The sequence below is a fragment of the Zingiber officinale genome, chromosome 1B, assembly GCF_018446385.1.
Source record: "Zingiber officinale cultivar Zhangliang chromosome 1B, Zo_v1.1, whole genome shotgun sequence".
Taxonomy (NCBI): Eukaryota; Viridiplantae; Streptophyta; class Magnoliopsida; order Zingiberales; family Zingiberaceae; genus Zingiber; species Zingiber officinale.
The window spans coordinates 140,932,190-141,004,065 of record NC_055986.1 but is presented as its reverse complement, the minus strand read 5'-3'; the positions used below and the strand labels follow the sequence as shown (position 1 = coordinate 141,004,065).

General features: G+C 42.5%; 4 protein-coding genes and 1 long non-coding RNA gene across 6 annotated transcripts in view; 1 reads left to right on the top strand and 4 right to left on the bottom strand.

Annotated features, from left to right (window-relative positions):
• The first annotated feature begins 23,693 nt into the window (after positions 1–23,693).
• Positions 23,694–24,494, top strand: LOC122004631 (uncharacterized protein At5g39865-like). The gene has a single exon (XM_042559512.1). The coding sequence runs from the start codon at positions 23,746–23,748 to the stop codon at positions 24,328–24,330; it is 585 nt and encodes a 194-aa protein (XP_042415446.1). The 5' UTR covers positions 23,694–23,745; the 3' UTR covers positions 24,331–24,494.
• Positions 24,495–26,815: 2,321 nt separating this feature from the next.
• Positions 26,816–56,985, bottom strand: LOC122042844 (mitochondrial fission 1 protein A-like). Its single transcript, XM_042603178.1, has 6 exons — positions 56,800–56,985; positions 56,475–56,563; positions 35,113–35,153; positions 31,238–31,255; positions 27,300–27,403; positions 26,816–26,827 (listed from the first exon to the last, which is right to left on the bottom strand). Exons 1-6 carry the CDS (start codon positions 56,890–56,892, stop codon positions 26,816–26,818), a joined length of 357 nt encoding a protein of 118 aa, XP_042459112.1. The 5' UTR covers positions 56,893–56,985.
• Positions 56,986–57,207: 222 nt separating this feature from the next.
• Positions 57,208–58,375, bottom strand: LOC121982449 (two-component response regulator ORR9-like). Its single transcript, XM_042535512.1, has 5 exons — positions 58,183–58,375; positions 58,018–58,091; positions 57,851–57,928; positions 57,693–57,763; positions 57,208–57,607 (listed from the first exon to the last, which is right to left on the bottom strand). The coding sequence occupies exons 1-5, from the start codon at positions 58,283–58,285 to the stop codon at positions 57,364–57,366; spliced, it is 570 nt and encodes a 189-aa protein (XP_042391446.1). The 5' UTR covers positions 58,286–58,375; the 3' UTR covers positions 57,208–57,363.
• Positions 58,376–65,848: 7,473 nt separating this feature from the next.
• On the bottom strand, positions 65,849–67,444 carry LOC121982441 (protein LATERAL ROOT PRIMORDIUM 1-like). The gene is made up of 2 exons (XM_042535500.1): positions 66,419–67,444; positions 65,849–66,347 (listed from the first exon to the last, which is right to left on the bottom strand). The coding sequence occupies exons 1-2, from the start codon at positions 67,068–67,070 to the stop codon at positions 66,007–66,009; spliced, it is 993 nt and encodes a 330-aa protein (XP_042391434.1). The 5' UTR covers positions 67,071–67,444; the 3' UTR covers positions 65,849–66,006.
• Positions 67,445–70,692: 3,248 nt separating this feature from the next.
• The window catches only part of LOC121982437, a 3,185-nt gene continuing 2,001 nt past the window's right edge, over positions 70,693–71,876 (bottom strand). For both annotated transcript variants that reach the window (XR_006112100.1, XR_006112099.1), the window contains 2 exons: positions 71,440–71,876; positions 70,693–71,357 (listed from right to left, as the gene is read on the bottom strand). The exon at positions 71,440–71,876 is cut by the window's right edge and continues 86 nt beyond it. This is a non-coding gene — a long non-coding RNA (uncharacterized LOC121982437). The remainder of the gene's footprint in view (positions 71,358–71,439) is intronic.

Genomic DNA, 71,876 nt, shown 5'->3' with positions numbered 1-71,876 from the left:
GCTTCAAGAATCAACTTCTACACAAGCTCCTACATGCCCAATTTCGTTTTCCGATTGCTCCGGCTTCCTATTGCTGCCCTGCTGCGACTCTACTATGTCCGACTGCCACTGAGAAGCTGTCCAAACACCGAGCTAAAGCAGACCATCTATGAAAGTGTTTGGTAACATAACATAATTTTTGTTCTTAATTTCTGTAAATGAAAAATGTAGTCTGTTACATTTTTTGGACTCTTTTGTACTCGATCCCCTTTTCCGGTGGTTCTGAAAGAGGCTTTTAGTAAATTACCCATCGATAGATCCATGAGATCAGAATCTTGGAATAGCAGTCGCCGAAGGCTCCGAACTAAGTAAATCCCTATGTTCGTGTCTTTTTTTGTTTATTTCTTTTTCTGCTGCGTACTCTTGTTTTTAAAATAAAAAGACAAGCTTTTCAAAATCACATGATTCACCCCCCCTCTCTCATGTGCATCTCGACCCAACACCTTCAAGTGTGTGTAACCTTTTGCTATGAGCCATGCTTTATAGCGTTCAAGGGAACCATCTGATTTACGCTTGAATTTATATATCCAACTACACCCGATAGCTTTTTTCCAAGAGGAAGAGGTGTGAGAGACTATCTATTGTTGGCCTCTAAAGCAGCCAATTCTGATTGCATTGCTGTTTGCCAATGAGATTGCGAGGCAGTTGGTCATAACATGTAGGCTCAACATCATTAGTAATAGTATAGCAATAAAAAACTTTGTTGTGGTGAGTAATAGCCATAAGAGATAAAATTACAGAGAGGATAACGTGTACCTTTACTTTGAAAAAATGACGATGATTCAAGAGAACTTACTTGATTATAAAAATAGTCATACATGGATGCAAGGAGAATATGAGATCGTTGAGAACAATGCAAGGGAGTTATTGGTGAAGTAGCAAAATCAACAGGGATATATTTTGCAGGTGTTGATTGAACGGAAGAGGAATTTGGGATTACAATAGGTATGACAGAATCTGATTGAGGCTCAACAAATATGAATTCATAGGGAAAAATATCCTCATGAAAAATAATATCACGACTAGTGAAGACTTGATGAATTTCAATATCATATAATTTGTAAACTTCCTGACCAATAGGATACCCAAGAAAAATGTATTTAGTGGCACGAAGAGCAAACTTATGGGAAACATGAACATTAGTGGCATAAGCTAGACAAAAAAAAACTCTAAGATGGGAATAAGTAGCAATTTTTTCATAGAGTTTCTCAAATGAAGTTTGGTGAGAAAGTATAGGTGTGGTTAGCCTATTAATTATATGAACAACAGTAGAGACACATTCTGTCCAAAAATGTAAAGGGAGATAAGTTTGAAAACGAAAAGTTCTAGCTAATGCAAGGATATGTCTATGTTTGCGCTCGACCACCCCTTTTTGTTGAGGTGTGTAAATGCAAGTATGCTAGTAAGTGGTGGCTTGTTATTTAAAAAAATCTCACATAGAGAAGAACTTTCCTTCATTGTCAACCTGAATATTTTCTATAGGAGTATTGAATTGGGTTTTCACAAAAGAGAAAAATTTGATTTGGAGATTTTTTTGTCTCATTTTTATGACGCATAAAAAAATCCAAGTAAAATGAGAAAAATCATCTATAATAATCAAAAAATATTTAGCCATAAAGAAGGAACTTTAAAGGGGCCCTAAATATGACAATTGATTAATTCAAACAGTCTAACGGAAGAAATAGAATTAATTGAAAAAGGAAGCCTTGTTTGTTTTGCAGAAGCACAAACATCACAATTATTATGTGGTTCCAAAGGAAAATTTAACAAGGTCTTAGCCATAAAGTCTAATCTAGAAGAGAATAAGTGTCCTAGACATTGATGCCATAAGATAGTAGTGTTTTGAGAAGAGGAAGCTTTGATGGTATGGACAGATTGAACAGGATGGTGTAACTTATTTGCTGACATTGTAATCAAGTAATATAGTCTATCTCGTTGTTTACCTAAACCAATCATCTTCCCCATCATCAAATCCTGCAAAATACACCAATAAGGAAAGAATGTTACTCGGCAATTTAAATCTCTTGTGACCCGACTCATCGACATCAAATCCACCTTACAAGATGGCACCCCAAGCACATTCTTTAAATAAATAATAGGACTCAAAGGTAAATTTTTAGTAGAGATAATTGGAGCCTAGTCTCCATTTGGCATAACAACTGGTGGTAAAGAAGTGTTCTCCTTACTATTAACAAGCAAAGCTGGAGAAGAAGTAATGTGATCTATTGCACCACTATCGATTATCAGTTCAGGTGAGGACAAAAGTGAAGAAGTAGTGGCATTATTTGCCTTGGGAGTAGTTGTTTGAGATGCCCCATTGCTCTATATAATGGACAAAAATTGTTGTAGTTGTAATTTAGTCAATCCAGTCATAATCGGTTGAAGTTGTTGCATCACTAGAGTCTCTTTGATATTATGAATTGAAGATTGATTGTCGTCATTGTGCTTAAAATGATTATTTTTGGTCGTTGAATGCTTGGAATGTCCAGGAGGATAACCATGTAGTTTCCAACATGTCACTCTCGTATGATGATCTCTATCACAATCAGGCTGTGTCTGGTGAGAGATAATCAGTCTTGTAATATAATCAGGATTACATTACAAGGCTGATTTGTTTGGTACAGTTTAAAACCTGCAATATAATATAATATGGATTATAAAAGATAATAAACTTTTTTAATATGGATTACAAGACTAATATACTATGTAATCTGATTACATTACAATTCTAAGATTTAATATGTCAAATATACCCCTAATCTATTTCTTGCACCAATCGACAACCGACGATAGCGGTGGCTCGCCGCCATAGTCGGCTGCATCCGCCAACCATCGCAAGCAAAGGTCACAAGATATTTTATCATTTTATAATAATATGAATTACATTACTTATAAAAAATAATAGACATAAAATAAAAAAAATGTAATCATCCTTATAATCAAAGATTACATGCATAGTGTTGGTTGCTACTCGGAATACCGTCCTAGTTCCCCTGTACAAAAACTTTGTACAAGCATAGAACTATCCTAGCCACCCATGTGCTCTACTAAAGTTAAATTTGGATTGCAAACGATGCTTAACATTATTAATTCAAATTTCCCTTTAGAAGTTAAACTTGGATTGGGAACGAAACTTAACATTCTTACTCCAAGTTTAACCGATGTGATCTTCCTAAGTTAAACCATATTACAGAAGTTATCAAATATCTATTTCAAAGATCGACTTTCAAGTTAAACATGGTGAGGCACTAGGCCTTCTTGGGTATGAGATCATCCACCACTTCCTAGACAAAGTCTCACAAAGAAATCAGATATTTAACTTCTTACAATAAACTAGGTTTAACTATAAAGACCTCAATAGAAACACATTATCGAAACATGAAATCAAAAAATAAAATCGATAAAAAAAATAATAACTTAAAACCGATAACCTCTTGTGTTTGGTTTTTCAAAATCTATACAAAAGATGAACTAGTTATGATGCGAAAACTAATAACTAGTTATACCTTTTATAGCATATAGACCTCTTGATCTTCTATTGTATTCCTCTCTTTCTCTTGAACATCGTGTGAGTGACGATCTTCTAAGATGAAATCCACTCAAGCTTCTTCCAAGTCTCCCAAGATCCGACCACCAAATAACCTCCAAGGGATACTAGACAAGAGAGCTTCCTTCTCTTCTTCTTCTCCTTCAAGCAACCGGCCACCAAGAGATCTCCCACAATTGATGTCACCGGTCTCCAAGAGAGAAAACAAACTGAGAGAAGAGAAAGAACAAGGGTCGGCCACCAAGGAAGAATAGAGAAGAATAGAAGATGTGTTGCTAGGTGAGGCACCCTCTCCTTCTCTTTTATATTCCTTGGCCTTGTCAAAAAAAGGAAAGTTTTATAACAAAAAATAAAACTTCCTTTTCTCCCATGACATGGTCGGCCACGAGCTTGTGCTCCAAGCAAGGAAAGATTTTAAACAAAATTAAAATCTCTCTTTTAAAATCCCTTTTGTGGATAGTTATAAAAGAAATATTTTATAAATTAAAATATCTCTCTCTTTTAAATCCTTTTATGGATATCTATAAAAGAAAAGATTTAAAATAAAACATGGTTAAAAAGGAAAGTTTTATAACAAAAACTAAAATCTTTTTTCACATTATAGATAACTACAAATAAGGAAAGATTTCAAATCTCTCTTTTATTCCTTTATAGAAAGCTATAAAAGGAAATATTTTAAAATTTAAAACTCTATTTTAAAACCATCATAAAAGGAAAGTTTTAAAAAAAAAATAAAAACTCCTTTTATTTCCTTTTGTGACCAATCTAAAAAAGGAAAGTTTTATATTAAAATCATCCTTTTAAATCCTTTTATGGATCTCTATAAAAGGAAAGATTTTACAAAAAAATAAAACTTCCTTTTCTTCTTGTGTGTGGTCGGCCCCTTGCTTGGGTACTAAGCAAGGCTTGGTCGGCCCTAGCTTGGGCTCCAAGCTTAGCTTGGCCGACCCCTTGCTTGGTCTCCAAGCAAGGCTTGGCCGACCCTAGCTTGGGCCTTAAGAAGCTAGGCTTTTGGGTGGATATAAGGTTTTATATAAGAGGCTACAATAGGGACCTAGAGGAGGAATTAGTTTTGGTCTCCCAATGAACTTGAGCTTCCCATGTTCGCCCTGAACACCCAACTCAAGTTCATCAATAATATCTCATTCCACTAAAGAGTTATTATTGCACTACCGCACCAATCCCATATTACAATATGGGCTCCTTCTTATCATGAGTGTGTTAGTCTCCCTGTGTTTAAGATATTGAATGCCCACTAATTAAATGAGTTACTGACAACTCACTTAATTAATATCTAGCTCCATGAGTAGTACCACTCAACTTTATTGTTATGTCGGACTAAGTCCATCTGCAGGGTTTACATGACAATCCTTTGAGCTTCTCAAGGGGACATCATCAACCTAGATTACTAGGACACAGTTTCATTCTATAATCAACAACACACCATATAAATAATATCATTTCTCAACTTATCAGGCCTATTGATTTAACGAGCTAAATCACACCCTTTGATAAATTAAAGAAATAAATATTAAGTATAAGTGCTTGTTATTATATCATGATTAAGAGTACGCACTTCCATAATAATAGAGGTTTTGTTCTTTTATATAGTCAGTATAAAATAAACTACCTCAAATGGTCCTGCTCAATACACTCATAGTGTACTAGTGTAATTTTATAGTCAAGATAAACTAATACCAAATTACACTACAACCACTCCAATGGTTTGTCCCATTTCATCTTAGTTGTGAGCTACTATTTATAATTTATAAGGAACTGATAACATGATCTTCTGTGTGTCTCCTCACACCATGTTATCTTCAATATAAATTAAATGGACAACTGCACTTAGTATAAATGTAGACATTTGACCAATGTGATTCTTATAAATGTTTATACAAAAGCTAGACTTTTAGTATACATCCTAACACATAGTATACAACTCTTTCACCAAACACAGTAATATAATATTAATTACATTATATTACATTACAAATTTGATTACATTACAAGCTTGATTACATTACGCCTAAAACTAAACGCAACCTAAGAACAATGCAGCGGCTTGCGGTTATTGAAATTAGGATGAGAGGAAGGACTAGATTTATGTCGAACAGTAAGGGCTACTGGTTCACTTTTTTGAACAACCATAGCAGAAGCTTCTATTATCTCCCATCTTGCACCCTAATTTCATTGCTTTTCTTCTTGAATAATGGAAGAATAAGTTTATGAAACATCAGGCAATGGATTCATGAGAAGGAGTTGACCATGAAAAGCATTATAAGACTAATTCAATCCCATAAGGAATTGCATCAACTTACGCATTTTATTATTTACATAAGTGCAAACAACATCATTGTAGGATCTTAGCTCATCCCATAATTTTTTTAACTTTGTATAATAAAATGCAACTGTCATTTAATCTTGAGTAAGACAAGCAATTTCTTTCTCGATCTAGAAAATTTGTAGTGTTTTGCTTTGAGAAAAGTAATTTTGAAGATCTTCCCAAACTTCATGAGCAGTGTCATAAAAAATGACACTATCTGCAATATCAAGTATCAAAGAATTAAGAATCCAAGATAATATCATATCATTGCATTTTTTCCATGTTGTTTAGTCCTCTGGTTTGTTTTGGTCAGATGGTGCCTTAAGGGTTTCATCAACAAAGCAAAACTTGGATTTTACGTTTAAAGAGATGGTCATTGCTCTACGCCAAGTTGAATAGTTGTCACCATCAAAAGATTTAGAAACAAGAATCATTCCGGGATGATCAGAATGATGTAGATAATAAGAATTGTTGGAATCCATGTAAAAATAGAGTAGATCGTCACTTCTTCGATACCATGTAACATTAAAAAAAAGAATATGATGATAATCTATTCTATTTTCTCATTAATAAAGACATGATATATATACAAATGTACATATCTTCTGTTTCTGTAATTCAATAATTCTAATATGATTGTTATCATATTTACAACAACAATCATTAAATATCATTTACTTTACCAACAAATTTAGAGCAAGAATTATGAGATACGATTTTCTTTCCTAACAGAATACGTGAAATGTCGAAAAAAATCATGTGTTTTATGCATTAATTGAGAATCTAAAGTCTTATGGATCTGATTAGCTTATTATTAAACAAAAAAAAAAATCCCAATGTTGGGTGAAACAAAAATTGACAGTGTTGAAAAATTATGGGTTTCCATTTAAAAAAAAAAGTGTTTATGTTTGTGTATGAGATTATTGATATTTTTCTAAGGTATGTTTATCATAATTATATATTTGCTTAGTGATATTAAATAGTTTGCTGACCCAAAGAATACATTGTGAACAATGCCCAAGATAACGAAAAGTTGTACTGAAAATAATAATTATGATTAAAATTATTACAATATATAATAATTAACTTTGATTAAATTACTTCATACTAACACTATAACTATTTTTAACAATTGTAATCATAATTGTCATATAATAGTTATAGTCATACCTACTGGTAAATTTAATTAAATTTAAATATTTTTAAATAAGTTAGTTAAGAGTTTTGATTAACCTACAGTGAGTTTGTTAAAATAGTGCTTTGGTTAAAAAGTGCTAGAATAAAAATATGTTTAAGATGACATCATTGCAGTTGGCATTTATACTCAAACTTATATTTTAATGTATAATAGAGAATTTAAGTTAGACATTATGTGTTTAATATATGAGTTTAGTATGCAAATTATTTAACATAGAAAATTTTAATAGGTAAAGAAGATCAGACATTTCATCAGAAAGATTTAGTGGGTCAAGAGAACCGAACATTAGGTAAGGAGTCTTAGTGTAGAAGACCAGATGAGTTGATCTGACAGAGTACTTGATGAGTTAGCTGGACTAAACATCAAGTAAGAAAAGTCCTAGTGGGTCGATTATACATTGAGCAAAAAAAACTCCAAATAAGTCAGCCAGATCAAATATTTAACCGGTAAGTAAGGTAAGTCCTAGAGAGGTTTTTCGTTCTGGAAGACAGTAAAGACGTGTCATGGTTGAGACAAACGGTAGGCAATGATCTGACTCAAGAAACCTCCGTTGGTTTGTCAAGATCAAATGGTCTTAACTGTCATATTAATTTATGCATACTTATTTGTTTCAAACTCTGTTTGGAGGACTTTTATTATTACTCTTGTTATGCTAACTTTATTTTGTAGAAAAATAAAGTTCAAAATGATCGAAGTGTTTGGTCGACAGAACAAAAGGGTTTAGTCGACCGGTCCCAATACATAGGCACAGATTAGACCAAGATCCAGTAAATAAGAAAATAATGGTTCTGTCGACCGAATAAGGATTTAGTCGACTGGGCATACTTGGTAACTTGAGATCGAATCGAGCAACAAAGAAAATAATAGAGTTCAGTCAACCGAACATGGGGTTAGTCAACCATACACATTTGGTAAGTGCAGATCAAATAAGATCGGGTCGAATATCAAAAGGAGCTCAGATCTTCAGTTGACCGAATAGGGAGTTCGTCGATTGGTAAAGGCTGATTTGCGGAAGATATAATTTGGATAGATCATGCATCTAGACGTGAGCCGGGAGGATTCCCAAGATCGGTCAACCGAAAAAGGTTTGGTTGACCGAATAAAAAACTTATAAAAAGAGCCTTGAGGTATGAGGTTGTGCAACAATTCTCTTATCGATCTATCTCTCTTCTACTACTTCATTCGTGCAAGTCCTGCTACTACTACGCTGAGAGGCTCTCAGACAATCTACGCCCAAATTCCATACTTTTGTTGTTGGTACATTTATATACTTGCATTCAAATTTAAGAGGTAGTAGTGTTGTTACTACTCTTTTCATTTGTATGAGTTTTCCTCCTCCTTTGAAAGTTTGGAGAAGAGAATTTTAGTGGATTGCCTAGTTGAATCGATCTAAAGGATCATGGATTTTGGAATAATAGTCACTGGATTGTAAACCAAGTTATCGATTGTTAGGAGATTATTAGTGTAATCATCCTCGGATCAAATCTGTGAATATAAAGGCATTCACAAGGATTCAAATAAACTTCTTCTTCTCCGCTATTTATCACCAATTCTTGGGTGTTTGGGAGAATAAGTGCTGCTGTATTTTTTAACACTAAGAGGCTATTCCAAATAAGAAGAAAGCAAGCTAAGCAAAGGTTCATGTTATAAATTATTTTTGCAATTCTTATTTGTATTTATTGTATTTGAATTTGTACAAGGTTTCTTCACCTTCGAATTATTTCTAAGAAATAGTATTTTTAATAGCGGAGTGTATACAATTTGTGGACTCTTGTATAATTAGTCACCCGAGATAGATACCAAGTAAAATCAAGAGTGTTAATATTACTTTAAATTTCTACTATAAATCATTATCGATGAAATGATTAAAACTAATAATCTCTACCTGTCAACGTGTTCTAACATCAACTTTGTTTTCCATCTATATTTGTCTCTATCTCTGTGATTATTTTGATAAAAAGAATATTTGTTAAATGAGTGTGTCGGACATTTCAATTCTACAATCATGATATATAGATTTTAGTGTCTTTTTATATTGTTTATAAAAATAAGAACCTTGTATAATAAAAAATAAGGTGCACAATTTTTATTAAGATGATAAAAATAAAGTGCACATTTTTTTTTGTTGCCCATAATAATAAGCATCATGCGATTGACCTTAATTTGTTTTTTTTTTCTTTTCAAGCCAGCAAATGCAGTTTTTCTTATCCACGCCAAAATAGCCCAAACTCTTTCGAATCTTACTCCCAAAAAACTCTACAGTAGAAGTCTCAATGAATTAAAATAATCTACTGTTCAATTAGGGTTAGCTTCATTATGACACAAAATTCCTTTTAACTGCATATAATGAGAATTAATGTTAAAACACAAAAGGAGAAAGGAAGTTTGATTGTTTTTTTTTTTTTCCTTTTGTTGGAGCAAACAGCACCAACAACTGTGCCAACCGTGACGGCCTATTTTTATTTTTATTTTTTTTCGAGAAAAGATGCAAAACATTATACATTTGGTAACAGTAAAGCTTATAAGTATTATTCGTTTAGGCTAATATGTTATATTATTGATCTCAGTGTTTTATTCTATGGTAAACTTTGCTTTGCAATGAAGAACTTTTTGAAGGGTACATCGATAAGAAAATTAGCTATTTTTTATAAAAAAAATATGTTATTGTTTAAAGTAAAATTTGTAACCCAATTAATTAAGCCATTTTTGGTCAAGATATATTTTTAATGTGTTTTTTAAAGTAAAAAATTCCACCCATTATGTTCATTTCATTACCGGTCTTCATCAAACCAATTCAACATAGGCCTACTAAGTACTTGTGGGAATACAATGTGATAGTAAGAGTAAGACGAGGGCATCTCATATATCCATGGTGTTCAAATCAACTTATGATACTAGATCGCTTGTCAAAATTCATGTATACTTTAGTGATCGATGGATAAAATTTTTTCACGGAAGTAGAATAATTATCTTCCGAATGAGTCAGTTTAAAAAATTAGATAGTTAAATTTAAATAATAATAATAATAATAATAACTCCATCCTCAGTTCCTAACACAAGAGACTTAATTGAGCGTTTTACTTCGATAACACGTTGCAATGTTGCATACTTGAAAATATCAAGGTATTGTCTACTTCACAATTGTTTCATAGTAGAATTTGAATTTAAGGTGAGAAAGTTCTTGACTGGGGTACTAAATAAGCTCAACTACGAAGATTTTATGAAGAACTAAATTAATTTCACCCAAAAAGTATTTTTGCTTATAATACATACTCCATTTAAAACTATACCCATGACTCGGTTACATTTTCTTCATCAGTGTTAGGACTAAAAAAACTAAAATAATTTTTTAATAATATAATATTATCTACTTTAGGTTTTTATAATTTTATTTTAGATTCTATCCAAAATATCTCATATTATTAGAAATAATTTTCCCTAAGTCTATGATTTTTTTCTGTGTTTTCAGTATGTTGACTTTATTTGCAACCTAATAATCTCTCCTTAAACGAAGGACCTCTCCTTCAATTCTATCCGCTTGAAGTCATATAATCCTTGACCCATCATTGGAAGATTGTTGGTGCAATCGTTCCCTAAGTCAAAGTTTACTAGTTCGACTAAACTTGAGGGGAGTCGATTTTAAATTTTGATGTTTAGACAATATGTTGTGAGACATATGAGAGAGAAATCAAGTTATGAAGGATCTGTACTTGACTGGTAAAGTCCTAACTAGGAGTCAGGCAATGATAAAATCCTAACTCGGAGGTTAGACAAGATAAGTCCTATCTCAATGGTTAAGCAAAGGGAAAGTCCAAGTAGGTTAAGAAGGATTGCACGTTGGCAAAGGAAAGTTCTAACTGCGGTTAGGCAAAGAAAAATCCAAGTGGATCAAGGATGATCGCACGTTGGCAAATGAAAGTCCAATTGGACCAGGGAGGACCACACGTTAGCAAAGAAAAGTCTAAATGAGTAGGGAGGACCACACGTTGGCAAGGAAAGTTCTCACTGTGATTAGGCAAAGGAAAGTCCAAGTGAGTTAAGGAGGATCACACGTTAATAAGGAAAATCCTTACTACGATTAGATAAAGGAAAGTCCAAGTGGATCAAGGAGGGCCGCACGTTGATAAGGAAAGTACTAACTGCAGTTAGACAAGTAAATCCAAGTGGATCATTTGAATTAGGGAGTATCACACGTTGGCAAAGGAAAGCCCTAACTGCAGTTAGGCAAAGGGAAGTCCAAGTGGATCAAGGGGAACTACACATTGGCAAGGTTCAGTCACAACTATGATTAGGCAAGAGGAAAATCCAAATGAGTTAAAAAGGACCACACTTGGCGATCGGAAGTCCAATGGAAAGTTGACAGAGAGTCTGAGTGGGTCAAAAAGTTGATCAAACACTTAGTAGAGAAGTCCCAATAGGTCACGGTTAACTGGAGATTAGGCAAGGAAACCCTAGACTTGAGTTAAGCAAGTTAGGCTTAAGCAATTGATTGAAAGCTGCGTCAATCGATCAACTGATCGATTAAGCGCATCTCTACATGATGCGCGCGTGGTGAATCGACCAGGTGATCGATTCTCCCTGAAGTCAATTGATTAGGTAATTGATTGAAGGGGGATTTCGCGAAGCACAATATTTTCTGTGTTGAATCGATTGGGAAAGTGCTCAATCGATTGGTAGAAGTTCGCGAAGTGAACAATAGGCTTCTGAATCGATTGGGTGATCGATTGAAGACGAGTAATCGATTGAGAGGAGTTTTTGCGAGAGCATAGAGGCATTCTTGATTGATTGGGTAATCGATCAAGAAACGCTTAATCAATTAGGTAATCGTTTGGGAGACGTGAAAAAGATCCATTGTGAGGTTTGGATGGCTGGGATCATTCGAATCTAACGTGACAATAGATTAGGAGTAAGACCAATCAATTGGGGGTAAGGTCAATCTATTGGAAATCCTAGATCATGACATATAAAGGCATTTGGTGAGATTCAAACGCAACTCTTTTTCTCCACTCTTCATCACCTGTCCTTACAAGATTCAAGGGAAAGTGCTACTGCATTTCTGAATCTACAAGAGGCATCTACAAGCTACAAGAGATCAAGCAAGGTGTTCATTGTATTGTTTAGTCATTTTCTTATTGTATTTTCTTGTTGAGAGCTTGTACGAGGTTTCTCCACCTCTGGACCATTTTTGAGAAAGAGTATTTTCATAGTGGAGAGTGTACTCTGTGTAAATCCTTGGATTAGTCACCTTGTTGAGGTAGATACCAAGTAATCCGGATGTTAGCATTGCTTTGAGTGTTTTCCATTGCAACAAATAATCAAAAAAGTGATTAGAGCTAATCACCCCCCCCCTCTTCCTCTAGCTTGTCGAAGTATCCTAACACTCTCCTACCCCCCTCAGTCCAACTGATCTACTAAGACTTCCTTGTCTCTTGATCCACTTGACCTATTAAGACTTTCTTGCCCCTCAGTCGAACTGACTTATTAGGTCTTCCTTACCTAGCCGCAACCAGAACTTCTCTGTTTGATGTCTAGTCGTCTTGATCCAAACATATGAGCCCCGACTTCCTTCATTAGAGGTTAATATTTCACCCACATATCTCGATTGGACCATGATTATTGTGCACAGTCGACGGTTAGTCCTTATGACAATCCGAGTTTTTATATTAATTGTTAGGACTAAAAGAATTAAGATATCTTTATAATGGTATAATATTATACACTTTGGGTCTAAAATTTTATCATTTTATTTTTAAACTTTACCTAAAATGTAATATTAATAGAGATATCTTTTCTTTTCTAAGTTGATGATTCTTTTTTTTTTGTTTTTAATATGAAATTTTATTTATGGAATTGAATATGATGTAGTGTGTATTTTAGATTGTTCTTACTCTAACATTAACATTCTAGAAGTCTATTACGAGTTGGACTGTGTCCCAACATTCCACCACAATGACAACTCGCGCTCATTAGATTGACCAATTAATTTTGTCCTCAAACCACACACCTATTAGAGGATCTCACTTTGATGCCAATATGTAACACACCTTATACTTGAGATAATGCCCATTTTATCAATATCCCTTCATAATTTTGTTCTACGGTGAAATTTAACTTTAAGTGAGGTGTTTCCTAAATGCCCACCATCCTAAAATTATAATACAAGAAACACGCGTAATTATACTTTTTTTCATGGAGCTCAACTAATTTTACAAAAGATTCTTATTGTTAAGAGTACAAAATATATTTAGAATAATTTAAACTCATAGCTTAGTTATACAGTGTTTGTGCTTCACTATGTGCAATGTTTTGTTTCTACTCGAGAGTCGGTCAAGAAGCATATATTTGGAAGAAAATTAGATAAGAGAGAATGGAAGTTTAGGGTCGTAAACAAGCCGAACCGAATTCGAATCAGCCTAAGCTCGAGCTCTGCTTGATTCAATTTATACTAGCTCAATTTGAGCTCGCGCTCGAGCATGTAGAGTTGAGCTCGATATTTAATTATGAGCTCGATGTCAATTTTTTATATTTTTTTATTATTTTATTAATAAATAAATTAATATTCTATATATTATATGATCCGGTGGTAAGGTGGGCCCCGCTCGACAGAAGGTCAAGGTGGTTAGCGCCCGGGAGTTTGTCCGATCGAGCGACCCATCTGTCAGATCGGCGCGGGGAATACCCGACCCGACACTACGATAGCTTGGCCAGATACTGAGCTTCCGACGCTCAAAAGGCTCCAGTATGGAGGAACGGAGGTCGAACGGCTGTCCCGCTCGGCCGAACAGCAGACACATCCCCGACCAAGTAGGCATGACTGTTGGAGTGTATACTGAAAGTCTAAGCTTTGTAAACATTCATTATGTATAAAGAATCACATTTGGTCAAATTGTCTACATTTGTTTGTAGTTGTTCATTTAATTTATATTGTAGATAACATAGTATGTGATGTCACATGCAGAAGATGATGTTATCAGTACCTTATAAATTATAAACAGTAGCTCACGACTAAAATGGAAAGGAACAAACCATTAGAAGGTGGTAGTGTAATTAGGTATTAGTTTATCTTGACTATATAATTACACTAGTACACTCAGAGTGTATTGAGTAGGATCATTTGAGGTCGTTTCTTTTATACTGACTTTATAAAGGAACAAAGACCTCGGTTATTATGGAAGTGTGTACTCTTAATCCTAATATAATAACAAGCATATATATTTGATATTTATTTCTTTAATTTATCAATGGGTGAGATTTAGTTCGATGAATCAATAAGCCCGATAAGTTGGGAAATGGTATCACTTATAGTGTGTGTTGTTGATTATAGTAGGAAACTGTGTCCTAGAGATACTAGGTTGATAATGTCCTCAAGAGGAGCTCATAAGGATTGTCATGTTAAACCCTGAAGGTGGACCTAGTCCGACAGATCAAGAGGTTTTTATACAAGGTATAACTAGTAATTTTTCTTTCCGCATCATACTAGTTATTTATGGAAATAATACCAAATACAAGAGGCTTACGATTCTAGTATTTCGAATATGGTTTTCGATGATGTGTTCTTTTGTTTTATTTTTCCTTATGATTTGATTGTTCTTTTCGGTTAACCTAAAGTTATTTTAGGAAATTAAATATTAGCTTTCTATAAAAGGTTTTGTCTAGTCGGTGGTGGTTTCTCCCATATCCAAGAAGGTCATGTGCCTCGCCATGTCAGTACTGGGAACCAATTATGGAAATTAATATTTAATGGAATTAATAACTTAAGGAGACTTGGGTCGAACGTGTTAAGTTCCGCAGGAGATCCAAGTCAAAACCTAAAAGAACAAATAGATTAAGTTTTGGATCAAACGTGTTAAGTTCCACAGGCGATCCAAAATTTAATTTAAAAGAACACATGGTAGCTAGGAAAAGGTTCAGACCTTTGTACAAAATTTTTGTACAGTGGAACCTATAGATTTTCCGAGTAGCAACCAACAATTGGTATCGTTAGCCACTGTTTTATCTGTGAGTTAATTATGCACATGTCATACATAATTTAGGCAGGTTAATAGTAGGATGTGCTAACTTTGTGGATGCAGGATCCAACTATTATGGCTTTTAGTTATTATGTGTGTGTTTGGACCCTTGGACATGTCAAGGGCATTTATATGTGTGTGCATGATTGTATTAAAATACAGCAGGAGCTGTATTTAGTTTTATTAGGATTTTATTTTTGATCTAAATACATGTACATTCCTTTTATGGAATATAGGATCAAAAATGTAAAATTCTATTTATGTTGCGGATCGAATCTTGCAAAGCGTGGAACCTTCTAAGGACCAGAGGCGCAGCGGAACAAGGAGCTAGACCCGGTAGCGGTGGCCAAATATGACAGCAGCTTGGGATGACAACACACGAAGGACAACTAGAGATAAAAGCCATAATAGTTGAAAATTAGATTTTCTATTTATTGCTTTTATATTGTGTTGTGTGTGCATGTTAGTTTACAAGTTTAGTAGGCTAGCATAGTTAAAATTCCTCATTTATAAATAACTAAGTGGGAGAGGGATTTTTAAATAAATCCCATGGTCTCCATTACTGGTTTGTAAGTGATGCAAACAAGCTTGCGCGTTGGCTCTGAGTGCCTTCCTCCATAACGGATGAGCTTGTTTGTGGATCACTAGAACAGACTTCCATTTTTGGATGACTATAGGAAGTTAATTAAGAGCGTGTGATCTTCCCCAACGGAAGGGGCATAATCTTATTAATGGACTTAGTGTCAAGTAATGGTATACACTTAGACACATCTAATAGTATCCTCCCCATCGGAGTCACTGCTATTATTTGTGTGACCAAATGATACCAACTATTAATTTTATTTGTCAAAAAATTAGGTTGACAAGATAATAAAATTAATGGGTTAAAATCCTCCTTTTACAAATGTTGAATTAGTATACGTCCACACTAACGTGGCATACAAAATTCACGGTATTTTGAGGTGTTGGTTAATTTAAAATAGTATTGTTTGAGGAATCAATATTATTCTAAATTTAGAGTTCTGACCAAAAGTTATTTGTGATTCTTAGGATGACTTTCAACCCACTGTCCATCATACTTCAACAGAATAGACTTACTGGACCTAATTACATAGATTGGAAAAGAAACCTAGACATTGTTCTTACTGCTGAAAGCCATAAATTTGTACTGACTGAGCAGTGCCCTGAAGCACCTACTGGTGAATCTACCCAAGAGGAGATTGAATATCATAGGAAATGGGTAAAAGTAGATGAGATGGCACGGTGTTACATTTTGGCTTCAATGTCAAATGTATTGCAACATTAGCATCAAGATTTACCAACAGCCTATGATATTATGAACAATCTCAAGGAACTCTTTGGTCATCAGGATAGGGCTTCTAGGCAAGAAGCCATGAGAAAGATAATGACAGCCACCATGCAAGAGGGTACTCCTGTGAGGGATCATATCCTAAAGATGATGGCTTATCTGAACGAGATACAGATCCTTGGAGGAGAAATTGATGGGGAAACCCAGATCGATATGATCCTCCAAACGCAACCTAGAAGTTTTGAGCAGTTCCGCTTGAACTATAATATGAATAAGAGGAACTACTGACAGAACTTCAAGCAGCAGAAGGATTATTTCGTCACAATGCTCAAATTCACTATGCTGAAAATGGTTCTACTTCTAAACCGAGAGGAAAGAAGAAGAAGAAACAAGCTGGTTCAGCAAAGAAAGTGAATAAGTCTCAGAGTACGGGATTTAAAGCCGGAGTGAAGAAGCCGAAGGGCAAATGCTTCATCTGCAAGCAGGCAGGACATTGGAAGGCGGACTGTCCTCATAAGAACCAAAACAAAGGTATATCTCATGCTCTAGTTGTTGAAACATGTTTAGCGGTGTTATCTACCAGCACCTGGTGTGTAGATACGGGAGCCACTGATCATGTCTGCAATTCTCTGCAGGGGTTCCAGGAAACCCGACGACTATCTGAAGGAGAGATTACGGTCTACATGGGCAATGCTACTAAGGTGGCAGCTGTTGCAGTGGGAGACGTCTACTTATCTTTTAGTAGAAATAGAAATTTGATTTTAATAAATTGTCTTTATGTACTCAGTTTTAGAAAGAATTTAATTTCAGTTTCTAAACTATTTTTAGATGGATATTCAGTTTCCTTTGGTAACGATGTAGTTATTAAAAGAAATAAAGTGATTATCTGTTCTGGTGCATTAGTTGGCAATTTGTATACTTTAAATCCAATTTCTTCCACAAAGCAAAACATGGAAATTTATAACTCATCTTCTAATTCTAATAAGAGAAAAGAACCTTCGGAAATGAATCAAGCATATCTTTGGCATCTAAGGCTTGGTCATATTAACTTAAGTAGGATTCAGAGGCTTATAGCCAATGGACTTTTGAGTTCATTAGAGTTGGAAAATTTTTCAACTTGTGAATCTTGCTTAGAAGGTAAAATGACCAAGAGGCCATTCAAGGCCAAGGGGTATAGAGCCAAAGAAGTGTTAGAATTGGTTCATTCTGATTTGTGTGGTCCTATGTCTGTCCAAGCAAGAGGTGATTTTGAATATTTTGTCTCTTTTATAGACGATTATTCAAGATACGGATACATTTACCTAATGCGCCGCAAGTCCGAGTGCTTTGATAAGTTCAAAGAATACAAGGCTGATGTGGAGAAACGACTAGGTAAAAGTATCAAGACACTACGGTCTGATCGTGGTGGCGAATACCTCTTAGGAGAGTTTAGGAATTACTTATCAGAGTCTGGGATTCAATCCCAATTATCTGCACCTGGAACACCCCAACAGAATGGTGTAGCAGAACGAAGGAACAAGACTCTTATGGAGATGGTTAGATCGATGATGAGTTATTCAGAATTACCAAATTTGTTTTGGGGATATGCTCTGGAAACAGCAGTATACGTTCTGAACTTAGTACTTTCTAAATCAGTTTCTTCTACTCCCATAGAATTATGGAATGGGCGAAAACCCAGTCTAAGACATATTCGGATTTGGGGTAGTCCAGCACATGTGCTGAAACCAGATGCTGATAAGTTAGAATCTCGTACAGAAGTTCGCGTGTTTGTAGGATATCCCAAAGGAACGAAAGGTGGTTTATTTTATAGTCCTAAAGACCAGAAGGTCATTGTTAGCACCAATGCCCAGTTTTTAGAAGAAGACTATATAATGGATCACAAGTCCAGTAGCAAAGTTGTTTTAGAAGAACTTAAAGAGGACATGTCTACTTCAGCAGGACAAGATGAAGTACCACAAGAGACCGTAACACGTGTCACACATGATACACAACCACGGACAGTGTCTCGTAGTGGGAGGGTTGTAAGGCAGCTGAAAGATTCATGTTTTGGGAGAGTCTTCGGACTTGATCCCGTGTAAACATGAACCCGATCCACGAACATATGACATGAAGACTCCAAGATATAGATGCAGAATCTTGGAAAAGGCAATGAATTCCGAAATAGAGTCTATGTACTCTAATAAGGTCCGGGAGCTTGTAGAATCACCGATGGTGTAAAAGCCATTGGATGCAAGTGGATCTACAAAAGGAAAAGAGGAGACGGAAGGTAGAAACTTTCAAAGCTAGGCTTGTTGCGAAAGGGTACACTCAGAAAGAGGGAATCGATTATGAGGAAACCTTTTCACCGGTAGTCATGCTTAAGTCTATCCGGATACTCTTATCCATTGCTGCTCATATGGATTATGAGATTTGGCAAATGGATGTCAAGACAGCTTTCCTTAATGGAAGTCTTGAAGAAAACATCCATATGAAGCAACCAGAATGGTTCATTGAAAAAGGCAAAGAGCATCTAGTGTGCAAGCTCAATCGGTCCATTTATGGACTGAAGCAAGCTTTAAGGTCTTGGAACATCTGGTTTAATGATGTAATCCAGTCATATGGATTTATTCAGTGTCCGGATGAGTCTTGTGTATACAAGAAGTGTAACGGAAACGTGGTGGTATTTCTTATACTATACGTAGATGATATTTTGTTAATTGGCAACAATGTCAAGGTATTATCAGACGTAAGGGTATGGTTGTCCAAACAATTTGATATGAAGGACTTAGGAGATTGTGCACACATTCTCGGGATCAAAGTTATAAGAGATCGTAAGAAAAGAATGTTGTGTCTGTCCCAAGCTTCATATATAGATACAATCCTTGCTCGTTTTAGCATGCAGGATTCCAAGAAAGGTTTCTTACCTTTTAGGCATGGAATAGCTCTATCTAAAGAGATGTCTCCGAAGACATCAAAAGAGATAGAGGACATGAAAGCAGTTCCTTATGCCTCGGCTGTAGGAAGTCTAATGTATGCAATGCTATGTACGAGACCTGATATCTGTTTTGCCGTGGGCATGGTTAGCAGATATCAGAGTAACCCTGGACAAGGACATTGGACTGTGGTAAAGCATATATTAAAGTACCTGAGAAGGACTAGAGATTATATGCTAGTTTATCAAGCAGATGATTTGCTCCCTGTGGGTTACACGGATTCAGATTTCCAATCAGATAGGGATAACAGTAAGTCTACATCAGGCTATGTGTTTACTTTAGGAGGTGGAGCATTTCATGGAGGAGTGTTAAGTAGAAATGCGTATCGGACTCAACCATGGAAGCTGAGTATGTAGCAGCCTCTGAGGCAGCTAAAGAAGCAGTATGACTCAGGAACTTTCTAATGGACTTAGATGTGATTCCTGATTTGCCCAAAATCATCACAATTTATTGTGATAATAGTGGTGCAGTTGCAAACTCGAAGGAACCACGAGTTCATAAGGCAAGTAAACATATAGAGCGCAAGTACCACCTGATACGAGATATCGTGAAGCGAGGAGAAGTTGTCATCGCCAAGATTGCATCAGCGGATAACCTGGCAGATCCTTTCACTAAGGCCCTTCCGAAAGCTGATCGGCATGTGGAGGAATGGGAATCAGATATATGGTAGAAGATATGACTTAGTCATTAGTATAAGTGGGAGATTGTTGAGTGTATGAAAGCCTAAGCTTTGTAAACATTCATTATGTATAAAGAATCACATTTGGTCAAATTGTCTACATTTGTTTGTAGTTGTTCATTTAATTTATATTGTAGATAACATAGTATGTGGTGTCACATGCAGAAGATGATGTTATCAGTACCTTATAAATTATAAACAGTAGCTCACGACCAAAATGGAAAGGAACAAACCATTAGAAGGTTGTAGTGTAATTAGGTATTAGTTTATCTTGACTATATAATTACACTAGTACACTCAGAGTGTATTGAGTAGGACAATTTGAGGTCGTTTCTTTTATACTGACTTTATAAAGGAACAAAGACCTCGGTTATTATGGAAGTGTGTACTCTTAATCCTAATATAATAACAAGCATATATATTTGATATTTATTTCTTTAATTTATCAATGGGTGAGATTTAGTTTGATGAATCAATAAGCCCGATAAGTTGGGAAATGGTATAACTTATAGTGTGTGTTGTTGATTATAGTAGGAAACTGTGTCCTAGAGATACTAGGTTGATAATGTCCTCAAGAGGAGCTCATAAAGATTGTCATGTTAAACCCTGCAGGTGGACCTAGTCCGACATGACAATAAGGTTGAGTGGTACTACTCTTGGATTTAGATATTAATTAAATGAGTTGTCAGTAACTCACTTAATTAGTGGATATTCGATATCTTAAACACAGGGAGACTAACACACTCATAATAAGAAGGAGCCCAAAAATGTAATTTGGGATTGGTGCGGTAGTTCAATAATAGTTCTCTAGTGGAATGAATTATTATTGATAAAATTAAGTTGTGTGTTCGGGGCGAACACGGGATGCTTAATTTTATCGGGAGACCAAAACCAATTCCTCCTCTCGGTCCCTATCGTAACATCTTATTTATAGAGTACTATACCCACCTATACCCACCTTCTATACCCACCCAAAGGGGGTCGGCCAAGCTAGCTTGGGAACCAAGCTAGGGCCGGCCTAGGTATAAATTGGGGTGGCCGGCCCTAGCTTGAACCCAAGCTTGTGGGGGCCGGCCAAATTAAATTAAAAAGAAATTTTAATTTTAATTTTTATTATGTGGAAGAAATAATTTATTAAAGAGAATTAAAATTAAAATATCTCTCTTATAAAAGATCTACAAAAGATTAAAGAAAGAGATTAGATCTCTTTCCTTATTTGTAGATTGGTGAGATATTTTATTTTCTCTTTAAAAATTATTCACATGTTATAAAATTAAAATTATAGAAATTTCTTTTTATCAACCATGAAGAGATTTTTTGAAGAGAAATTTTATTTTTAAAATTTCCGGAAACAAATTAGGAAGTTTTAATTTGTTGATTAAAACTTGTCTAAATTGTTTCCTCTTGCGACCAATATAGATTAAATTGGGAAATTTTATTTTATTTTTCTCAATTAAATCATGTCAAGGAAATTAAGGAAATTTTATTGTAATTAAATTTCCTAATTTACCTAGGCCAAGGAATATAAAAGAAGGGGTGAGGGTGCCTTCATGAGACACAACCTCTATTATTCTCCCTCTCCTATTCTTTGGTGTGGCCAGCCAACATCTTCTCCCTTTCTTCCTCTTTGTGGTGGCCGAAATTCTCTATTGCTTGGAGCTCTTGTGGAGGTCGGATACTACTTGGAGAAGAAGAAGAAGAAGGAGAGAAAGCTTGCATCTCTTGGAGCTTGGTTGGTGTTTTTCTTCTTCCTTGGTGAAGCTTTATTTTTTTGTGGCCGAACCTAGCTAGGAGGAGAAGAAGGTGGTTGGTGGTTTCTCATCTTGGAAGATCGTTGCCCACACAACGTCCGAGGTTAGAAGAGGAATACGGTAGAAGATCAAGAGGTTTTATACAAGGTATAACTAGTAATTTTTCTTTCCGCATCATACTAGTTATTTATGGAAATAATACCAAATACAAGAGGCTTACGATTCTAGTATTTCGAATATGGTTTTCGATGATGTGTTCTTTTGTTTTATTTTTCCTTGTGATTTGATTGTTCTTTTCGGTTAACCTAAAGTTATTTTAGGAAATTAAATATTAGCTTTCTATAAAAGGTTTTGTCTAGTCGGTGGTGGTTGCTCCCGTATCCAAGAAGGTCATGTGCCTCGCCACGTCAGTACTGGGAACCAATTATGGAAATTAATATTTAATGGAATTAATAACTTAAGGAGACTTGGGTCGAACGTGTTAAGTTCCGCAGGAGATCCAAGTCAAAACCTAAAAGAACAAATAGATTAAGTTTTGGATCAAACGTGTTAAGTTCCGCAGGCGATCCAAAATTTAATTTAAAAGAACACATGGTAGCTAAGAAAAGGTTCAGACCTTTGTACAAAATTTTTGTACAGTGGAACCTATAGGTTTTCCGAGTAGCAACCAACAATGACTCCCTCGCTCGATAGGACGGAGCCAAGATAGCAGACCATTGGCCGAGCGGACATCCCGCTCGGCCCGAACACGATATCAGCTGGACGACAGACTGACCGAGCGTCTCTCCCGCTTGGTCCAGTAATGGACAAAAGGAGCAGTTGGTGATATCCTTCTGGGAACTCGTGCTACTGGCAGATGGCGTGGTCGGCGGTATGGTCAGGCGGAGGATCGTACAGTAGAAGCTTCCGCTGTCTTGTCAGAGATATGTTCGGGCTGATAAGGTATGGTGTCAAGGACGCTTTACTGACATGTCCTTTCACGATAAGCTTTGAAAAGCGTGCACGTCTCGACAAGAGTGCACGAGCGCTCCCGGAGGCCCTATATAAGGAGTCTCAAAGCTTCATCAGAGGTATGTTTCACTATTATTACTGTAGCTACAGTTATGCTGCTGTTCTTTTCTTTTCTCTACTTCATTCGCTTGCCGCCGGTGACTGACTTGAGCGTCGAAGGGCCATCGCCGAGGAACCCCTCCCTGGCTCGGCACTAACGACTTATGGTTGCAGGTTTAGCTCGTTGGAGGTCCACGTCATCTTCAGTCTACATTCAGTCAACGTAAACGCCATCTCCCCAGCATCCGTCGACTCGACTCTCGGACAGAATCATTATATATTAAAAATATATATTATTACTTGCTCGTTTGGTTCGACGAGCCACCGAACTAGTAATAATTATGCTCAAACTCAATCAACTTCGAACTCAAGTTAAGTTTTGATCGAATTGTTCATGAACAACTCACGAATAACTTGACTCATTTAGACTCTAGCTATGTTATTAATCATCAATATAAACTATATCCATTTGTAACACATCATATTGTGTAACATTTTCAGTTATTCAAGATTCTTGCCTAACATTATTTTTTAGTAATAATAATAATAATAATAATAATAATAATAAAAATAAAAGGTAACATTCATATGTATAACGTTAACATGTTAAAAGATGTTCATTCTATTTTAAAGGGTGCACACTAAAATGTCAAAAATAATCAAACACAAAACTTCCAGAAACTTCGGATACCGCGCAATCCAAACCACCACCGTAACAAACCAAATCTAGCAGCCGCGTTAACTGTCGGCCAATATATATATTTATTATACACGGATTCGCCGCGGCACAAATAATTGGCAGCCCAAATTAACGATTCAACCCGCGCTTCTCCCTCTGCCATCATCGAATCCATCCATTGCTATTATGGCATTCAATATGCTCTTCTCCATTCCCCTCCACCACCACCACCACCACCACCACCACCACCTCCACGGCACCGCATTGAATACGCGGCGCCTTTGCGCCTCCGGCGATCCCTCCAAACGCCCCCAACCCGACGTCGTCGTCCTCTACACCACCTCTCTCCGCGCCATCCGCCGCACCTTCGAGGATTGCCGCGTCGTCCGCTCCATCCTGGACGGCCTCGGCGTAGCCGTCGACGAGCGCGACGTCTCCATGGACACGGGGTTCCGCCAGGAGCTTCAGGTGGCGATGGAGGGCCTCCGGCCCTTCGCGCTCCCCCAGGTCTTCATCGGCGGCCGGTGCCTCGGCGGGGTGGCGGAGATCTACGCGATGCACGAGGCCGGGGAGCTCGGGAGGGCGCTCGAACCGGTGGTGCGGCGCCGGGATTCGAGATTCAGCGTCTGCGGCGGCTGCAGTGGCGTGCGGTTCGTGCCCTGCTCCGTTTGCCGGGGCAGCCGGAAGGTGTTCGTGGAGGAGGAGGGGCGCGCGCGTCGGTGCGTGGAGTGCAACGAGAACGGGTTAGTACGTTGCCAGGATTGCCGTTGATGTGAATACGTTATAAGACAGCGTTTTGAAGATCTCATTGGATCGACCGGTTCAATCAACGAAACCCGAGTCAGTCTGGTCTGAAAAATGAATGTAGAAAGAAATACAGGCGGTAGAATCGGCCAGATTGTATCAAATTCTCAAGCAAACGAAGTTCATAATGAGATGCGTTTCTCCCCAAAATTAATGGATGAAAGGAAGTTGCTCGATGTGTTAGGTACTAAACTATACTATAAAAGTTAACCTTACAATTGAGTTATCAGTTAAATTTCATCATTACAAAAGATTTTCAAATGAGAAGATCAAACATAGTTTTTGATAAATTAATAAGTAACTTATTATTAAAGTTATTGGGTAATGAAATTTTAAAAATGATCTCATACTTGATATCATAATTTAATAGAACTACGATGCTAAATGGATATATGAAATGATATCAGAAATGCAGGTGTAACTTTTCATTTATAGATGGACTATCTATTTGAAGGAGTGGCTTTGATACCAAAATCATAAAACAAGCCCAACTTAGCTGTTAGAATGCAATCAACATAGAAGATCTTTACCAAAAATTATGATTATTGGAGATTCATTTGAACTTGCATAGATACACTGAATTAAATTGACTTTCAGAAGCTCAATAGGTGACAGATTTGAGTCTAGTGGAATGTGAACCAAGTTACACATTTTCTGCATTCTGACAATCTTTCACTGAGATAATAAGCAAATTGACTCGAACAAGATTTATCATTTCACCTTTCTTTGCTAAAATCATGGAAAGAAAGGTATATCAGCTTAGCAAAGTGTTGATTAGTATTTAGTCTTCAGCAATATGGGAAAGATGAACTTACATAACACAATTAACTTAGTAGATTTTTACATGTTTTTGGTATTAACTGAAGATTTTGAGTCTTATGATGGCATTCCAGTCTTGAGACAGTTTTTCTCTTCTCTTTTTGCATTTCACATATTCTACCCTTGCTATTGTTCATAATGCCATCCTCAGAATTTCTTCGACCATGAATGGCTCCGTGGTTTTGATCCGACAAGCCTAACACTCTATCCAAGAGATCCCTTCAATGTTTAAAGCATTGATTTTTCTTCCACAATCAAAATCACCCATAGAAATTCTCAAGACAAGTTTTTAGCATATATATATATATATATATATATATATATATATATATATATATATAAAATTAGGTGCATGAGCGTCACCCGACTAATCCAAAGTAAACAACCTTCCCTCTGATTTACCTACCAAGTAAATCGGGAGCTTCTAAGATATTTGTCCTATTTGAGAATCAAATCTGGTTCTCTTATTGTTCCTCTAGGTGCTTTACTCTGATTCTATCTTTATATTTAGAACATAGTTCTATATCATGAATAGTCAAATAGTTAATTGTCAAAGATTTCTCTCTTTGTACTCCATAGATGCTTACGTCATTACTGGAAGTGGTATTTTTGTCCATAGCATTGATATTTATCTCTAATCCATTCAATTTAAAACACAATTCTAGTACTCCACGAACTGAAGAAAGATGGGTATATGTCTAGCCTACTGTTCAATAACACCATGGGAATTAGCGCCTTCCTTGAAACTTACACATAAGATCCATCAAATAATCACAAGCATCAATAAACAAAACTAAAGCACATAATTTAAGATATTACATTCTAATAGTCATATTATACTGGTTCTTTGTTTACATTGCAAAGGAGTAAGTATGGTAGTAGCTGGACTAAGCACTATTCTTCACTACAATAACCTAATTCATTTCAACAGAGCCCAGATAGGTTTTCCTTGAGAACCGATTTCTCCTATCTGGTTAAGTTTAAATCAGGTGTGACCTATTATAACTAAAACTAAAGAAGTACCTTATATTTTTTAGGTCCACTACATATTGATTAAGCTGTGACCAAACTCACATTCTACGTGAAATGTGTTGGCCATACATAGGGGTGTAGTATAATTCTGGAATCCATGATCTAAATAAAGAAGAGAATGCAAAAGGTGAATTTTAAACAAATGAGACAAAATAAACACAACTAAAGTAGGTAATACATGCATATCTTAAGTTAATGCTCCAAAACTTGTGGATCCATCATTAGAAAAGCAAACAAATAGGTTCTAGGCAAGTTGCTGCCAAGATTGTCATTTCCTAAAAAAGAGTGTTGATTCAATAGACTACTGTCGAAACCTACATTTTTAGATATTAGAATATATTTTGTCGATGTAACTTATAGCTTAACTGCTTAAGTCAGTGTACATGCTATCAAGAGAAAATGCAGCTTGAGGAAGGCAACAAAACTAATGAATAAATCCGTCCGACTATGCAGATAGCACTGCATGCCCTGTAGGAAAGAAAATTGACTACGGGAGGTGTTTTTAACAATTGCAAAGACTCAAATTAAACCATTGTTTGACCTTATATTAGTCGAATTATAAGAATTAACTTAAACTAACAAAAGTGAACCATTTCAATTTTCAGAATTCTACCTAAAAATACATAAACACTGCAAAACCAACAGAAAATAAGGTGACAAAGAAATATGATATAGACTTTCTGAAACTCTATTTAAATCCAATTGAACCTGATGTCATGTAATAGACATGATTTTCATTAATTGATAGGTAAAGAAACAATAAAAGAAAAGGAACGCCCACTGCGTGGAGCAATGCCAGATGAAGATCATGAAGAAATTAAAGAAATTGGCAATATACCCTTCATAATTAAATGGAACTTAGAAGGAAAGCATCTAGGATGATTTCCATTGACCAATAATAATGAACTTAAGAAAATAATAACAAATTGACGTCAAGAAACTGGTTTCTTAAGGTGTAAGGTCCATAGAAGATTAGTAGATCAGAATGATGATGTTTATAAAACCAATTAAATGGAGGCACCATAAGATGTTGTCCAAACAACTAGTAGGATCAAAACTATGAAATAACAGTATAAACAATGTACCTTTAAACATTGTTCCAAGAGATGACGACTTCTTGAGTAGTCTCCGTTTCTGTAAAACCCAACAGACAACAAATAAAGTTTCTCCCTGGTTTGCAGTGGACTACCTGCATTATCCAATGAGGGATCAATAGACAGGAAAAAAGTTGAGACCACGGTTGAAAATGTGAATGGAATAAAGAGGTGGAGACGAAGAGACTCTATTGAGTATGAATTGTTAGTCTCACATTAGAAGTCTCTTGGCTTTATTGTTGGTTTAAATTATGACACATGCATTAATATTGTAAACGTATGCATGGGGAGAGACTCTCACATGCGTGGGTGCGCAGGGGTGGGTACAAATCCAGGGTTCGGATTGTATTGAACCAAGGTTGACTTATGTGCAAGTATGACCTGCGCACGTCGAATGCCAGACTGGTCGAGGCAAGATTTGTCCAAGTGAATAAACCAACGTTTTGCCACCGAATCTCTTTTTGCTACCTGCTCAAGAGAGTAATGGAAGCATTAATATGAAATTAATGGTGATTCTGTAATGTCTCGACATTAATTGTGACATTAAACTCATTAACGATGACTTCGTAACGTCTCAGTATTAATGGCGGCATTAAACTTATTAATAATGATTCCGTAATGTCTAGACATTAATGAAAACATTAAACTCATTAATAGCGACATTAAATCCAGTATTAAATGACCAGAATTTGGTCATTCATTGCAGGCAAGGTGAGTACTCCTATATAAAGAGGTTAGATCTTGAGTAAAGGATAGAGAGTAGCGGAAGATAAGCGAAAGAGAGAGTAAGAGGAAGAGCAGGAAGCAAACCTCTGTCCACCCGTGTTCTCCCACAAAATCTCCCTCAGTTGTTATCCGGATATCTGAACAATTCGTGATAGCACTCAGGTGCATTCTCAGTTCTCTACGAACAACTAGTGCTTGCTTGCGTGTGTAATTTTGCCGTTATATCCTAGGAAATAGACGATCTGTGAGAACCTCGAAGCATAGCCGGAGGTGGGGCAAATTTGTTTCAAGGAAACTACGCTGAGCATAGGCCTCGGTATCTTACTCAACGAATTCCCTTCCCGACTCGGCGATTAACTCCCGATTCTGCTACACACTGCATCAACTCTGCAACACGGACCACCGGAAGCTTGGCAGAACCAGCCCCGCTGACAGCCTGAGATTATCTGCTCAGGTCATCTCAATTGATAAGTTAGAATTGATTTTGTGTAATTTCAATTCAGTAATTTTTCAAATATCTCCGGCAACATATTGTCCAACAATCTTGAAACAAACTTCGTTTTGTTGAGATGGCCATAGAATAAAGTGTTGAGGTGCAATAGACTCAACACATGAAGGCCTCTGCCCCGATTAGAACTGTGACAATCAACCATGTGGAAAGGCCATAGAAGTTCACTAGATTGAATTTCAAGAGATGGCAGCGAAGATACTCTTCTACTTGGTCACGCTCAATCTGACTTGATTCTTGACCGAGGACCCTCCCAAGCGTGCTAAGGATGCTGATGCGCAAACCATCAGCATAGTGGAGGCATGGACTCACTCTGAGTTCTTTTGCAAAAACTACATCCTCAACTGCCTTGCCGACTCACTGTACGTTGTGTATAGCATGAAGAGAACAGTTGAGGAGTTGTGGGAGTCTCTGGACAAGAAGTATAAGATGGAGGATACAGAGGTAAGAAGTCCATCGTGGGTCGATTCCTAGACTCCAAGATGGCTGAATCCAAGATGGTGATCAGCTAATTCCAGGAGCTTCAAGTAATTTTGCACGAGATCCACTCAAAAGGAATGGTTCCGAGTGAAATCTTCCAGGTGACTGCTATCATTGAAAAGTTGCCTCTCGACTTGAAGGACTTTAAGAACTACTTGAAGCACAAGAGGAAGGAGATGAACGTGGAAGAACTCGTGGTTAGACTTCGAATTGAAGAAGACAACAAGAGTTCGGAAAGGAAATCAGTCAAAACTCGAAACGAAAGAATCGAACTCTAAAGAAGATGATGAATGCTCTTCTATTGAGCTCTAGACTGCCATAGTTCATATGGGGGAAGCTGTGTTAACAGCTAATTACCTTCTAAATAAGATACTCCGAAATAAAATAGATAAGTGCCCTTATGAATTGTGGAATGAAAGACAACCATCCTACAAACATTTACGAGTGTGGGGATATTTTGCCAAAGTTTTGGTGCCTGATCTGAAAAGAATTAAGATAGGACCAAAGAGAGTTGATTGCATATTTATTGAATATGCACATAACATCAGTACGCATCAATTTTTGAGTATGAGTCACAAATACCGGATATACATAAGAACTTGATAATAGAATCGAAAAATGACTCGTTCTTTGAGCATGTGTTTCCGTATAAGACTCGAGAGAAAGCTAGCTCCTCAAAACGGGCATATAAACACAAGGTGAAGATGATGATCAGGAACCAATCGAGGTTGAGCTTAAATGGAGCAAAAGAGCTTGGGTAGAAAAATCCTACAGATCAGATTTTACCACTTTCATGTTAGAAAGTGAGCCCCCTGCAGTTACTCAGAAGCAGTAAGCTCTTCTGATAAACCTCACTGGAGAGAGATAATTGCATCTGAGATAGAATCTATCTTGCAAACTCATACTTGGAAACTTGTGGATCTTCCTCCGGGAAGTAAACTACTAGACTGCAAGTGAATCTTCAAGAAGAAAATAAAGTCAGATGATACAATTGATAAGTATAAGGCCAGATTGGTAATCAACGGATACCGACAACAAGAAGGCCTTGATTATTTTGATACGTATTTTTCGATGTCAAGAATAACTTCCATTAGAGTATTGTTGGTTATAACTTGTTCTTAATTAGTCTCATTATGTGGACAAGATTCTTGAAAAATTCACCAAGGGTGATACTGCGTTGACACGAACGCTAATAGATACGAGTCAACATCTATCAAAAAATCGAGAAGAAAATATCTCTCAGATAGTGTACTCTCAAGTGATTGAAAGTCTGATGTACCTGATGAGTTGTACACGGCTAGACTTGGCCTACATAGTAAGTAAATTGAGTAGATACACTAGTGATGCGGTGATGATGAGGGGCCCCGCCTCGCTACCATGGTGGAGGTCAATGGAAGTCAAAGTCAAGATGGTCAATGGACGGATGGGCTTGGCCGGTCGGGAAGGACATATTCCGACCATAGGTTAAGCACCGATCCGCCGTCTCCGACATGAAGTAAATCGAACCAACGCTCAGGGGAACGCGTAAAAGCTAAGCCGAGCGGGATAGCTGCTCGGCTAGATAGCAAACGACACGGACCGAGGGCTTTCAACCGAGCGACTCTCCCGCTCAACGCGACAGTGGGCTTCCGCCGAGGGGCCATCCCGCTCGGCCCAACAAACAGACAACATTTGGACAGGGGACTTTCAGCCGAGCGGCCACTCCGTTCGCCCAAGTAACAGACATAGCAGGGTATCCTTCGACATCCTTTTGGGAGTTAGTGTCGCCAACGGGCGACATGGTCAGACAGAGAATCGTACGGTAGAAACTTCCACTGTCACTTCAGAGATATGCTCGGCCTGTTAAGGTACTGTGTCAGAGACACTTTACTGACATGTCTCTTCAGGGTAAACTTGGGATAGCGTGCCCGCTTTGAGAAGCGTGCACACACGCTACAGAAGCCCTATATAAAGGGGGGTCCAGACATCGGCGGAGGTATGTTTTTCTTGCGATTTCTACTGTTGCGCTGTAGTCCTATTTGCTTCTTGCTTCGGCAGAGACTGACTTAAGCGTCGGAGGGCAATCGCCGTGGACCCCTTCCCTGGCTCGGCACTGACGTTGCTTGTGTTGCAGGCGGGAGAGAAGTCCACCGAAGGTCAACGAGAGCACCACGTCCCTTGCATCCGTCTCTTCGACTTTCGGACAAGATCAACTAGTAATCCTGTTGTTGAGCACTGGAAAGGGATAACGAGAGTACTAAAGTACTTGAAGTATACTCGTGAATATGAATTGCACTATACGAGATATCCTATTGTGATCAAAGAATACAGCGATGCGAGTTGGATTTCTGACATAAAAGACTTTATGTCTACGAGTGGATATGTATTTACTCTGGAAGGTACAACCATTTCCTAGAAATTTTCTAAGTAAACTGTAATAATCAGATCCACGATGAAACCTAAGTTTGTATCTCTTGACAAATGTGGTGAAGAGACTGAAAGGTTACGACAATTCTTAGAAAATATTCCGAGATGACTGAACCGGTGTCGGCAATTTGCATACATTGTGATAGTCTATCAGTAATTGGTCGGGCACAGAGTCATCTGTATAATGGTAAGTCTAGGCATATACGTCGTAGCATAATACTATTAGACAACTACTCTCAATGGGAGTTATTAATAGATCGGATGCGAGCGATAGAGGGGGGGTGAATATCGCGCTTTAAAACTTTTCTTTATCTTTTAAAAACAGAGTCGTGCACAGCGGAAAGTAAAAGAATAGACAAGTCTATTTACTTCGTTTAGAGCCTAGCTCGACTCCTACTCGAAGGCCTGCGGTCTTCGACCACACCGATGGGTAAAACACTAAAATCCTTCTTTCCGAAATCTTCGGAAAGAAGCAGATCGTACAAGTACAATGAAATAAGATAGTAACACTCCTACTATCTTATTTTAATTTAAGTGCAATATGAAAATAAATATACCGACAATCGTATGCGTAGGATGTAGCTTGGTCGGTACTTCCGGACGAAGTGACTTGCTGAGCTGTTGAAGATGTGTAGCACAATCCGTACGTGAAGAAGAGCTTTTTAGATGATCAAAAGAGTTATTCTGGCCTCAGACTTCGAGCCTCATTTTATAGGTGTAATGGAGGTTCGGTCGACCGATCCCTCTGTTCGGTCGACCGAACCAGCTCCCATCCTTTCCTGGCTGGAGTCTGACGCTGGCTCGATCTCTGACATTAACTGATCTTTAATGGTTCGGTCGATCGATCCCGTTGTTCGGTCGACCGATCAACTTCCTTCCCTGTTCGTCTTGATTCACCGAGATCAACATTCAATGCACCATTAATGCTGATTGGTTCGGTCGACCGATCCGCTTCTTTTCCTTTTGCTGCTGATCGGTGCTGATGAACTGGCTGTGCTGAGTCATCATGGTTCAGTCGACCGATCAAGCTTTGACCGGACTGTACTCTGTTTTGGTCTGAACTGATACCTGCTTTGAGTTAACCTGGTTCGGTCGACCGATCCTCCTGTTCGGTCGACCGATCGGGTTGATCCTGCAAAACAGTGTTAGATAATAAATCTGCAAAACAGAGATTAGCACAGTAATATTATAATGCATGAGTAGTATAAAAGACAGTAGAACTGTCTTGATCTCAACTTGAAAACCTTTCCGGTTTCTTCAGTTGGATCAGCGACCTTAGGTTGTTCCTTTCAGGAACCCGACCTCATTGTCGCTCCTCCAGTTGTTTACCTCAACTTACCTGCCAAACATGGTCCTCCAAACATGTTTGGACTGTTCCTGCTTAGTGTCTGATCGCCCGATCCACTAAGACTTTTCCTGCAATACTACATTAGCCAACAACAATAATAGTAATACATAATACAATGGTAAACCTAAACCTAGATTTATCGAGATCTACTGGTCCGGTCGACCGCGCGCGGTCGACTGAAAACCATTCGAACAACCTTGCTTGGAGTTCACTCCTCCAAGACTTCTCATTACCTAAGGTTACGACCCCCTAGGGTTTTCTCAACCTGGCTTCACTCACCAGGACCTAAGGTTACCACCCCCTAGGATTTTCTCAACTTGGCTTCACTCACCAGGACCTAAGGTTACCTCCCCCTAGGATTTTCTCCACTTGGCTTCACTCACCAAGACTCAGTATTCGGCTACCCAGGGATCAAGTCCTCCAGACCTATCCACCTGGCTTCCACGATATACCAAGATTTTTCCCCTTGCCTAGCCTACAATTAGGACTTCCCTTGATCAAGTTCCATACTTAAGCATACTTAAATATATTTGTCTGATATTAAAACCTTGGAGGTCGATTGCACCAACAGTTATCACTGCGTGAAGTTAAAGGATAACCTAGCAGATCCGCTAACAAAATAGTTAAATCGAGAGTCAGTTACAAGCTCATGACGAGGAATGAGTTTGATGTCATTGTCAGCGATCTGTGCAGAGGACACCCAATCTATGCTGACTGGAGATCCCAAGAACTAGATTTAAAGGGACAACCAATTTGCACTAACTAGACACACTATGAGGGATAACCCAATAAAACAGTGACCAGACCAAGATAAGCCTATGAGCTTTTAATGATTAAGAAGAGTAAATGACTACTCTCGAGGGATCACCTATGCGAGAAACAAGTGGGGCCGCTTCGAAGAGAATTGGAGGCACAATTCTTAGAGCTTCTCATAGAACCAAGCATATTCATGGCCAAGAACGAACACACTCATGAGAACTGAGTTATATTAGGGAGAGTCTTAGGTGAGATTTATCAATACTTACACAGACGGCAGAAAGTTCAAGGACATCATGTCTATTGTCAGCTAGTATGCAAACAGATCTTTACAAGGAAAAGTTCAAAGGGTAAAACCTACCTATCATATACTTGACTCAACTGCTGAATGTTATCACATACCCTGTATTTCATTCATGTAGGGGATTGTTAGAAATGTGAATGGAATAAAGAAGTGGAGACGAAGAGACTCTATTGTGCATGGATTGTTAGTCCCACATTAGAAGTCTCTTGGTTTTATTGTTAGTTTAAATTATGGCACATGCATTGATGTTGTAAACATATGCATGAGGAGAGACTCTCTCACACATGGGTGCAAGCAAATCCAAGGCCTGGATTGTACTGAACCAAGGTTGACTCGTGTGCGAGCACGACCTGTACATGTCAAATGTCAGACCGGTCAAGGCAAGATTTGCCCAAGAGAATAAACCAACATTTTGCACTGAATCTCTTTTTGCTACCTACTCAAGAGGGTAATGGATGCATTAATATGAAATTAATGGTAATTCCATAACGTCTCGATATTAATGACGACATTAAATCCATTAACGGTGACTTCGTAACATCTCGGCATTAATGACAACATTAAACCTATTAATAATAATTCCATAACATCTCGGTATTAATGAAGACATTAAACCCATTAATGACGACATTAAACCAATATTAAATGACCATAATTTGGTTATTAATTGCAGGCAAGGTGAGGACTCCTATATAAGGAGACTGGATCTTGAGTAAAGGATAAAGAGTAGCGGAAGATAAGCAAAAGAGAGACTGAGAGGAAGAGCAAGAAGCGAACTTCTGTCCACTTGTGTTAAAAAAAACTCTCTCAGTTGTGCATCTGCATTCGTCCGGCTCAACAATTCGTGATAGCACTTGAGTGCATTCTTAGTTCACCACGAACTACCAGTGCTTGGTTGCTTGTGTGGTTTTGTCGTTGTATCCTGGGAAACAGACGACCCGAGAGAACCTCTAAATACAGCCGGAGATAGGGCGAATCTGTTTCAAGGAAATTATGCTGAGCGCAGGCCTCGGTATCTTACTCAGTGAATTCCCTTCCCGACTCGATGATTGACTCTTGATTCAGCTACGCATCGCTTCAACTCCGCAACTCAGACCACCGGAAGCTTAGCAGAGTCAGCTCCGCTGGTAGCCTGAGATTATCCGCTCATGTCATCTCAACAAATAAGTTAGAATTGATTGTGTATTTTCCCTATCTTCTGCAATAAATTGTCCAACAACCACCACACAATTCTATACAAAATTAATAATAAAATAAATAATAAAAACTTTGAGATCTTCGAGCATGGCAATTCCACGATTCACATCTTCCGGGTGCCTGGAATGTAACGCCCGTCCCTCCTGCTAGTAGGGCGGGGTTACTTTACTTAACCATTACTATTGCGGAAACATACATGCATATTAAAATTTCTTTCGAAAGTAAAACAATAGAATTATCCTGAAGTCATGCGGGACAATAACATAATACACTTAATTCATGTCAACATAACAAAATAACATAAGCAGGTCTTTTTATTTATCTTAGCCGAGCCACCACCACACACATCTCCTTGCCTCTCCTGCAGCTCCCCTAGGTCATCCATTCTTTGCCTTTATCTGTGGTACAAGGAAAGTAAGCTATAAGCACACAAGCTTAGTAAGATCCTTTCCTACTCACAAAATCCATATATCAAGCATAAACACATAAACATATAATCATGGAAATATGATCATCTAACATCATATGGTGAATACATAGCATCATAACATATTATCTCATAAAGAACATCATGCTATGTCCTATCATAAATCATCATGTCATATAAATCATAAGAGCATAGCATGTCATATCATAAATCATAAAGAACATCATGCTATTATCATATCATAAATCATCATGTCACATAAATCATAAGAGCATAGCATGTCATATCATAAATCATAAAGAACATCATACTATATTGATCCGGCGGTAAGAATGGGGGACCCACCTTCTGAAGGGTCCCAACCTAAGGACGGATGGAAGGCTGGCCAAGCGGGTAATGGTCCGAGCGGAGCTAGAGATAACCCATCCATGGACTTGGGTTTCCGACGCCAAGGCAAGAAGATCGAAGGGCCGAGCGGAAGTCCGCTCGGCTGGGACCGAAGGGCCGATCGGGTGGTCCGTTCGGCCAGGATAGGGGCGAGGGTACAAAGGTGGCCGAGCGGCCTATGCGCTCGGCTCGGGTTATGGGATATCAGCAGAAGCATGTCTGATGATTAGGCCGTACACAAGATCACACGATGGAGGATCTTGCCGTCACATCATGGGAAGGTTGATACAGTAGCAGTATGGCCTCATAGACGTCTTCCTGACAGATCCATATCTGGGCATGGCCCTTCTGACAGACCCATACCTGGGCATGGTCAAAGGCGGGTGGTTGCTTTGACTGGCGCGCCCAGGCTTCTTCGAGAGGTCTATATAAGGTCTCCATTTCTTCACCGGAGGTATATGAAAAATCTTCATCTTGAGGCCACCTATTCGTTATTCCTCGCCTGACTTGAGCGTCGGAGGGCCGTCGCCGGGACACCCCTCCCGGCTCGGTTTTGCTGCAGGTTCGCCGGAGCGCTCGAGGATCCAGCAGGGAGCGCCACGTGCCCAGTGTCCGTTGACTCCTGGTTCGGACAGGATCAAATTGGCGCCGTCTGTGGGAACGCACCTGCATCCGAACAAGAACGATGGACGAGGCTGGACGACAACACACGGTGGCGCTTTCGACGGAAGAACTCGAAGCTCTAGTCGAGATAAGGGCCGCCAAACTTGTGGAACAAAAACAGAAAGCAGCGGCCGAACGGCCGGAGCAACAAGCAACATCTGCGTCGGGCGGCCGAGCGGAAGCACCTCAGGCCACCGTCGCATTCCACCGGGCCTTATTTCGCACCCCTGAAGCCGTACCAGCTCGGAGAGATAGAGACTCTTCTTCAGACGAAATGCCAAGGCGGGATGACAGGAAGGGAAAAGCTGACACATCTCCCGAGCCGATCAATCGCCAATTTCGGAGGCTATTCTACGAGACCCCTACCCAAGCATTACGCATCCGACGATCGCTGAGTATAATGGAACAACACCGGATGATCATCCGGGTAAGTTTGATAACACTACACTCCATCAATATACGGATGGAGTAAAGTGCCGCCTTCCTTACAACCCTCTCGGGATCGGGCAACGGTGGTTTCGAGGTTGCCTGACGGATCCATCACTAGCTCAAGGACTCGAACGCCTTCCTCCACCATTTCGCTAGCAGCCGTCGAAAACAAGTGTCAGCTTGTTCGCCATCAAACAAGAGCCGAGAGAATCGCTTGAGCTTACATTCAGCGGTTCAACCAAGTGGCGATGGATATCCCAACAGCCACATCGGAGACGATGATGAATGCCTTCACGCAAGGCCTTGTAGATGGGGACTTCTTCCGCTCACTCAAAGCCGCCCGAGATTATGATCACATGCTGCATGGGCCAACGAATACATAAATGTGGAAGAAGCGCAAGCCGCTGGAAAAAGGAAACTCTAACCGAGCGGGCACTGCTCAGCCGAGCGGAAACAGCATGCCGCTCATCAGCCACCCAGAGGACCGAGGGCCGAAGCAATCGATCCCCACGCCAGGTCGCACGTACAAGAAGTGGCTGCCGCTCGGCCCAAGCCAAAGAAGAGGTGGACCCTATGTTCTGCTCCTTCCACCGGATCGACACGCACAACACGAGGGATTGTCGAAGTCTTCCCTTCGTGGCTAATCCGTTCCGGAAAGCCGAACGACGGTCTCCTCCCATCGACGGAAGACAAAGGACCCGTGAAGCCGACGGACCCGCACCGAAGGCGACATCAACAAACACCGATCGGCACCGATCTCCAAGACAGGAGAATCGCCGGGCGTCCAGAGAACGGTCACGACCGTCCGCTGGGAAGAGGAAAACAGGAGCAATACTTCGGGGAGAGATCAACGTCATTGCTGGCGGGCCAACCGGAGGAGACTCCAACCGGGCCAGAAAGGCGGGCGTTCGGCAACTACAGATGCAAGTGGACCGGAAATCACTTTCGGCCCGGAGACTTGGAAGGAGTAGAAGTGCCCCACGACGACGCCCTGCTCATTAAAGCGTAATAGCAAATTATACTATTTACCGCCTATTTGTTGACCCAGGAGCTCGGTCAACATCATATTCAAGAAGGCGTCGATCACCGCAAAATTGATCGTGCTACGGCGTCATAAGGGCCACCGAATCTGGCGTCCTCGAAGAGCTTACAGCGGACCCGAGGTTATTTCGTGAGCGGGCTCGATGGCCGATCGCAGACAAGAATATTCCTCGGACGGAATCGGAGGGTAGTCTTGATGGTAGGGTGGCCGGGCGCTTCATCGCCGCCGATGCGAGACTCCCTATGGTGGAAGCCAACCGACGAAGCGGTTCGGAGGAGAGCCGAGGGCGCGGTCGTGAAGTTATCGATTGGCGCTGTGGTTCCCCTCTTGGGTCGGAAGGTCGATCTTCGACGTTCAACCTCAATGGTGGATCTCAACTCGAACGCCCGGGGCCGAGGCAGATCCGCCTCAACCTCCGTTGAGCGGATGGGACAGCTGCTTGGGCGATGCGCCCCTCCCTCCTCGCATCCGCCGGCGGTCGGGATGAGTCCTCGGAGCTCTTTTTTCAGAGCCGCTCATCCACGACTTCAATTTCAGGTTAGCGGTAGCCTTGAGCACATGACTTCACCGCACAAAAGAAATTAAAATTAATTAGACAAAAAAGACCAAGGGAGTAAAGGGTCCTTACTCATGCGGAAGGGGAGATTTGCCGAGCGGGAGACAATCCGAAAATATACAACACCCCTTTGAGCAGCAACTGGTCGATCTTGTATCGCTGACCGGACAACCAGTTCGCCGCATGAAGATAGGCTGGGTTGCTTCGAACTTGCCAAGCTCGGATGAGTCGGCACAGTGGTCCGCCATCTGGTTCGGAATCTGGCCGCTCGGGAAGTCGGATGTAAAAGAAAAACTCTTTCCGGTGTTTGTTGGAGGTCGGCATATTATCGAAAAATTTAAAGCCTATTCTACTTTGGAAAATAAAAGTGTCCGGCTCGGATTGTTTGGGGTAGAAGAAGAAGTGGAATATTTTGGGGTCAAGAGGACGACCACCCCGCTCAGCAGCCTAAAGGAGTTCGGCACAAGTTGGCCGAGCGGGATGCGAAAATAGTTACAAACCTCTAAAATAAAAGGATGGGTAGGAAATCTAAGGCCGCCGGAATTGGTCTAAAAAGAAACAGATGGTCGGTCAGTCGGGTCGGCGATAACTATTTCATGGTTATCGGGAATCCCATACGTCCGAACTAGGCGCCGAGCACCCTCCTCATCAAACCGACTCTCCATGGCCACATACCAGGGACCGTGAACGCTGGTGGCGGGTTCAGAGGAACTTGCCATCTCGGAGAGGCAAGAGGACAGCAAGAAATCGAAAGAAGGGGAGCGAAAGAGGCGAAATGAGCAGGGAAAACCTAGTAAGTGAAGGAAGAAGACTCACTGAGGAGGAAACGGGCAAAAGTGGGACTGGATCGCCGAAGGCTACAGCGGCAGAGGAGGCAGAAGGAGGAAGCACGAGCGAGCGTGCGGCGGAGGAGGAGAACTGAGACTTTATACAGCCGGGGCCCGTCGGCCTCCGCCGTCCGATCCAGGTCACGAAGGACAAGGACGCCATCGGGCCGTCCATTTCAAACGGGGGGCGTCCCATCGTAAGTGACGCCGCCGCCACGCAATGGTCGACACGTGGCGCCCTGTCATCGAGCGCAATTAATGCGCCCATACCGCGCACGCTTCGCCTTAATGAAAAAGATTGCACGATTTCCGGAAAGATTTAGACAAGCAAACACCCATGTTGAGCGACAAGACAACCAAAACGAAGAGCCGAGCGGCTGAATTTGGCAGAAGGGCCGAACGGCCCCATGGATATTATAAGCTACAGAAAGACGGCGACCGCCCGCTCGGACACATATGGTCGACCAGTCGGTCGGACTCACTTCCTCCTTCGACTAGACTTGGAGGGAAGGCAAGTGATCCGGCGGTAAGAATGGGGGGCCCACCTTCTGAAGGGTCCCAACCTAAGGACGGATGGAAGGCTGGCCAAGCGGGTAATGGTCCGAGCGGAGCTAGAAATAACCCATCCATGGGCTTGGGTTTCCGACGCCAAGGCAAGAAGATCGAAGGGTCGATCGGAAGTCCGCCGAAGGGCCGATCGGGTGGTCCGTTCGGCCAGGATAGGGGCGAGGGTACAAAGGTGGCCGAGCGGCCTATGCGCTCGGCTCGGGTTATGGGATATCAGCAGGAGCATGTCGATAATTAGGCCGCACAAGATCACACGATGAAGGATCTTGCCGTCACATCATGGGAAGGTTGACGCAGTTGGCCTCATAGACGTCTTCCCGACAGATCCATATCGGCATGGCCCTTCGACAGACCCATACCGGCATGGTCAAAGGCGGTGGTTGCTTGATCGCGCCCAGGCTTCTTCGAGAGGTCTATATAAGGTCTCCATTTCTTCACCGGAGGTATATGAAAAATCTTCATCTTGAGGCCACCTATTCGTTATTCCTCGCCTGACTTGAGCGTCGGAGGGCCGTCGCCGGGACACCCCTCCCGGCTCGGTTTTGCTGCAGGTTCGCCGGAGCGCTCGAGGATCCAGCAGGGAGCGCCACGTGCCCAGTGTCCGTTGACTCCTGGTTCGGACAGGATCATATATCATATCATAAATCATCATGTCATATAAATCATAAGGGCATAGCAAGTCATATCATAAATCATATCATGCAAAATGTCTTTTAAAACATGTAGCATGCCATATGCAAGATGTCTTAAAACATATCATATAGTACTTGAACATAATATCATCATGAGGGTCCGGCTTGTACCACATACATACATAAATGCGTGCAATCCCTAGGACAGGGTAGCTAGCCCCGAACCTACTAGGGATCTAGGTCCGTAATACGACCGTCGACCTAGGGGCGTACTAAGGAGCCCATCCCTTTACTAGACCCGTTCATAGTCCGTCGGCCTAGGGGCGCTTATGGAGCCCATCCTTGGTACAAGCCATACAAAGTAAAATAGCATATCATGGTTCATGTCATAACATAGCATATCATATCTGATCCTGTCCGAACCAGGAGTCAACGGACACTGGGCACGTGGCGCTCCCTGCTGGATCCTCGAGCGCTCCGGCGAACCTGCAGCAAAACCGAGCCGGGAGGGGTGTCCCGGCGACGGCCCTCCGACGCTCAAGTCAGGCGAGGAATAACGAATAGGTGGCCTCAAGATGAAGATTTTTCATATACCTCCGGTGAAGAAATGGAGACCTTATATAGACCTCTCGAAGAAGCCTGGGCGCGCCAGTCAAAGCAACCACCCGCCTTTGACCATGCCCAGGTATGGGTCTGTCAGAAGGGTCATGCCCAGATATGGATCTGTCAGGAAGATCCTCCATCGTGTGATCTTGTGTACGGCCTATTCATCAGACATGCCTTCTCTGATATCCCATAACCCGAGCCGAGCGAATAGGCCGCTCGGCCACCTTTGTACCCTCGCCCTTATCCCGGCCGAACGGACAACCCGATCGGCCCTTCGATCCTAGCCGATCGGGATCCCGCTCGGCCCTTCGATCCTAGCCGAACGGGCAACCCGCTCGGCCCTTCGATCTTCCTGCCTTGGCGTCGGAAACCCAAGCCCATGGATGGGTTATCTCTAGCTCCGCTCGGACCATTACCCGCTTGGCCAGCCCTCCATCCGTACTTAGGTTGGGACCCTTCAGAAGGTGGGCCCCCCATTCTTACCGCCGGATCACTTGCCTTCCCTTCAAGTCTAGTCGAAGGAGGAAGTGAGTCCGACTGACTGGACCATATGTGTCCGAGCGGGCGGTCGCCGCCTTTCCGTAGCTTATAATATCCATGGGGCGGTTCGGCCCTTCTGCCAAATTCAGCCGCTCGGCTCTTCGTTTTGGTTGTCTTGTCGCTCAACATGGGTGTTTGCTTGTCTAAATCTTCCCGGAAATCGTGCAATCTTTTTCATTAAGGCGAAGCGTGCGCGGTATGGGCGCATTAATTGCGCTTGATGACAGGGCGCCACGTGTCGACCATTGCGTGGCGGCGGCGTCACTTACGATGGGACGCCCCCCGTTTGAAATGGACGACCCGATGGCGTCCTTGTCCTTCGTGACCTGGATCGGACGGCGGAGGCCGACGGGCCCCAGCTGTATAAAGTCTCAGTTCTCCTCCTCTGCCGCACGCTCGCTCGTGCTTCCTCCTTCTGCCTCCTCTGCCGCTGTAGCCTTCGGCGATCCAGTCCCACTTCCCGGCTGCTACCTTTTCCCCGGTGATCTTTTCCGCCCGTTTCCTCCTCAGTGAGTCTTCTTCCTTCACTTACTAGGTTTTCCCTGCTCATTTCGCCTCTTTCGCTCCCCTTCATTCGATTTCTTGCTGTCCTCTTGCCTCTCCGAGATGGCAAGTTCCTCTGAACCCGCCACCAGCGTTCACGGTCCCTGGTATGTGGCCATGGAGAGTCGGTTTGATGAGGAGGGTGCTCGGCGCCTAGTTCGGACGTATGGGATTCCCGATAACCATGAAATAGTTATAGCCGACCCGACTGACCGACCACATGACCCGTCGATCGGCACAATCTGTTTCTTTTTAGACCAATTCCAGGGTGGCCTTAGATTTCCTACCCATCCTTTTATTTTAGAGGTTTGTAACTATTTTCGCATCCCGCTCGGCCAACTTGTGCCGAACTCCTTTAGGCTGCTGAGCGGGGTGGTCGTCCTCTTTAAGCTGCACAGTATCCCTCTTGACCCCAAAATATTCCACTTCTTCTTCTACCCCAAACAATCCGAGCCGGGCACTTTTATTTTCCAAAGTAGAATAGGCTTTAAATTTTTCGATAATATGCCGACCTCCAACAAACACTGGAAAGAGTTTTTCTTTTACATCCGACTTCCCGAGCGGCCAGCATTCCGAACCAGATGGCAGACCGCTGTGCCGACTCAGCCGGAGCTTGGCAAGTTCAGAAGCAACCCAGCCTATCTTCATGCGGCGAACTGGTTGTCCGGTCAGCGATACAAGATCGACCAGTTGCTGCTCAAAGGGGTGTTGTATATTTTCGGATTGTCTCCCGTTCGGGCAAATCTCCCCTTCCGCATGAGTAAGGACCCTTTACTCCCTTGGTCTTTTTTTGTCTAATTGATTTTAATTTCTTTTATTACAGCTGAAGTCATGTGGCGCTCCAAGGCTACCGCTAACCTGAAATTGAAGTCCGTGGAGATTGAAGCGGCTACGAAAAAAGAGCTCGCCGAGCGGGAACTCATCCCCAGCCGCTTGACGGATGCAGGAGAGGGAGGGGCGCAGTCCGCCCCTGAAACAGAAACTGCCCCATCCGCTTCAACGGAGGTTGAGGCGAATCCTGTTTCCTCGGCCCCCGCCGAGCTGGGCGTTCCCCAGGTTGGAGATCCACCATTGGAGGTTCGGCGGAAACGTCGAAGAGACTCCGGTCCTCCGCCACAGCCCTCCGGCTCTCCTCCCCGAACTCGCCGCCGCTTACGTCGGTTGGGCGAAACTTCCACCATAGGGGAGTCCTCGCATCAGGCGGCCGCGACTGAAGAAGCGCCGTCCGGCCACCCTACCATCAAGACTACCCTCCGATTCCCGTCAGAGGAATATTTACTGTCTGCCGATCGGCCATCGAGCCCCGTTCACGAAATAACCCTGACTGGTCCGCTCGCCAAGCTCTTCGAGGACGCCCAGATTCAGGTGGCCCTTATGACGCCCAAGCAGCTCGGCGATAACAATATGCAGCAGGCCACTCAGGTAAACCCATCTTCATTCCCGTGTCATGCTGTTGTTTGATTCCTGATATTATTATTTCCCTTACAGCGTTGGGCTGAGCAAATTGCCACGAGCCATCGGCTAGCCGAGTTGGAGGATCTCCTAGAAAAACTCCAAGTGTCGGGAGGTCCCATGGCCGAGCGGGAGAAACAAGCTCTTGAGGCCGAACAGAAGAAGGCTGCCGATCTGGCTGCAGAGGTGGTCCGACTCGATGACTTGGTGAAGAAGCGGGACGGGGACGTGAAGCGCGCCAATGGTCGGAAGAGGCGGGCAATTGCTGATCTAGATAAAATGAAAGTCGAAGTCCGGGCCCTAGATCAGCAGTCTAAGAAGCTAGGGGCCGAGCTGGATGCCGAGCGGGAGATCCGTTCGGCCGAACGCACAAAAGCTGAGATGGACTTGAAGGCTGTCCAAGATACCTTAACCGCTTCCCGAGCGGCACTCAAAAAATATAAGGAGGGCGAGCCAAGTCGGCTAGCAGCAGCGCGCCAGGAATACCTCCGCTCGGAGCGCTTTGGCGAAAAGTTTGGTGGCAACGTCTCCTCAACCTTCCTCGAGGCGGTCAAGGTCACCACGGCGTACTTCAAGAAGGGGGGCATCTTCCTGCTGACCTGAGCATTCCCCCTCCCGAACTGGCGGCCATGATTGACGACATCCCGGACACCTTCTTTAACTTTGAAGACCCCGAGTGAGGCGAGTTTTTTGAGTGCTTTCTGTGTTTCATCCGCTCGGCGGATGTAAAATTTTTGTACGTGCCGTTCGGCATAATTTTTCTTATAATGAAACGATGTCCCTTTGCTTGTCTTCCTACTCATTGTCCACAATATTCTTCTGTTTGCTTAACGTTGATGCTTAGCGTCAGTCATGTTCTTAAGCATTCTCCCTCACGCGTCCGATCGGCTTGGCTCATTGCATAAAGTCCGAGCGAGGAGGCCTACTCGCTCTGCACGTATCCTGCCTGCGTGAAGTCAACAAATGCCGAGCATCGAAGGACCAACCCCCAATCGGGCCTGAATGTTTTAATACTTGTAGTTTCCGCGGTTTTTTACTCTGATATTCGTTCTTCCGCTCGGTATTTATAGCCGATCGGCGCTCTCGATTTTAACGACGGTGCTCGTCGGCGGATGTTTATAGCCGATCGGCGGCTCGATTTTTAACGACGGTGCTCGTCGGCGCGGATGTTTATAGCCGATCGGCGCTCTCGATTTTAACGACGGTGCTCGTCGGAGCGGATGTTTATAGCCGATCGGCGGCTCGATTTTAACGACGGTGCTCGTCGGCGCGGATGTTTATAGCCGATCGGCGCTCTCGATTTTAACGACGGTGCTCGTCTCCGGATGTTTATAGCCGATCGGCGCTCGATTTTAACGACGGTGCTCGCCGGCGGATGTTTATAACCGATCGGCGCGGCTCTCGTTTCCGCTCGGTTTTTATAGCCGGTCGGTGCGGCTCTACGGTTTAACGTCTGGGCTAGACGACTCTGGCTAATTTTGACGCTTCCATTCGGCGAAGCTTTGTGCCCTCCTTTTTATCACTTTTGGTTCCTTTCACCCAGCTCGGATAACGTACTCTTGGCCGAATGCCTCAGGGTCTGCTTCATCGAGCATCCGGATAATATACCTCCGTCCGAATGGTACGGGGCCTTCAATTTTAGAGCGCTTGGCCCGACCCATTTACCTCCGGCCGAGCGGCTCGGGGCCTTCGTTCTTTTGTTGGCGATGTCTTATTTGTTCTCTTGATTTTTCGTTTCTGCATTTCAAGTATTCGGTCGAAAAAAAGTACATAAGATGATTTACATAGGCACACCTTTCACCCTGCCCGGTAAGGCTGGAGGTGGTTCGCGCTCCACGGCCTATCTAGCTGTCGACCTTCCTCATCCTCCAGATAATACGCGCCCGAGCGGAGCTTTTCGATGATTCTGAAGGGACCTACCCATGGAGCTTCAAGCTTGCCGACGTCGCCGACCGGCTTGACTTTCTTCCAGACAAGGTCGCCGATCTGGAATGATCGGGGAATGACGCGCCGGTTATAGTTTTGCTTCATTTGTTGTCGGTACGCCATCAGCCGAACGGACGCCTTTGCCCTCTCCTCTTCTACCAAATCCAGCTCCATGTTTCTCCGTTCGGCGTTGTCCTCATCGTAGCTCTGGATCCGGACGGACTCGACGCCGACTTCAACCGGAATGACTGCTTCACCGCCGTACACCAGATGAAAAGGTGTAACACCCGTTCCTTCCTTAGGAGTTGTTCGGATGGCCCATAAAACGCCCGGCACTTCATCCGGCCAACTTCCTCCCAAGTGGTCGAGCCGAGCGCGCAGAATACGAAGAATTTCCCGATTGGCTACTTCGGCTTGACCGTTGCTTTGGGGGTAGGCCACGGATGTGAAGTGTTGCTCAATGCCGTAGCTCTTGCACCAATCCTCTAACATCTTCCCTGTGAACTGCCGCCCGTTGTCGGACACTAGTCGGCGAGGGATGCCGAACCGACAAATGATGTGTTGCCAGATGAATTTTTTAACCATTTGTTCAGTGATCTTTGCTAGCGGCTCGGCCTCCACCCACTTGGAGAAATAGTCTACCGCCACTAGTAAGAATTTCCTCTGCCCGGTCGCCATCGGAAACGGACCCACAATATCCATTCCCCATTGATCGAACGGACACGAGATGGTTGATGCCTTCATCTCCTCTGTCGGTCGGTGGGAGAAGTTGTGATACTTCTGGCATGAAAGGCATGTAGATACTGTCCGGCATCTGTTTGTAAAGTTGGCCCAAAGTATCCGGCCAAGAGGATCTTCTTGGCCAATGAGCGCCCGCCTGGATGACCCCCGCATGATCCTTGATGTACTTCTTGGAGGATGTAAGCTGAGTCCTCCAAGCTTACACATTTCAGCAACGGGCGCGAGAATGCTTTCTTGTAAAGCTGATCTCCGATGAGTGTAAACCGACCGGCTCTTCTCCGGGCTGCATATTCATCGGAGGGTGTGGTGCCCGAACGGAGAAATTCTATAATAGGTGTCCTCCAGTCGCTTGGAAACGTGAGGCCTTGAATCCGATCGACGTGCGCCACCAGCAGTACTTTTTCAATTGGTGGCTGAATGGCAACTGGTGTTATTGAACTCGCGAGTTTAGCTAACTCGTCTGCTGCCTGGTTCTCCGTTCGGGGATCTTCTGTATAAGAACCTCTCGGAAAATAGCTTTGAGTTTTTCAAAGGCCTCAACGTAGAGTTTAAGCCGAACATTGTTGATTTCGAAGGTGCCAGAAAGTTGTTGAGCGGCCAACTGCGAATCCGAATAGAGAGTCACCCGACCGGCACCCACATGCCGGGCTGCCTGCAATCCGGCTATGAGGGCCTCATACTCTGCTTCGTTGTTGGTAGTCTGGTAATCCAGCCGGACGGATAGGTGCATCTTCTCTTCTTGAGGTGAGAGCAGCAATATTCCAATCCCACTTCCGAGCCGAGTGGAAGACCCATCCACATATATTCTCCACATAGCTTCCGGCTCTGGCCTTTGCACTTCAGTCACAAAATCAGCCAAGGATTGGGCTTTGATCGCCGAGCGGGGCTGATATTGGATGTCAAATTCACTTAATTCTGTCGTCCACTTGATGAGCCGTCCGGACGCTTCTGGATTCAACAGTACTCTTCCGAGTGGACTGTTCGTCCGGACAATGATGGTGTGAGCCAAGAAATACGGTCGAAGGCGCCGAGCGGCTAGAACCAAAGCAAAGGCCAACTTCTCGAGCCCAGTGTAACGAGATTCAGCATCTTTCAAAATGTGGCTTAAAAAGTACACCGGCTGCTCTTCGCCGCTCGCCTTCACAAGTGCCGAGCCTACAGCATGCTCAGTTGACGACAGATATATATAAAGTGACTCACCCCCGATCGGCTTGGCCAGTACAGGCAAAGAATTTAAATATGTTTTCAACTCTTCAAATGCTCGGTCACATTCTTCATCCCACTGGAATTTAGTAGCCTTGCGCAGGATCTTGAAGAATGGTAAGCTCCGGTCGGCGGTTTTGGAGATGAATCTGGACAAAGCAGTTATCCGACCGGTCAGCCGTTGTACTTCCCTTGTATTTCTTGGGGGCGGCATGTCTTGCAGAGCTTTCACCTTGTTGGGATTTGCTTCGATTCCCCGCTCGGTCACTATGTACCCCAAGAAACGCCCTCCTTTTGCTCCGAACAGGCACTTCTGGGGATTTAGCTTGACTCCATATTTGCGCAGTGTTCGGAAGGTTTCTTCCATATCCTTGAGAAGATCGGCCGCTCGGACAGACTTAATGAGAATATCGTCCACATAGACTTCCAGATTACGCCCGATCTGCTCCTTGAACACTTTGTTCATCAAGCGTTAATAGGTGGCCCCGGCATTCTTCAATCCGAACGGCATCACATTATAGCAATATGTGCCGTCGGCCGTTACGAAGCTTACTTTTTCTTGATCTTCCCTAGGCGTCAAGCATGCAAATTAATTCGCAGCCGGCCGTAGAGTCCACCAGCTGATCTATCCGGGGCAGAGGATAGAAGTCCTTGGGGCATGCTTTGTTTAAGTCCCGAAAGTCGATGCAGACTCTCCACTTGCCGCCCGGCTTGGAGACTAATACCACGTTAGCCAACCAGCTCGGGAACTGCACTTCTCGTATGTGGCCGGCCTCCAGAAGTTTCTCTACTTCCGCCCGGATGATGGCGTTCTGCTCGGCACTGAAATCCCTTTTCCTCTGCTTCACTGGCCGAGCGTCCGGGCGGACATGCAATTCATGCTGCGCCAGGCTCGACGAAATTCCGGGCAACTCATGTGTCGACCAGACGAAGACATCATGATTTCGTTGGAGGCATTGGATCAGTTCCTCCTTTTGCTCCTCCTTCAGATCAGAGGCGATAAAAGTCGTGGCCTCCGATCGGGTCGGATGAATCTGAACCACCTCCTTTTCATCATAAATTAAAGCAGGAGGTTTCTCGGTGATGACATTTACCTCGATTCGAGGCGTCTTCCGAGCAGAGTTGGATTCTGCTCGGACCATCTCGATATAGCATCGCCGAGCTGCTAACTGATCCCCCCGTACTTCTCCCACTTTGTCTTCGACGGGGAACTTCATCTTCTGGTGGAAGGTTGAGACGATGGCTCGGAATTCGCTAAGCGCCGGTCGTCCCAAAATGACGTTGTAGGACGAAGGAGAGTCGACCACCACGAAGTTTATTGTCCTGGTCCTTCTGAGCGGCTCCTCTCCCAGTGAGGTAGCTAGCCGAATTTGTCCGACCGGCTGAACTTCGTTGCCAGTAAACCCGTATAGCGGGGTCGTCATGGGCAGCAGCTCGGCGCCAATTTGATCATGTCTGGAAGCTGAGAAAACGAACCTGCCGGTATGACGTGTCTGGAAGGTTGACTGCATCCCCATGACCCGGTCGATGAGCTGTCCTCTACGTTGACCGGATCGTCAGAGGTCCTCCTCCGGTCAACTGTACCTGTATCCAGCGACCGGGTCGCCCCGGCCTCTAGTACCTCGGTGCTCGAGGCGAATCCCACAGATATATGAGCAATCGAATACTAACGACAAAATAATTAACTAAATGCAGAAAAGGTACGAGAACGTACCCTGGCCCAGGGGGGCGCCCTCGGATGGGTGGATGAGCTGACTGCGTCGTCGCGACCCCAAATAATAGATAAATGTCCACTAGGCGAATAGCTGGCCATGATGACTTGAAGCCAGGCGCAATATAGATCCGCAAGGCAACACGCGGTCCGACTATAACCTAGGCTCGCAAGCCGACATACAACAGCGGCACGAAGGCCGAATACACTCTCGGCTCGCAGGCCGGCATATAGACATAGTACGATACCTGAGCCCTCGGCAGGCGACTGCTCAAAGGGTGACGGTGCTGCCCGGAGTTGTCGATGGCTGCGACAGGGGCTGCCGGAGGTGACGGCGCTGGACGCCGGAAGTGCTGTCCACCGGAGGCACTATGGCGCTGCTAGAAGAAATGTCGCTATCCGGTGGGGGCCTCGGCAATGGCATCCGTAGCCGCCAGAAGCGGCGTGAGGCAGCGGTGATGGCCGCCGGGGGTGGCAGCACCCGCCGGAGGTAGTATCGTCTGCCGGAGGTAGTATCGTCTGCCGGAGGCAGCGGCAGTGGCTGCGGGAGAAGGTGGCAGCGTGCGGGAAAGGTGGCGGCGACGACCGCAGGAGGAGGTGAACCGCCGAAGGCGGTGTCCACTAAGGGCGGCGCTGGTTGTGCTCCGAGGCGCTGTCGGCGTGGAGAAGAGAGACGGGGACGAGGAGAACCTGAGGTTCGGTTGCTGGACGTCGCAAGGGCGGCGGTCTGTTCGTGGAGGCTTACCGACGAGGAAGGAGAGGAGGGAGGAAGAGGTGGCTTGTCGGCAGCGATCCTCGAAGGAGGCGGCCCTGGATGATGAAGAACTGGCTGCTCCTTTCCATGGCGGTGGAGGCCATCCTGCTACCGCAGGTGGCGGCGGCGGAAAAGCACGAAAAAACCCCCCTCCTCCGTTTCTCCTCGGCGGCCCCAGCCACCCAAAACGTGAGCCCCCTCCTTTTCGTGCTTGCCTTCATCCCCTAAAGAAACCTAAACATCCAATTACCCAAATACCCTTTGACCTCCCCTTAATTCCTCCCATGCCACATTCATATCCGGAACACAAGCCTCCCCTTCAAGTCTAGTCGAAGGAGGCGTGAGTCCGACTGACTGGACAAGTCTATCGCCAAGGGATGAACCGCTCACGATATCAAAATCAAATCGCTGAACCCAAAGTATACTGTCTCCAGCGACCGGTCGCTATAATAATGGTGTCGCATGAGACAGTACTCGTGCCGAGCGGATCAAATCTGTAACCGGACCAATGCCTAGTACGCAGCCACGAAGATACCGACCGGACGATCGAAGTGATGCCGATCGGGTGGATAGATGCTGAGCGAACGACAACACGCTGAGTGCTCGACATGTAAACTGACAGCCGACCGAGCGGCACGTGGGACGTTGAGTAGACCGGCACGAGGCCGGGCGTGCGACCTAGATCAAGCGGTGTGGTCGAACGGATGATCGGAAAGATGTCGATCGAGTGAGTAGACGGCGAGCGGACAACGCCGAACGAGCGACAGAGAAAATGACGATCAGTCAATCATGAAATGCTGGCCTGACGTGCTGAATGAGCAGCATCGAGAATGGTCAACGAGCGAACATAAAATGCTGGTCCGCCAGTCGAGTAGCGAGGAGTTGGCAATGCTGAACGAGCGATCGGAATGATGCCGATCGGATGGATAGATGCTGGACGAATGCTGTCGTGCGAACGATCGTAATGCTGCCGATCGGATGTATAGATGCCGCGCGTGCGACCGTGGTGACGTCGATCGGTCAGATAGATGCCGGGCGGACGATGCCGCGCGTGCGACCGTGGTGACGTCGATCGGTCAGATAGATGTCGGGCGGACGATGCCGCGCGTGCGACCGTGGTGACGTCGATCGGTCAGATAGATGCCGGGCGGACGATGCCGCGTGTGCGACCGTGGTGACGTCGATCGGTCAGATAGATGCCGGGCGGACGATGCCGCGCGTGCGACCGTGGTGATGTCGATCAGTCAGATAGATGTCGGGCGGACGATGCCGCGCGTGCGACCGTGGTGACGTCGATCGGTCAGATAGATGTCGGGCGGACGATGCCGCGCGTGCGACCGTGGTGACGTCGATCGGTCAGATAGATGCCGGGCGGACGATGCCGCGCGTGCGACCGTGGTGACGTCGATCGGTCAGATAGATGCCGGGCGGACGATGCCGCGCGTGCGACCGTGGTGACGTCGATCGGTCAGATAGATGTCGGGCCGCGAGGACTGCTCGACCCCGAACGGGGGAGATAGATGCTCGCGACGGCTACTCGACCCAAACGGGGGAGATAGATGTATGATATACTGGTCCGATATACTGGTCCTCCCGGCCGAACGGCTCAGGGGCCTTCGGCTTCGAGCCTGTGGCTCGGATATAAACCTCCCGGCCGATCAGCTAGGGGGCCTTCGGTGATAACTCGACCCCGAACAGGGGAGATAGAATATATGATATGCTGGTCCGTGCAGAGGTCTTCAGCCCGGGAGGTTTATAGTCGTCGGCCCGACTGCGTCCCGACTCTTGGTCGGTCGCCCGGGAGGTTTATAGTCGCCGGCCCAACTGCGTCCCGACTCTTGGTCGGTCGCCCGGGAGGTTTATAGTCGCCGGCCCGACTCTCGATTTTTAACGACGGTGCTCGTCGGTCTCCTAATGTACCTGGCCGAGCGGCTCAGGCCTTCGCTCCCTGAGGAAGTACTCAACTAAAATGTACCTAGCCGAGCGGCTCAGGCCTTCGCTCCCTGAGGTAGTACTCAGCTATAATGTACCTGGCCGAGCGGCTCAGGCCTTCGCTCCCTGAGGTAGTACTCAGTCCCTGAGGTAGTACTCAGCTATAATGTACCTGGCCGAGCGGCTCAGGCCTTCGCTCCCTGAGGTAGTACTCAGCTATAATGTACCTGGTCGAGCGGCTCAGGCCTTCGTTCCCTGAGGTAGTACTCAGCTAAAATGTACCTGGCCGAGCGGCTCAGGCCTTCGCTCCCTGGGGTAGTACTCAGCTAAAATGTACCTGGCCGAGCGGCTCAGGCCTTCGCTCCCTGGGGTAGTACTCAGCTAAAATGTACCTGGCCGAGCGCCGAAATGTACCTCCCTGAGGTAGTACTCAGCTAAAATGTACCTGGCCGAGCGGCTCAGGCCTTCGCTCCCTGAGGTAGTACTCAGCTAAAATGTACCTGGCCGAGCGGCTCAGGCCTTCGCTCCCTGAGGTAGTACTCAGCCAAGGCAATAACCTCCCTCTATCATCCTGAACAGCGCAGGGTTTTGGTTTCCCATCCTGCCATAATAGTATGCAGCCCGGCCGAACAGCTCGGGGTCTTCGTGATACCCTTCCCGGCCGAACGGCTCAGGGATATTTACGATAATCTCGACCTAACCGAATGGTTGAGGTCTCAGATTTCAAGCGTCTAGCCCGTATCACCTACGCAGCCCGGCCAAACGGCTCGGGGTCTTCGGGATTGAGCTTTTGGCTCATACAATATACCTCCGGCTGAGCAGTCGGGGCCTTCGTCTTTGAGCCTCTGGCTCGGATATAAACCTCCCGGCCGATCGGCTCGGGGGCCTTCGGCTTCGAGCCCCTGGCTCGGATATAAACCTCCCGGTCGAACGGCTCGGGGGCCTTCGTCTTCGAGCCTGTGGCTCGGATATAAACCTCCCGGCCGATCGGCTCGGGGGCCTTCGTCTTCGAGCCTGTGTCTCGGATATAAACCTCCCGGCCGATCGGCTTGGGGGCCTTCGTCTTCGAGCCTGTGGCTCGGATATAAACCTCCCGGCCGATCGGCTCGGGGGCCTTCGTCTTCGAGTTTGTGGCTCGGATATAAACCTCCCGGCCGATCGGCTCGGGGGCCTTCGTCTTCGAGCCTGTGGCTCGGATATAAACCTCCCGGCCGATCGGCTCGGGGGCCTTCGTCTTCGAGCCTGTGGCTCGGATATAAACCTCCCGGCCGATCGGCTCGGGGGCCTTCGTCTCGAAGAACTAATACAGATCATATAACTAACCGAGAACAGATAACGAAAAAACTGACCTAGGTCATGAGAATAGCAGAACTCTCCGGCGTCGTCCATCTTCACGTTCCAGATCAGGCGCGTTCCCACAGACGGCGCCAATTTGATCCTGTCCGAACCAGGAGTCAACGGACACTGGGCACGTGGCGCTCCCTGCTGGATCCTCGAGCGCTCCGGCGAACCTGCAGCAAAACCGAGCCGGGAGGGGTGTCCCGGCGACGGCCCTCCGACGCTCAAGTCAGGCGAGGAATAACGAATAGGTGGCCTCAAGATGAAGATTTTTCATATACCTCCGGTGAAGAAATGGAGACCTTATATAGACCTCTCGAAGAAGCCTGGGCGCGCCAGTCAAAGTAACCACCCGCCTTTGACCATGCCCAGGTATGGGTCTGTCAGAAGAGGCATGCCCAGATATGGATCTGTCAGGAAGACGTCTTTGAGGCCATACTGCTACTGTATCAACCTTCCCATGATGTGACGGCAAGATCCTCCATCGTGTGATCTTGTGTACGGCCTATTCATCAGACATGCTTCTGCTGATATCCCATAACCCGAGCCGAGCGCATAGGCCGCTCGGCCACCTTTGTACCCTCGCCCCTATCCTGGCCGAACGGACCACCCGATCGGCCCTTCGGTCCCAGCCGAGCGGACTTCCGCTCGGCCCTTCGATCTTCTTGCCTTGGCGTCGGAAACCCAAGCCCATGGATGAGTTATCTCTAGCTCCGCTCGGACCATTACCCGCTTGGCCAGCCTTCCATCCGTCCTTAGGTTGGGACCCTTCAGAAGGTGGGCCCCCCATTCTTACCGCCGGATCAATATCTTATCATATCATGAATAGTGCTCTTAGTCCCCAAGGGGAAGCAACTCTTAGCCCTTCACTTATCATGTCATAAAGAGTGTTCTTAATCCCAACAAAAAGGGAAGCAACTCTTAGGCCTTTGCTTATCATATCATAAAGCATGCATATTTGAGCACATAGCACATCTTAAGAGACATTATTATGCATGGATCATAAGCATACATAAATGAGCATGTTATTTGTCATATCATAAAGCATGCATACTTGAGCACATAGCACATTGTAAGAGACATAATCATGCATGGTTCATAGGTATAAGTAAATGAACACATCACCTATCATAGAAAAGACATGATCATGCATGAAATCATCCTTATCATGGCCGAAGGTTCATGAAGAAGGAAAATAAATTTCAAATAACATACAAGCATGAATATCAAGCTAACTTCATATCATATCATAAGGAGATACATGAGCATGCTAGATTAAATTTTTAACTTCCTTGAACCCTAAAATTTGTTCATGTCCGAAACCTTCATGAAGAGGAAATCAAGCTCTAAGCAACATGCAAGCATAAATACCTAGCTAAATTCATATCATATCATAAGGAGATACATGAGCATGCTAGGTTAAATTTTTAAGCTTCCTTGAACCCTAAATTTGGATAATGGCCGAAACCTTCAAGAAAAGGAAACCAAGCTCTAAGCCATATGCAAGCATAAATATCTAGCTAAATTCATATCATATCATAAGGAGATACATGAGCATGCTAGATTGAATTTTAGCTTCCTTGAACTCTAAAATTTGTTCATGGCCGAAACCTTCATGAAGAGGAAAACAACTCTAAACAACATACAAGTATGAATATCAAACTAACATCAAAACATGATAACCCTAAGTTAGCTTTATATCATATCCTAAGGAGAGTCATGAACATGTTAGACTAAGTTTTAAGCTCTCATAGGTCTTTCATTCACATCATGACCGAAACCCTATAGGATAATACCACTAGGTTCCAACACATACAAGCATGCAAACACTTAGAATCTTTCATACCATTTCATAGAAAAGATCATGAGCATGATAACTTAAATTTTTAACCTCTCCTAATCCATTATTTCAAGTCTTGGCCGAACACTTTATGAGTATGGCATTAAGTTTTAAGCAACATATAAGTATAAGGACACCAAACCAATCTCTTATTATAGCATACATATCATAAGGACATAGTGAACATGGTTAGTTTAGGTCTTAAGCTTTTCTAGGTCCTTCATCTATACTTGGCCGAAAGTTCACAATTATAGATCTAGGTTTTAAATAAACATACAATATAAGAACATTAACTAGCTTCTTATACTAGGGTACTTATCATAAGGACATAATGAACATGCTTATTTAGGTCTTGAACTTCCCTAATCCTTTTATTCATGACTTGGCCGAACACCTTAGGAGCATGAAATTAAGTTTTAGGCAACATACAAGCATAAGAACACCAAACTAATCTCTTATCATAGCATACATATCATAAGGATATAGTGAACATGGTTAGTTTAGGTCTTAAGCTTTCCTAGGTCCTTCATCTATACTTGGCCGAAAGTTCAACCTTGTGACCCTAAGTTTTAAGCATTCTAATCTTATGGAAAACATAAACAACTTGTACCATAGGTGAGGGGATACTTACATCCTTTCGCTTGTTGATCCTAAAGAAAGTGGTACCCTTGTGAGGAGGAAGAAGGAGCTTCTCTTCCTAGTTCTCTCTTTTGTTTCCTCTTTCTTGTAAGGAGTAAACCTTGAGATTCCTTCTTAGGAATTAGTTTCCTTGGAGAGAAATCCTTAGCTTGGTTTTTAGAAATGAGGGAGAGAGGGCTCTATGTCTCGGTGGAGAAGGATGAAGGAGAAAGAAGGAGGAGGAAGAAGAAGAAGGAAGGATTAACAATTTTCTTTTTTTCTCTCAATCCTATTTATTTCTCATGTAAATGAAACATGTCTTCATTCATCCCCTTAACCTCTCTATCTCTACCCTCTCTTAATTCCCACGAAATTAGAGGAAAAGAAAAGGAAGGAAAGCAACTTGCTTTTGCTTGCTTCTTTCCTTAACCAAGAGGAAGAGGAGGTAAACTATTTGGTTTTCTCTTGTTCCTTTACTTAATTATCTTCTTACTTTTAACTACAATTTTCATTCTTTTCTATTCATCTATTATTCATTACTCTAGTGGTTATCATACACCAATTTAACTCTATTATTTGTGGGAGATTTAAGGTTCAAATCTTAACCTCACTTTCTTTTTATTTCATTTTAATTTCTATTTCCATTTCTCTTTGTCTTTTATTTTAAAGGAAAAATACTCATAGGTATAGCTTATCGTGGGTGTTACATGGAATGGACAAGAGCCCCGGACAACCTCATAAGACCCTCATTCTTGGTCTCCGCAGTTCCACTCTCTGTGACCTCTCTCTCACAACCCTATGCGAATGAGTTCGATCGGTTAGCTAAAGTAAGCAAAAACAATTCGTCCTATCAAGAATTCTACACTACAGCATCAGGGAAGAATGTAAAAGAAGACAAATTGCTCCACGAAAACAGCTTCTGAGAATGTCCTAATTGTTCCGAGCAATGCGAGAGAGAAAAACAAGGAAAACGAAGCATACGAAGGGGGATTCGACGTGGTTAGATTTTTTGCAGACGAAGGATAGACTTACAGCGATGATGTCGCGGTCACTCCACGGAATGTGATCACAGCCGGTAAAGAAGGAACCAACCGAGTCTAAGAACTCACGGATCTTGACATCCATGGCCACGCACTACCTAGGACTAAGGGGGGAAGAATTCCAAGACGGGCCATCAGTCGGCCAAATGTAAAAGGGAGGAGAACTTGGGGGGCTAAGAATACGAGGAGAAATCAAAATGGGGATGTTTGTGGATCTCCTCCAACGGGATTTGAAGACGAATCCTCAAATGTTAAGGGCCCGTTTACACGGATGGAAAATTTGACGGACGGATGATCGGGCTGAGAGATGTCATCGTGAACAATAATCTTTACCCCTGTTTGCTTCAATGGATCGATAGAAACAGAGTGCCAGATTATATATACATACGTAGGTGCTATATTTTAGAATTAACGCTTTTATTATGTTCAAATACGTTAGAAATAAAATCACATCAATGGAATCTCAAAGTCCATTGAAACCTTTCTCCAGTTTTTACATTTCCTATTTCTAAATCGCTCTATCACTTGGAAATTGGCATCATTTCTCAGGAACTGATCACCCCAGATAGCAGAATCTTAGTCTTCTCCTTTCTCGTGCAGAGTCCTCATCCCTGGCTTTCCTTTTGTTGCAGAAACTGCTATTGTCATGTCTGATGCTTCTGCAGATGATTTCACAGTCTTCTTCTTGATTTAGCTGTCCCTCTTTCGATTTCCCTTTCAGTATGTGAGGCCTGAGCCTCTTCATGTCCGAGAGCCTAAGTGGCTTCAGAAAGAACTCTTCTGCTCCTCCTTCTAAGCATCTGCAGAAACTCCCTCAGAATATTTTAGAATTCAATTAAATACAAAAAAATGAATTGAGATCAAACTTCTTTCTTTCTTTCTCACCTGTTTATCCTGGAAGGCATGTTCTCTGATGACATAATCACTACTGGAATGTCCTTGAAAGCAGATGACCCCTGCAATTGAAGAACGCAAGTTAATTTCTCATCAGATTCTTGAAACAACAAGACGAACTTTTTGCATCAAAAAAAGGTGAAGTATACCTTGATGCTTTTGAGAAGGTCATACCCTGTCATCCCTGGCATGGAGTAATCTGTTATGATCAAATTCACCTCTGTTTCCTGCATCAGCAAGATAAATTAACACCAAAGGAGAAAAAAAATGGAAAAGAAGAAGGAATTGAGGTGCTGAAATGGATCAGAAAAATTACATGATGTTCTGATGAAGCAGTCGCTGACAATCCCAGGAATTCAAGAGCCTTGCTCCCTGAATCCACCGTGGTAACTGAAGCACCAAAAACGCATAGAAACTTGTTGTCATAAAAGTGAAGAGCAAGGATTGATGAAGGCATCAGAGACTGAGCGAAGTTAATTACCTCGAAAGGAAGAGGTTTTGAGGAGCTTCTCGATGAGCTTCCTGTCCATGATGCTATCATCCACAGCCAGGACATGGAACCTTGCCTCTGCTTCAACAGCCATGGAAAACTGATCAAGAAGGAGACAGGTTCTTTGTTTTCATTGCTCATCCTATAAACGCCCTCGGCGACCCATCAAATCCAAAGAGAGATCCGGCCAGATATGATTCGTATCTAGTTGGGTCCTTGCACTAAACACTGAGGAACAAGATATTGAGGTCTCGGTGGCCCATGCGATCGTTGGTTCAGATACGTTGAGTCAATGGAGGCCCAGCCTGTTCCCCCAATTGAACGGAGATTAAATGCGTCGGCTCGCAAGGACAAGGGAGGCAACTTTCCACATGACAGACCTTTCATTCAAAGATTTGCTAACTCAACACAATCTCCTCTCTCTCTTTCTCATTAAAAACTAGCTCACTCTTGTCCGCTCAAAATGACAATTAAAAGGATCAAAAGTGACCTCCACTAAACCAAAATCCCACTTTACCGAACTGCATAGTGTTTGCTTGATGGGGTATCAAGACCGGTCCGAAAGCTGCTTGTGATCCATCTCCCAGTAAATAGCGATTGCCACCGTTAACTTCATGCCACGCTTTGCAAATCCCTTACTAAGCTAATGGGGACCAATCCTTTTGCATTTGTCTCTTCAACTGAGGTGCCATCCTCCCTAGGAAAAGAGATTCACTTTAATCACCCAAAGGTAAAAACAATCAAACACTCTTCTCCTCTATTATATCCTCAGCATTATTTTTCCAGTAAGTAAAATCCTTAATATCATGATGAGTAATAATTCTCTCATCTTAGTGACGAATAATAAAATATTTAAGATCACGACATCGGAGAGATATCTACTAAAACTTCACCTCATCCTACATAAGCTTTTTCACTTAATCCTTTGGATCAACCAACCTTTGCAGAGGTTGTGGCAAATAGTAATTATTTCATCTAGAAAAGATATTATTCTATCTTGCTAAACCTAACAACGTTCTTCCGTGTAGATGCCCCTCTTGGAAGGAACCATGACTTTAGTAGTTAGAAAATGGCTTATAAAACCTATATCAATGAAGACTTTACAACCAATACTCATTGGACTTTTGCTCAACGAGAGTACAAATGGAAGATGTCAGCTTGAAGATATCAGGCAGGTGAAGTGGGGATGATGGGAGAGGAGGGAGGTGAAGAGACAAACTTAAATGATCTTTTTCTCAATTATCTAGCAGATGTTATCTAGCAGATGTTACAGCAGAGTTTTTTACAACTTAATAATCCATTGATGAAAGAGACTCAAAATATCTGTGAAACAAGAATTAATTTTCTATCTTACTTCGTTTAGAGTCTTGAACAGGATTTATTGAGAGGATGTTTGGTTTTCTCCTAGAAATGGAAGTGGGAATAGGAATGGGAATGTATATCATAATATTATGGAATGAAAATGAGTATGAACTTGAGTATTATTCTTAAAAATGATATTTGGTTAGTTAAATATTTTCAATCGGAATGAACCTAAATTTTTTTTTAAACCCTTACAGAAAAATAAGAGAAAAAATTAAATGGGAGAGAAAGTTGAATGTGAGGGAACATATGATGAGAGAAAATGATAAAAGAGAAAGTGTGTTGGGAAAAAATGAAGAGAGAGAAAGTATGATGAGAGAAAGTGAGGAGAGAGTGCATGATAGGAGAGATTGAGAAGAGAAAAAGTATGATGAGAGAGAAAGTGTGCTGAGAAATAAAAAGTGATGAGAAAAAATAAAGAGAGGAAAATATTATGAGAGAAAATGAAAAAATGAGGAGAGAAAAAGTATGATGAGAGAAAAGTGGGTTGAGAGAGAAAGAGTGATGGGAAAAAACGAAGAGAGATAAAGTGTGATGAGAGAAAATGAGAGAAAAAGTATTATGAGAGAAAATAAAAAAGTGAGGAGAGAGAAAGTATGATGATAGAGAAAGTGGTTGAGAAAGAAAGAGTGATGGAAAAAATGAAAAGAGAAAAAGTATTATGAGAGAAAAAGTGTGATGAGAGAGAAAGTATGATTAGAGAAAATAAATAGAGAGAGTGTGATGAGAGAGAATGAAGAGAGAGAAAGTGTGATTAGAGAAAATAAGGAGAGAGAGTATGCTAAGAGAGATTAAGAAGAGAGAAAGTACGATGAGAGAGAAAGTATGATGAAAAAATAAGGAGAGAGTGTGTAATGGGAGAGAAAGTGGATGGAAGAGAATGAAGAGAGAGAAAATGAGGAGAGAGAGTGTATGATGGAAGAGAATATAGAGAGAAATTTATAGAGAATATGTGGAACCGCCACATCAGCGGCCCCCTTAGAGCCGGTCCCACGGATATAGAGGGAGGTAAATGCAGGTACACAGATGTAAAGTGCATGACGGAGACGTTAACCCCAGACAGTGACACCCCGGGGATCGACTCCTGGACCTTTCAACCACAGAACCATGCACTCCCCATCTGTGCTACGCCCTGGGGACGAAATTTGTAGAGAATATGTGATGAGAGAGAATGAGGAGAGAGAAAGTATGTTGAGAGAGAAAGTGTGATGATAAAATAAAGAGAGAGAAAATATGATGAGAAAAAACAAGGAGATAGTGTGAAATTAAAAAAAAATGAACAAATATACTAAGAGTATTTTTGTCTAAAACTTTATTCATATTTCTATTCCATCAAATCCCAAGGGTGGGGGGGGTGAGTTTCATCCATACCCAAATTTTTGAGTTTTATTCGAAAATCTTGATTCTATTTCTATCAACCAAACATAAAATTTGAGAATGAATCCATTCTCTATTTCCCAAATCCATAAACCAAATGTCACTTGTGTTTTTTTTTTTTGGATCGGATATCAAATGTGGAATATTGTCATTTTTCTATTAAATCTTGAAATATCAAATGCCTTTTCAAATGTAAAAAATATATAATTTTTTATAATAAAAATATATAATTAATAAACCCTATTAAAAATAAGGAAAAACACCTAAAAGCTCTCAATTCCAACTGTTAGTTAAATTTCCGAGTCTTGGATCACATGCAGAGAGTTTAGCATTTATATTTAATCGAATAAAGCTAAATATTCTTCTAGTGTTTTATTCTGCATTGTTTCTGAGCCGGTTTCATTCTTTGTGCATGCTTCAAAATCTCAAATTATTATATCATAGGCATGAAGTATGAACTATGAAGAATGAACTAATCCATCGTATCTCATATTAAGAAAGTAATAATTTATCCTAAACTCTAAGCCTTAATACCTTTTCAATTTCTCAAGTATTTAAGTATCGAGTCCTAATTTTACTAAATTAACAAATATTTTTTTTAAATAAATGATGATCTAAAAACGTTAGGTTGATAAACCATTCGCTAGTACTTTTTGATTTATTTTAATAATTGATGAAAAAATTTTATGAGCCAAATCAGACACTCTCAATATTAATCAACGTAACTTAAATATATGACAACTCACATTATCTCCAGTGCAATGACAATCAAAATTTAAATCTCAAATAGAATGAATATTATAAAAATGAGCTTCAAATTAGGTATAAATTATCTTCTATATTTATCCTTAAGCGTATCATCAAGAGACCATCTTAACAAAAACTCTCAATAAATATCACATCATATCATGGTTAAATCATTGAAATTAGAGTTACAGTTAGCTATCGTTAGAGTCTAATATCATTAAATTACTCTAGGACATCTCATATACTTATACAGTTTTTTTTTAAATCTCCAACATACTAACTCAATAACTCAATGTCACATTAAAAATATAAAAATTTATCACTCTCCACAGCTAAAAAAACACTGCCTATAATTTGTTCTTAAGAATCTTGCATTATCAAACTTTTTGTGCTTCATTAATTAACTCCACTTATATTATTAATTTTGAAAAAGTAAATTTAAAATTTTATTACGATTCTTATAACTTAAACTTTACCTCTATAATTGATTTGAACTTTTTTCTTCGACTATTTAATTTTATAAGTCTTTAAAAGTCTCCTATGGAAGAAAGCTAACATAGTACTATTCAAATGAATATAAAATAAACCATGTTCTTGTTGTTTTTATTTAAGTAGAGAGAAACAAGCTATAAGCTCACCAATCGAGGCAGCTAAAAAGCTAGCTACACCTACACTTGTAAGGTGCATGTTCAGTGGAGTAGTGTAATTATTGCATCCCCTCCTACAACTAATAAATTGCCGAGCTTTGAAGGTCGTGAAAAGGTTTTCAGACCAAGCATTAAATAATCTTAATTCAGACCAGAGAAGATGGATGGTAATGCAACATAGTTCCCATAATTTCTTTTATTAAAGCCACAACAAAACAAGTTCTTATGATAACCGGGTGTTAATAATGATATATATTTTGTAAGCGATGTTCTAAAAGTTGATAGGATAACGAGACTTGGAAGATACCAAAATACACCAAATTTATGTTAGAAGATAGCCGACACACCACTAACATGATAAGGAACACCCAGTAACTAAGCAATTAATGGATCTTATTTGTGGAACTCAAAAATTAATCCAATTTGCAGCAAGCACATCCTTCATTAACAAAACCAGCATAGTTAAAGTTTATAGAAAGGATAAATATGAAGATCAATTTATGACCGACACGTATCCTCAAGGAAAAAAAATATCTCTTCCATCTATTAACCATGGTTATTTATAAATTAATTCTATAATTTATATCTCTTCACATAATTCACATAATTTAGAAAGAAAAAAAATCTCTTCCATCTATTAACCACGGTTATTTATAAATTAATTCTATAATTTATAACTCTTCACATAATTTAAAACCGTGAGAGAGATTCAAAATAAACATAATCACTTTTTACATCAATTGAAAAAACAAACATAAATGAAGAAAATCACTCAAAACTCTCACATACATTGGGATGCTCAGATCATTTCTGAACACCCCACACACTCACTTAAGCAAAAGAGTAGAGTTAAACACCATAACAAAACCAATACCTTAGATATCACAAGATTATATCACCTGCCCACCATCCGCTTATCTCAAAAGTTTGGGCAACTTTCATAAAAAATATATATTGGGACAACTAGATAATCTACGATATCCCCAATGTTAGGGACGATGAGCTTGTAAGAAACACTAACTATAAAGACAAGAATCGGTTCCTAGGGCAATCAACGAGTCAAAGCAAATAATCAATAATGAGTCGCCATTACAACTAAAAATCTTGATAAAACAGCAATAACACTTAAAGGAAACATATTTTTAGTTAGTCGCTTGCAAACTCCTTGAATCAACTAACTTAACTGTATAGTTACATAAAATTCTAAAGATAATGATTTTGAATAAGATCACTTAAAAAAATTCCCTCATTACTCTGATTAACTTCCGTATGAGATTACAAATTCATCACTAATCTAAAACGCTAAGAGATAGATTTCAACCAAATAAGCATTAACTCAATCTGGAGAACAAAAGAGCATTTCAGCTTTATAGAAGTCAACCAAGGAACTTCTTAAAAGATCAGCCAGATACTAACCTTTAAACTGCAATTATATTGATAGAATATTTCTTGTACAGCAAAAGGAAGGCCAAAATTGGATTTGATAGTAATTCTACTTTAGCAAAAAAAAAAAAAAAACAATTGAGAGTATGATGATTGAGATATAAGGAAAGTAATTATAGGGCCATCTAACAACGTATAGTGCTGTGAAAACCAAACACATTAGATGAAGAACAATCATACGGCATCAGAACTACTGATCCATCAGTATTAGGATGAAAATATGTAAGAATATTAAAAGCGACAACAAGATATATATAAATATAAACTGAAAGAATTTCTACCGATATCAGATGGGAGATATTGTTTGATAATCATTCAGCTACAGCTAATCATGATGAAAGCAAAAGTGGATATTATTTCAAAATTTTGAAGAACTTAGTATAGTAATGTCAAGTAGCACACACCAAAAAGAATCATGTCATCTCGAGCCGAGATATAGCCTAGCACTCATGATCACATGGAATATAATTCATTTAAAAATCCAAAAGCATTTGGTAGAATCAAATTTACACTATTTTAATATCTATATATCTATAATTGCAAAAGGGGGGAAAATCAACCAGACCATTAATGGAATTTAATTAGAGCTACTTTTAAGTAAGTTTTCTGATTGATGTGTTTCGTCATGTATGGATAACTCCTAATTAAAATTCTTCATCTTCAGAAGTTCTTAAAAGTCTTCATCACCTGTCAAAATAGCTATGTAATAGTCTGACATAAATACTTGTTATTGAACTTGTCAACCATATAAAATTGTTCTGAAACATGAATTAAATTGCTATTCAGAATTTATAAATTAATGTATAAATTTTAGTTCTCACATCTCTCCCTGCCTGTATATTTACATATATGACAATTATTTAATTAAATATTCAAGCAAACATGATTGTGGACCAGTAAGATAAATGAAATCAATTAGTTATGGAACAATGGTAATCACAAAGAATTTTAATAACAAGGACTTCCAATAAAAGGAGTGATAAACAAGCTAAGTCCTATTCATAATCCAGGGAGTTTTATCCTTCCACACCAGCATACACTAATTTGATAATCAAGCAATTTAAGAAATAGACTAAAGGATCAAAACCAGTTATTGTGATCTGTCTCACGAATATTACCTTTAAATTTATATTTTAACTTGAAAATAAAAACGAAATTGTAGTGGTTATTAACTTGGCAATTTCATTAAGTACTATTAATGAACAAGATAATTTGAGTAAATGAGTTGGGTTATGCATTTTGTTTAGTGCTGTTACAAGAAATAAACTGAAACAAAGCACGGAGTAGTGATGAGGATATTTAATGATTAAGTAAATTTCAACAATCAACTAAAACAAATAGAAAAGAAAAGGCATATGGATCTAATTATCAAGTTAAGCTTACATTCCCCAAGTTTCCGTTAAAAGTGAAGCATATACAACCGCTAATCATGGGTGTCATGCTCAAGAATAATGAACGATAAAAACCAATACAAAGCTGAAAACAAATAGGAAAAAAGTAATCAAAGCTGACACTGAGAGGATGGTCAATAGTGAATCCTACAAAAAAGATAAAATCAATGACAATCCTAGTCATTCCCGTGATAAAACCATTCACCACTATTCAACGTCTACTGCTCAGATTCTTGATCTTTGATATGTAGTGGCATGAGTTGATGGGATGACAAAAGGAGAACGGTGAACAGAAAACGTGGAATCACATCACACCGCCCATGGCCTTGGAAAAGAAAGAACCCACAGCAACCATGCTTTTAAGTAACTTGGCACATATGCACACCTAAATGCAAAAAAAAAAAAAAAAAAAAAAAAAACCTCTACTAGTTTCGATACTCCCTCCACCACACACCATCTTTGCTCAGAAACAAGTTCAGAAACTAAACATGATAACTGCAGGAAAGCTACTAAGTAAAACTATACATGGAAGTTACCATTAACAAATTGGGCAACATATGGCCCCCATGGCGAGCTGAGCAGTGCAAATGGAGATGGCCCCATGGCGAACTGAGCAGCGCAATTTACACTGCACCACTTTCACGTCTCTATTCGTCAATGAAAGATGCAGAGAATCACGGCCAGTAACAGTGCAAGAAATAATGGTGATAGGATAGCATTGAAATGGCGTTATAAGAAGACGAGACAGTATCATCGCCATGAATTAAATACAAAGGAAGATATAATCGCCGCTAGCAAAATGAAGAAAGATAAAGGAACATACTGTTACAACAAAGCATCGGGATGATTCATTCATTTATTTGATTATCGTAGTGGGTGCTTCCAATCAATCCACCGCCGAAGGCGTCCGACGGAGACTGCATCGTCGACGAGGAAGCACCGCCGAAGCGATTTCCGAGGTGCAGCTCCGAGATGTTGGGTATAGAGCTCTCCTTGCCGTCGTCGGAGTGGCCGCCACCATCATCGAGACCGTGGTCGTAGAGGAAGCCTTTGAAGACGCGGCCGCCGATCTTGACCATCGCGTGGTAGGCGTACTCGTCGTCGCCGTCGTCGATGGAGGTGACGCGCACGCACTTGAACAGCGCAGGCACTCGCACGTGGCCTGGGAGGTGCTCTTTGACGCCGGCATCTGCGTGAGAAACAAAGCAAGATGAAATTTTTAAAAGTTGTGAAAGGTTTTGCTTTAATCAATTCAATTACCTTGGTGGCTGGAGGTGGTGTCAAAGCTACGAGTGGTGTTGGAGGTGGAGGTGTGGGAGGCGGTGGGCTGAGAGGAGACGATGCGGGGCTTCTTGGAGGCGGAAGTGGAGGTGGAGGAGCCCGCGGCAGCAGAGGTGCCAAGCTGGCGCTCGCGACGGCGAGCGGCGGGAACCCACGTGCTCTTCACGTGTGTAGAGCACTCCAACCCCCGGCTCTTGCAACAAGTCCGGCAGCGGCGGTGACTGCAATCTTTCTTTGCCTGGTTGCCGCAGTCCTGACACGTGGACGCGCCAACGCCGGCCGTGGCGCCGATAATAACGCTGGATTCCAGCATCGGGATTGGCTTCCGAAGGTAATTATAGAGGGTAGGGTTAGGATTAGGATTAGGGTTAGGGTTGGTTTCATGGTGTGCTGGAAACGGGTGACCGTCGTGGTGATACGGTGCTGCCTGCGGCTGGGCGGGTTGCCAGATGTGGATCCCGCCTCCAAGCTTTCCCCGGCCGGCGGGACTGTCGTCATCGACGACGCACGGGGTGGCGGCGAGGAGGGGGATGATGGCGGGGTGGTGCTCCGAGGCGGAGAGCCACGATTCATGGTGGTGCTGTAACGACGCGGCGGAGGCCAGCACCACCGTGCCCATATCAGCAGGCATCCCATAATTAACGGTCTGGCGGCCGCCGCCACCAGTCGCGGAGGAGCTACCCGCGGCCGCCCATACTACGCCCCCGCCGGATCCGCTTCCGCTTCCGGCATTGAATCCGAGGCAGAGGTCGTCTCCCCGGTCGGCGACGGCGGAGGATGCCGCCCAGTCCGCGAAGGCTCCGGTGTCCGAAGGGAAGCGCCTTGCAGAAGCCACCCCGCCTGCTTTTATTCTCTCCCTCTCCCTTTCCTTTCTCTCTGCCTACGCTCACCAAGCCTTTGCTTCACACTCAACCTACAGGCTAAAATCCATCTCTCACCATTCTTTTATTAATTAATATTATATATATATTTTTTGATAAAAACTGAAAAGAAAAAAAAAAAAAAAAAGGTAAAATGATAGTTAAGGAGCTCTGCAGACTGCAATTCCTCTGGTTGGACTTCTGGGCCACTCTCCTTCGCTAGTAGCTTTTCATCCTTCCCCTCTCAACTCTCCACCCAACTTTTCTTTCCTTTTTCCTTCGCCTGTTCTTCCTTTCTTCCTACACGCTCGCGAGTAACGTGCTCTCGTGACCTAAAACTGGAGACGTCAATTACTCGATGGCGATATACGAACCAACTAACTCAAGATTTGTCAACGTGGTTCGGAGCCAATAATTGCGTCCCGAACCCAGATTTGATCGTCGCTCATTCCTTCTGCAATTGCTTTCATTCCATGCATGGGTGGAGATATTTTAATAGTTACATGTGAGGGTGAAAACTTTACAGCAAAAACACGTACACTATTGTTGCCTCTGTCATTACCTTTGCGTATTTTGACCCTCCTCTCTGTGTGAATGGTAGCGAGGCGGAACTGCGGAAGCGAAGCAGAGAGGTTAGAGAGAGAGGGCCCGAATTATTGAAGGTTGGGAAAGCGGACCCCGACGCGCGGCGTGATGGGGCCCGAGGAGCCGCGAGTGTACGGATTCCATCGCAGGTGAGCGCAGGCGCATTCCACCACACAGTCACGCACCCGTAATTTTAGCCGCGGTTGTCTGCGACAGCAAGCTGGTGGTCGCTCGCTGCTGCTTTGAAAACGTCGACCGTGGTCCTGCTTTCTTACAATTTTTTGATGATTTTGAAATGTGCAGGGAGAGGCCTGCGTCCCGCTGCAGCAGACTGCAGGTCAGTAGTGTGGGGATGGAGCTGACAGAGGACAGTGCCATAGCTTCCTCTCCCTTCCAGATCATAAAGGCAGAGATGGGGAGCCATGGGCTCCAATCAAGGGATGGAAGGTTCATGGTTCGTTGGCGTGGGCGGGGAAGGTGGGAAGTGAAGTCCCCGGTTGGAATGGCATGGCATGGGATGGCGTCGATCTGTAGGGTATGGATTGTGGCAGACTAGACCTGTATGCTAAATATGATGTCTGTGTGTCAGTGAATAGGGAGAGAGAGTAGCAGCAGAGAGCCAGAGACAGGAAGCTGTCTTTGTTTCTGCTGCTGCTGCTGCTGCTGCAGGAGTAGGGCAGTGGATGAAGGTGAGCAAAGAGGCGTAGGCCTTCTTCTTGCATACTTGCTTTTTGGGCGATGGCAGTACTGAATGCGCTGCCAGAATGTTTTTGTATGTGGATTTAGATCGGAGAGGGAGGAAGGCTACAGGCCCACCGCTAAAAGGGCAAAAGCATGGCAGGAATCAGAAATACCAGTTCATGATCCACGCCATGCGCAACGGCGGCAAGAGGATAATTATGGAAGACAGAAAAGAAACGTCTTGCGAGCAGGAGAGTGTACAGGAGCATATTTTCAACTGTAATTTAATGCTCCATTGTAAGTTTAAATTATTTACCTAATTAAATAATTATATATATATATAATTATTTATATATATATATTTTGTCTTATATGAGGAAAAGAAAAAAACGGAAGAAAAAAACTTGTCACGGCTTTTATTATAAAGGATTCATTTATAATTGATACGGTGCATATTTTATGGGGTGATGATGTGATTATGAGTCAAGAGTACAAGAGGGTTAAAAGTCAAGATGACCTGGAGGTCAGGAAGATCAGAAGTCAAATCTCCGTAGCCGGTCAGCAGTCAAACTGACATGGACAGCAGAGAGGTCAAAAGTCAAAGTTAAAGAAGAGGATTATAAGACCAGTCCTGATAGTAGGTAATAAACGGACACGCGGGCCAGATATAGCTGAGGACTGAGACTACAAGTTAATTAAAGGTCTGAACACAGACCTGACGTGCAGGTCGGGACATCCAAGCCAAGGGTCAGAGGTCTGGCACAGACCCAGCGTGCAGGTCGGGATGTACAAGGCATGAATAGCAGCGAACAGTAAACAAGTCTGGACACAGACCCAGCGTGCAGGTCGGGACATCCAAGTCAAGGATCAGAGGTTTGACACAGACCCAGCGTGCAGGTCGGGATGTACAAGTCATGGATAACAGAACAGTAAACGGGTCTGGACACAGACCCAGCGTGCAGGTCGGGAGATCCAAGCCAAGGGTCAGATTTCTGGCACAGACCTAGCGTGGAGGTCGAGACATCCAAGCCAAGGGTCAGATTTCTGGCACAGACCTAGCGTGGAGGTCGAGACATCCAAGCCAAGGGTCAGATTTCTGGCACAGACCTGGCGTGCAGGTCGGGACATCCAAGCCAAGGGTCAGAGGTCTAGCATAGACCCATCGTGCAGGTCGGGATGTACAAGCCATGAATAGCAGCGAACAGTAAACGGGTCTGGACACAAACCCAGCGTGCAAGTCGGGACATCCAAGCCAAGGATCAGAGGTCTGACATAGACCCAGCGTGCAGGTCAGGATGTACAAGCCATGGATAGCAGAACAGTAAACGGGTCTGGACACAGACCCAGCGTGCAGGTCGGGATGTACAAGCCATGAATATCAGCGAACAGTAAACGGGTCGGAACGTAGATCTAGCTGGCAGATCGGGATGTAGAGACCGTAAATCGTAGATGACAAAGGCGGGTCGAAATGCAAGCTTAAAACACAGATCGGGACATACAAGTTGGATAATAATATATAAAAGTAGAGCGGGTACAGATCTCGGAAGGCAGACTTGACGTCCAAACGTTACAAGACAAACAAGCCAAGGAATCGTAACCGCTTATCAGAGAATATCAGAATAATCAGCATGTCAGGGAATATTCTCACAGGTAGAGCTCATTACCCATTTTGATTCCATCGTCAGCCTATGAAAAGGTGTCACCTGTCATCCACCGTCAGACAAAGCCTGGCAGCCGACATTCCCTGACACCCGTCAGACCCAGAAACTTCCGTTGTAATATAAAAAGGGCGGCTTTGTCCCTTACGCATGTACGCTCACTCGTCATTTCTCACTGGTTTTTACTTTTCGTCCTTTCTCTGTGATTTCTGAGGAAAAAGTACCTGACTTGAGCATCGGAGGACCTGACCCAGGAACTTTTTCTCTGATTTCTGGTCTCTAACGACTGGTGGACTCGTCTAAGTGTGCGCAGAGCGACAGCGTCATCGTCCTGGTCATCTCTCTCCGTTAACCGCCCGTGCGAACCTTTCCAGGGGGTACCCATTAGATTCAACCCTTCAGCGATTTTTCGTCAACCTTCCGCACAATAAGATCCACCTTCATCCGATTTAATTTCCGGACGACGAGATCAATAATGATTCACTCTTCAGATAATGGAGGATGACACAGATCAAATAGAACTGGATCCATAGTTCAACCAAATAAGACAAAACCATTTTTGCTTTTTAGTTAAAAAAAAATAACTTTTATAAACTAAAAAGAAATCCAGTCTTGACCCAATGATAAACCTTATTCAAGATATTAGGTCTCGAGCCATCATCACGTTGGATTGTTCTTCAAGTTTGGTGTGCAGTCTCTTATTTGATGATGTAACTTTAGAAATTAATCCTACTGCACGTTTCTTGATCTATGAGATACGATTTGCAAAGCATCAGCTGGATTATAGTAAAATATTAGCGGTCATTGAGGATGTTGAACTTATCTTGAAACACTGAGCATGAGGCATAGTGATTTAGAAATATTTTAGAAGTCGTCAACAACGTGATTGACTGACTTTCAGGACTTCATTGGCACGTTTTTTTATTTTGGACGATTGAGAACAAACGGCACTGGGGCATATCGCCACGCCAGGATCGGGCTGTTGTTGTCAGCAAAGTCTCATCTCGGCGGCTAACAAAATCAACTCTAAGATAAAAATATCTTGAAGAGTAAGACACCCATTCTGAAAAATATGCACGCTTGTATGAGTTCCGAGATTTTTTTTTCCCCAGGATATTCGTGTTGGTGATTTGACTGCAATTCAAATTGACAAAAAAAAATTAAGTGTGACCGTTGAAAAACCCACAATGAAATTAAGTAGTTAAATGATAATTACCCTTCATAATTCTCCCAGCCGCCTCAAATGGGTGGATGCATCATGACATCGAGTGGCTTGTTACTGAACTCCAAGTGAAAGGAACTCTTGATGAGATGACAAACGCCATCCAAATCATTGGCGAGCAAGGCACAGTGTCATTCTCGCTATGGTGCTCCACCCAGCATTGAGCAGTGACATGTCGTCTTCTCAACTCCATAATATCTTAAATGAGGTGCACTTCTGACTGTAATTATTCTTCTCCTAAGAACCGTACATTGCAACGTGCTTCCTTCAGGCGAGATCCACGAGGAAGAAGCATACACAAACAAGGTTGCAAAACAAAGGAGTTCGCCAAAATCCTAATAAACTTTTCTCCGTGCCTATTCAGTGTGATGCCAACATTCTTTTCCAAAATATCGTGCCTCTGTTTCTCTAATAAAATTTGCTAAGAATTG

Coding starts and splice junctions, on each gene's coding strand:
- LOC122004631 (XM_042559512.1), top strand. CDS start 23,746: ATGGCATTCAATATGCTCTTCTCCATTCCCCTCCACCACCACCACCAC.
- LOC122042844 (XM_042603178.1), bottom strand. CDS start 56,892: ATGGATGTCAAGATCCGTGAGTTCTTAGACTCGGTTGGTTCCTTCTTT. Junction 56,564..56,799: donor GTGACCGCGACATCATCGCT/GTAAGTCTATCC, acceptor TCATTCGCATAG/GGTTGTGAGAGAGAGGTCAC. Junction 35,154..56,474: donor GGGGCTCTTGTCCATTCCAT/GTAACACCCACG, acceptor GTTACATTCCAG/GCACCCGGAAGATGTGAATC.
- LOC121982449 (XM_042535512.1), bottom strand. CDS start 58,285: ATGGCTGTTGAAGCAGAGGCAAGGTTCCATGTCCTGGCTGTGGATGAT. Junction 57,929..58,017: donor CTGCTTCATCAGAACATCAT/GTAATTTTTCTG, acceptor TTGCTGATGCAG/GAAACAGAGGTGAATTTGAT. Junction 57,764..57,850: donor ACCTTCTCAAAAGCATCAAG/GTATACTTCACC, acceptor CTTCAATTGCAG/GGGTCATCTGCTTTCAAGGA.
- LOC121982441 (XM_042535500.1), bottom strand. CDS start 67,070: ATGCCTGCTGATATGGGCACGGTGGTGCTGGCCTCCGCCGCGTCGTTA. Junction 66,348..66,418: donor CACCACCTCCAGCCACCAAG/GTAATTGAATTG, acceptor TTTCTCACGCAG/ATGCCGGCGTCAAAGAGCAC.